Below are 69,280 nucleotides of genomic sequence, written 5' to 3' on the forward strand. Positions count from 1 at the left end.
TGCAGCTGGATTTTCCTCCTCCTCAGCAGCCTCCCCCTGCTCGGCAGCTCCTCCATCACCCCACACTTTTCCTGTCCTGGCAGTGGCTACTGCTGGGAGCTGCAGAAGAGCTGAGCGAGGTTCTCCCGCTGCACCTCCTCTCCTCCAAAGGGCTGGTCCTGGCATGCACCTTTCCCAGTGAGTCACTGGCACCTGCCTGCTGCAGGTTTGTTTCAACACCCCTCCCCAGCCTGGCTTTCGCCCTGGTGCAGAGGCAGCACAGTGCCTGCGATGCTGCCTGCACCTTCACCATGTTTTTGGGTACCCTGCAGTGCCATGAAGCCAAAGCTGTGGGTTTGTGGGGCTGGGGGCATCGTCATCCCCACCTGAGAGGCTGCACGCTGTGGCCACGGCCAGGTCTGGTAGGGAGAGGCAGGTCTATCCCAGGGCTGGGGGGTGAGTGGGGGGGCTGCTTGCCTCTGCTCTGCCTGGGGCTGGTCGGGCTCCCATGGGTCTCCTGGGAACGCTGTCCCCATGGGAAGAGAGCAGGCTTCCCACCTGACCCTTGGAGCACCAGCTGGAGGGGTTGGCCGAGGGGGTACTGCCGAACCACACATTTTGCTGCCTGGTGTTCCCATAAATGCCAAGCTGAGTTTCTCAGACACTTTGAGCTCATGATATTTAGCATGTGTCAGACCTGATTCTCATACTATTCCAGGTAGTTTTCTGTGTTTAAGATGACTCAAGAGTTCAGTAGAGTTCCGTGTTTAATTCACGATGAAGTAATCCATTTCTGTAGCTACTCCATGGCTTTCTGCCTCCTGAGGATTATTCATACAAGCAAAAAAGGTGCTGCGCCTTCCCTGAGAAGGAAATGCAAAAAGCACCTACATAAACCTGTGCTTTTCCAGAGTTTAAAGCGAATGTTCCTGCCAAAAAGCACCTGTTAGGACACGCGCCCTGGGTTACTGACCAGAGGGGCCTTGCGGGCACTTGGGCAGCCTTGCTCTCAACCAGGTGATATTTTCCTTATTAGAACTGCAGTTGCCGGGCATGAAGTTTGACCCATCAGTACAATGGCTTTCTTGCAGGATTGTCACCACTTAGTTTATTTCAAAACTTTTTATTTTGTTTTGCCCTGTGAAGCCTTTAAAAATACAAGGCTTTCTAAAATAACCACTGTTTGAAGCATCATCTGCTTTATAGCCCTCACCAAGGTCTGGCTTTGCTCTAGCAAATGCATTACTGGAAGGCTTTGTCTGTGTGGCAAATCCTCCGGCACCCAAAGAAAGACTCAGGAACCAGCCTGCGGCATCCGCACGACACAGCTTCTGGCTGCTGCTGTGGTGGGAAGCGTGGCTGCTGAGGAGCGCTGGGGACACAGCTGCCCTCTGAAGCCATGTCCCCTCGGCTGGTCCTGGGCTGCACCAGCCCCCAGCCCTTTCTCTGACTGTAGCAGCCGAGTGCAGCATGATGCTCTGGGCAGCAGCTGTGGGCAGTTTTCTCCCTGTCCAGGAGGTGATTGCAGGATTGAACCCAGCTGTTGGTGCTAGAGGGTTGCTGGGAGCTGGGCAGAATCACCTGAGCAGCCTGAGAGGAAGAGGAAGCCCTGTGTGAGCAGGCTCAGCAGCGAGCTGCAACCCTACAGCCCCCCTTGGCACCCCCCGCAAGCAGCAGGGAGCGAACCTTGCAGTCCCCCGGAGAGCTGCACTCTGTCAAGCACCACTGCACACGCAGGTACAGATGAGGAACAGAAGAGTCGTGGTTATGTCCCGCTTGGCAGTGCTTGCTTGCTTGGGAAAAAGCAACGAACATCACCCAGGGGGGTGTCCCTGCTCCTGCAATGTACATCGGGGCTGTGCTTCTGAGGGGGTGGAAGCAGAACGGACCCCAGCAGCTCTGCCTCTGAAGGGCCTTAGGCAGGTGTCACTGAGCCAAACCAGCTCCTGGATAAAGGACCAACAAATGGGCAAGGAAGGAGGTTCTTGTAAGACGTTCTCTGGCTCTGAAGTTTGCTGCTGTTTGTACCACCGCTGTGCTCGCGACAGCTCATGCCTGCAGTGCAAACGGGGAGGTGGCCCTGGCTTGCACTAGCAGCTGTTTTTCTCTGGGTCCGTTTTGCCGCAAATGGGGCAAGTCCAGTGGAACAAGCAATGTTATTTGCTGCTGTGTTCGAGAGGTGATGGGGACAAGGAATGGTTTGCACTGGGCACCTCTCTCCGTGTTAGAGAAAGGGCTCTGAGGCAGAGCAAACCCCGTTCTCTTCTCCTGCAGTCTCCCAGGGACTGTCCAGGAGTGGAACTGCCTGGGGACACCTGAGGTTCCAGCACCTTCAGTCACCTTGCTGGCTAATGCTGCTTTCTGAAATGCTTGCACCCCCACCCTACTCCACAGCCAGGTCTAGCAGCAGCCTGCAACACACCGGACCTCTGCAGAGGAGCTCAGCACCTGGCAGCCCCAGGGCAGGCACAGGCAAGTCTCATAATCTCTTAGGATGCCTGCAAGGAAGTAACTCACCTATCGCTGATTTACAAAAAAAAACCCACCAAAAAAACCCACCAAAAAAACCCAAACCAAAGCAGTTATTCAAAAATATATCTTTATTTTTTTCAGTTTATCAGCTATTTAAATAATTCAGTTAAAATATGTTTTATTGCACATTAAAGAACCTTTCTGGATTCTCACTGTCCTAAATAAAATAAGCTTATAAAGCGAAAGGAAAAGAAAAACTTTCTGACACACACAAACACACACAGGCCCTGAATCACTCTTGCTCTATAGAACCCTAAGCAGCCAACCCAGTGTAGGCTATATTCATCCTCAACATCTATACAGCGTGCTCTAGGCAGCCAAAAATTGGCAATGGTAGGAGTCAGGTGCAGGGCTGGGAGCCAGGGGGAGGGTGCTGCCACCTCAGCTGGGTGCCCAGGTCTCTCCACAAGCCCCTGGCAGGTGCAGGCAGCAGCCTCCAGCTTGCCCACAGCACTGGGAGGATCTGGAGCGATGGAAGTAGCACAGGAGGTAAAATGCAGGTGTTAATGCAGTACCATCGAATGGAGGGAGCATATGAAATGTGGGTGACGCACCAGTGGGGCAGATGTATCCTCTGGCCGCCTCCTTTCAGGGCTGCATGCAGAGCCCTGGGCAGCTCCGAGTGGCTCTGTCCCCTCACCGTCCCCTCACCAGGGCAGGCAGCCGGGGTGGTGAGCCAGGGGGCTGCAGGAGGGAATTCCTTGCCTGGGGTTGAGCAGGAAGAGCAGCCAGCTCCCTTTGAGGGTTCTGGGAAGTCACGTGTGGCCAAGGCCACATGCTGTTTAACGAGCTCCTCTGAGGTGGTGTTTAATGGCCGGGTTAAGTGATGTTAAATGAAATAAGCTTGCAGAGTATGCAGTTCATCATTGTGATCTGAATTAGATTTCATGCCCTTTTCAGGTGATTCTTTTGGGATGACTTAAGTTCTGTGTAATAACTTGCTCTACAAGCACACCTATGGCTATCCTATCTTTCCATCTCAGAACAAGGAGCCCTTCAGGCCACCTCTAGAATCAGGTTCCTAATCAAAATTCAGCTTAAGAGCTTTCCTTTTATCCATTTTGTGCTCTTCCCAGACCTCTGTCATACCCCTTCCTACAAATGTCATGCTACATTCCTGAAAGCCCTGGGTTTTTCCCACAAGTCAAGCCACACAGCAGAGAGCAATTAGCATAAATACTCCATGTGGCATCAATCTTCCGCTGTGGAGTAATTCCTGCCCGCATATAATGGGGTGTGTGCAGTTGGTTGCTAATGCATGCCTCTGTCTGGCAAGACATCCCAGCTCAGTGCCACATCCTGCTCCAGCCACGTCCTGCAGTGATTAACTTGAGAATTGATGCTGCTTGAAATTCCTAATGTCTCTGAGCCCTTGGCTTTTGTGTCTGAGCTTTGCTCAGAGAAGCTTTGACTGCAAGTTCAATCCCTGAATAAGGGTCTGACCCGACAGCCCTTCAGTGCTCATTTGGATGCATGCCTTTCACCCCTGGACACGTGGATCCAGCACCCACCTCTTATTTTGGCACCTGGATGGGTGGATAAATAGGCGTCAGTGTTGCCCAGCCTCCAGCGTATCGGGCAGCTGCTCTGTGAAGGCAGTCTCTAGCCGCAAAGTGCTGTAATTGGGGGGGGGAGTCCTGGGCAAGGGGTTATCCTGTGGCAACGGCAGGCGGAGGGCGGTGTTGAAGGTGGGCAGGTCCTCATCCATGCAGACGGGGTTGTCGTGGCCCTGCCTCTCCAGATCACTGGCCTGTGGAGCCTTCCCTGACCGGTCCCGTTTGCGGTCGTTCCACCATTTCTTTGCCTTTTGCCATTGGCGCCGCATGACGATGGAAAGCGAATCAATGAAGAAAACCTCGACGATCTCAATGACACAAACAACTGAGCAGCTCATCCAAAGGCCCAGCTGGCCTCCGAAGTTGGAAAGAAGAATGACAAGCTGGAAGAGAAGAGAGCACAAGGTTATTGGCTCCTGTGGGCGCCAGGCACACATCCACGGCACGGTTATGGCATGCAGGGAGGCTGTGCCAAGCTAGGGCACCCAGGCTTTCCTGAGCACTACTAAATGCAGCAGGTCCTTCCTCTGCTGCCTGTGTTATCCTCTGCTGCTGCAGTTACTTCGGGCAGCCCTCAGGCTGCCCCGGTGCAGGGTTTGGGGCTGGACAGTTAGAAAAGCAGCCCCAGGTAAAAGGGCAGGACTGGGCGCCCTGGGTTGCACTGTCCAAGAACAGTTTCCTGCCCCTGCCTGGATGGGACCACTTCTCTGGCCAGACGAAAACTTCCAGCCTGTCTGGGAGGAAGAGCCACGTCTTCCTGGGGCTGAGCAGGGACATGCTGCGCTCGCTTACTGTGTTGGCAGGATTCTCTGAAATGAATCTCTCATTCAGGTCTTTGTAAAACACCATGAGGTTTGCAAGGTCCGTCCTGAGAAGAGAAACAGAAGGCAAGCTGAGGGTTTAGTAAAACAATAACATGAAACATACTGAAAAACTATGCAAATAACCAGTTGGACCAGTAGGGCTGGGCCGCTCTAAGGGAGCTTTTTCCTCAATTGCCATCATTAGGGCTGCTGAGATTATATCTGAGCTTGAGGTGCAAGCTAGAAACACATACATGGAAACTTACTTGTTCAGTTTCTTGTTGATTTTTTGCCCTTTGTCCCAAGAGAGAACTCGAAGCATCCAGTCCTGGAAAACATGACAGAAAATACTGCTATAGCTGTGTGTGCTTGTGTAGAAATCCTTCAGAAATGGCGCTCACGCTCCATAGCTCCTTGGACCAGTGTGGGTGCCAGAACTGAATGTATGTGATGGGCCACCTGTCTCCGAGGTGATCTCCCATCCCACACGCCAAATTTTAGTTTAATGGTGAGCTCCTGGAGGGGAAGCCCTAACCTGGATGTTACAAACCCAGCTTTTGGGAGGAGCATCATCGAAGTGCTAATGAATACCCCAGGGCCCCACTGCTTCTGCGCTGAACTGCCGGGTTTATTTAATGCCTTGTTATGCCATGCTGCTGTCACAGCGGAGTGTAATTAGGAACTGACCTCTGACACAGTGGATGGCCACTGGGCGATGCTGGTGGTGAGCGCCCATTCCTTGAAGCTGGAGAGAGAGACAGGCTGTCAATTGTGAGCTTGAACTCCCATGCACACACAGCATTTTATCTCTGGTTGTGGGCAGGACTTACCTGCAGGCATCTTTGCAGATTTGCTGGCAGCCCAGCTGCTCCTTCACAAACTTTTCGTGCAGCCTGTAGTAGCAGTACACTGCAAGAAAGGACATGTGTATGGGAAGCTGGAAAGAAAAGCAATGATCTTTTGCTACCTGTGCTGCGGTGGAGCTTCTGGGGTGTAGGTAGCCTTTGTGGCCATCACCTACGTGGTAGGAATAAAAAGATTTACACTATAAATATTGCAAAATACTCTGAGAAGTGGTTGTCACTTGCTGTAGGCACAAACAATTGCCTCACCCGGTCAAGTCTTCCATTGACGCTTCTGTGGTGTGCACAGATGACAAGCAATAAGGACAACCGTCAGAAACAAGTCAATCTAAATAAGAGAGGCAGTTTAAGGCTCTGCAGTATGGGGTCTTAAGTGGGCTAAGGCAGATTTGCCTCTTCCCAGAGCACTGTGTGGCTGGGGAGGTGCTGGGTGCAGGCAGAGTTGTGCTGGCCAGGGATCATGCTGTGGACGGATGTGGCTCACATCGGGTAGTTGAGGCACGTGCAGTGCGAGAGGTGTTTGAATACTTACTCCAGTTGGGGTTTTTCTTGTAGTTGCAGTACTCTGCCCCAGCAGGTAAGGGCTGCGCATACTGGGCACAGCCACACGAGTCCACCATGGCCTTCTGAAAGCAGGAGTGCAGGCAGATCTGGGGGAGATAAACCAGGAGTTGGTGAGAAGCACAGTCTGCTGTGCTTCTGCAGCACCAAGGTCCAGGCTCATATGCACCTAAAAACATCCTCTGTTTATGATAGTAGCGGTAAGATGGGAACCCTGTTTCTCTCGGCCTTCACGCTCTGTTGTTAGTGAATACAAATACAGGCAGAAAGTGCTGTGGAGGATTTAGGCTCTAGTGCAAGAAATAAGAATATAACCTCCTCCCAGAGGTGGTTTCTGTGAATGCCCCCACTTCTCTTATAGACACCAAAAGCTTCAGTGTTGCTATTGCTCTTTCCACAGCCAAGGAGGAGGTTTTCTGTCTACCACGGCATGCGGTCCATGAATCAACAACTAGGTGTGGGAAGTGACTCACTGGTGAAAATGTTCACAGCTTCGACCAAATTGTGTTAGTGCATATTTGGAGACCTGAAGTTGTAAGGATTTATAGCGTGATAGAGTCAGTGTTTTGCGCTAAAACACTTAATCAGCTGGAACAAGCAGGAACTGAACTTCTCTTTTTGAAATCCCAGTCATCAAGCCTGTTGGTCCCAGTCCCAGCCTTCCTGAGCACTGAGTTTCGGTGAAGTAGTGTTATTAAAAACCTGAGATAATGTCTGTGTGATCCTACCTGGCAATACATCACAGCAGATTTCAGGTATAATACCCCATAAAATAAAAACCCAGCCTAGCCACAGGCTTTGCAGTAGGCAGCAGCTAATATAATTACAATTCTTCAAGTGGAGAGTGCCAGAACAACTGACACTCTCCAAGAGGACCCAATTACAGAAACCATGCAAAATTAGTGGAAACTTACTCTGTAAACAAACATCCTGCTATCTGGATACTGATTAGATGGTATCTGTTATTCTTGGAGTCCTAAAGGTCACAATTTCTGGCTTCAAGGGTTACTAAGCTGCAACATTTACTTGGCCAATATTTTCCAGTCTCACATTGCTTGAAAATTGCCTAATGAGCTGATGTTCTCCCTTTATCTAACAGGGCGCCTAAGGGAACTTCAAACATCAACCACTTAAGAATAAAACTTGGATTTTGAAAAGTGCTGTGATATTTTACATCAGTGGTTAAAAGCAGTGACCCTATGCCTGGACTAGTCACAATCTCAGATCTTGAACTACAGGAATATTATAAAGGTTTATATGAAGGTAGTTTTCAAGCGACTGGTAAAAAAATATATATAACAGATTTACCTGGAGTGAGTAGCTCTTGTTATAGAGGTTTTCTACTGGTATGTCAGCACCAGTCTCTGTGCAGTCACTGTAGGGTTTGCTCAGCTTGCGAGACCGAGTCTGAGAACCAGAAAAGAACAAACCTTGGGTTTTGGAATTCACAAAGAAACCAAAGGATTTAGTGGCAGTTCATCACAATTCTGAAACTGTAAGTGATGGGGTGGGTTTGAAGAGCATGTTTACCTTTTGCCATCTCAAATGATTTGTCAACCACTTGCCAAAACAAGGTGGGTTTTTTTGGTAATACCTATTTCCTAAAACACTGCTTTGGCTGGATTACCTGCTGTCTTTGTTGAAAACCTCTGCAGGAATGCCAAGATGGTATAATCATAATGCTGACAATTTTTCAAAGCAGAGTAATTTATATATGTTTTCTCTCATTGTAAAGTCCCAGAGGTTATGCATCATTTATCCTGGATATATATTTGCATTTTGTTGGAAAGGGGGTTGGTTTTTTTGTTTGTTTGTTGGTTGTTTTTTTTTTGCTTTGCTCTGACGAAGACCCACACCTTCCTGAGCTGCTGTTGCATTGGCTGCTCCTGTTCTATGGGTAAAACAGCACTTGAGGCTCCACTAGCACTCAATGGCACCCCTCTAAAATCACTTTGTATCAGATGCTTGTTATCTCCTTCAGGACTTTTTACAGGTACTGCTTTGACCTTTCTTCTATGATGAATGCTAACACCTTTTCCTGTTCTGCAGTCTCTGCCCAGAGAAAAGAGCTCTGAAATGTCAAGTGCTTGTGCCTGCAAGGTCTGCTGAAACCAGGGCTGGGACCTCAAATGCACAAGACCTGATTCAGGCTACATCATCTGCTTCCTGCAGGCTGCCTTACCCACTCAGCCCTAAACTCTTACTATCTTTCTGCAGTAATTATCCACTTCATAACAAAGAAAGTGGCCTGAAACCACAACAAATGTCATCCATTTAAGAATCCATTCACCTATCTTTCTCTACAGAGTTTAAAATTAGGGGCTGATACCTACAAAGGATCAATTTAGTAGGAACCTGAGAAATGCCTGCTTACCTTTAAGGCACTGACTATAGATCTACAGGTTACTGGGTCAAGCCTGATAGCGAGCATTACCATTTTCATCTGCAGCAATAGAAGGCTATGGGCATGTATGGGGCAAGTCAGGTCTTTTAGGAGGATGCTCAGATCTCTCTTTGGAGGCAACACAGAAATATGGGATTTCAATATCAGAGATGGATGACTTCTGAAAACTGAATGAAACCAGCTTTTAATATGCTTTTAGCTTCCGCCGACAGTCTAATGCCAGGACACCTGCCTCAGTTTGCTGCTGTATCTTTCAGCAGATGATGGATCCTTTGTATAGAATTTTTTTGTCATGGCTTATACTCCTACAAAAGCTTACTTGTTCATTCAGGTACTGAAATAATTTCCAAACTAAATATTTAACTAAAGCACTGAAACTCCTACCAAGCAATGCCTTGTTTGCATTCCAAACATCTTGGAATATTTTTGGAGGCGGGGGGAGAAGTCCTAGTACACAGCAGAAATACGTGAGCGATAACCTACACACTGACGTTCGAATTGGGAAACTGTGACTGCCACCCTCAAGCCTGTAGCGAGCAGCGGTGTGTGTGGCACACGTCTGCTGTGTCCTCCTTCATGTACTTGCATGCGGGTACAAGGACTGATCCAGCACCTGGGTGCTGCAGCCCTGTCCTGACAACCACGACCCCCCTTGGCAGGCTCTCTGGAGTATCCCTTCACTGGCAGTACAGTGATCATCAGCTTTTGTTTTGAGTCCAGAAATCATGTCCAGCTTCTACGTCGGCTGTTACATTATGGTGTAATCAGATCACTTCCTCATGCCAAATCTTTTAAAGATAGCCACCGAGATATGGTCATCTTGTTTTTTTATATTACATGCAACAGTCCAAATCTACTGTGCCAGGAAAACAATACATTAAATATTGAGACTCTGCCTGCAGTGACTTTCTCCTGTGCGGTGTAAGAGTTATAAAGAACAGTCTTGCGAGACTTTGCCTCCTTTACATCCTTCTGGTTTCAATACCTCCTATTCACTTTTTGTTTGTTAGGTAACATTTATCACAGCCGCTTAGTCCAAGCACTTGCTGCCATAGTTTTCCAGACAGCTGGAAGATAGTTAAGTATTTGCACATTTTAAAAACCATCAGCCCTGTTTTTAATGTCTTTTCTAATGCATGAACTATCTAGATCTGGCACACCCAGCCAGGACAGATAAGCAGGGTGGCTGATGCATTTGACTCAACCATCAGTGAAGAAAAGGCAGAACTAAAATGCTCACTTAACAGCCTATCCAGATGAAAGGGGAAAGTCTGGCTTGCCAGATGGCACCGCTTTCATTTCTCCACCACAGAAAGAAGCCCCTTGGGTCAAATGCCTTGTCTGTGCTACACTAATTGGGTAAATTTGGAGCTGAAGCCCTCCCTGCCCTGGCTGACAGCAACAGCAAGATGCTTCGCTAAGCTGGCAAAGGCAGTCACTGCCCACGAGGTTTTTTTACAGCTGGGATAGCAGAAACTCAGCAAAATGAGACTTACGCCCCCAAAACAGTTAAAAGGGCTGCGCTGCAGTTGTCTCTACAGACCTGACCCTAACAGGTGTTACCCACAGCTCGAGCTCATTCTCTTCCCCCGTGCCCTGTATGTAACCTGTGTGGGATGCAAACTCTCTGCTTATTGCTAAAGAAAAAAGAGGCACTTAACAACACATTTCCGTGGTTGTGGATTTTGCTGTGAAACAAACAAACAAAAATCCCCTGGAAGCCAAGGGGCTGGAGGAAGGAGAGAACAAACAAAATCCCAATAGCTGTCTGGTTTATAAAGACCTGCTTTTCCACAGTGCTATCACAGGATTTTCCTTGGGGCACTTCAGCTGCCCAGGTGTGAGGTATTAGATGCCTTCCAGCTGCTGGCTACGTTCAAACATCATATCTTCAAACATCATATTGGTTGATATTTACATCTGTTTCAAGGAAATGGTGCCGAGCACCTGGAAACAAGATTGCTGTCACTCACAAAGTGCATTCCTATGGAGGTGGCCGCTGCGGTCTCAATTTCTGTGCCAATGTCTTCAATGAAGGGATATTCGTTTTGGTCATGGACAATGATCTTGGCTCCTGTGGATGTCACCAGGAAGGGGTTGTAGTCTGCTTCGTCTATATACAGAACAACCTGCAATCCTGAAGAACAGAGACAAGGTAGGAGCAGAGTTGCACCGGAAGCCAGAGCCAATTTTTCTGGTTTGGGAGAACAGCACAGTTTATTTAATGTTACCTGCACTTAAGTAGAACTATAACAATCAAGCAAAGCCTTTGCAGAGCTACACTGAGACACTCACAGCAAGTAACGTCCCTCTGCGGTCCCAAGTACAGCAAACAAATAATTTCAACCACGTTCTACGGGGACACTTACTCTAAAAGTTATATAACTGAGAAGCAGTCATTTCAGATGGAAAACATTAGTGATGCAATGATATTATCTTTGTATTCTCTGGCAATAGTTTGCACTAGTTCAAACAAGCATTTCCCCAATCAGCTTGCAAATCTAGAGCCAACACATCAATCACTCTCCAGTAGGATCCAGTTCGCTGAACCGCTTGTTATCGAATAGTTCCTCTGTAAACTCAGTTCCCTTACCGTACTCGCTGCCTCCCGTGGAGGTGCTGAGGATCGTCCCGTTTTCTCCGCTGTTGAAGGTATAGCAATTGCCATGCAGGGGATGATGGAAACGAGTGAAGTGCCTGAAAGAAGCAAATACTGTTACATTGCCCTCTGCAGCGAGAAAATCGGCAGGCTGGGGGATGTTGTTTTGGCAGAGACATAGCAGGACTAGGCGTTTCCTTTCTTCCCGGCCCCCCCACCCCCAAGCAATTTATTTTGCTGAAAGTGTGGATCTTTTAGTATCTTTAAACTACATGGAAATATGATCTGGTTTAATAGCCTGAGGAAATTAAAAGTTTAGGAGGTTTTCATGTGGGAATGGGGGCTGAGAGGTTGGGGGAAGCAGATTTACAGAACTAGCAGGAAGGTGGTGGGGGAACACGACAAAGTCCTCTCATTTGACAGCCAAGTGCCTAAAGGAACACAAATCTTCATTTTTTTAGAAAAGATGTCAGAGCCACTGTCACGCTGGGGAGGCTGAGGACACACCCTTGTGATTCAAGCAGAGTCCTGTCTTTCCTGTGAATACCCCCTCCCACTCGAGCAAATGTCCTCATTCCAAGAAAAGACGTTCTGCATTTGTGTGATTACAGACACAAAATGCCTTCAGTAATGAGTTACAGCACAGCCTGCTTTGTGCATGGCAGTGGGAAAACCGCTAAACCCGTGTACATGTGCCATCTTATCCCCACAACTGCATGGGAGAACTCTGCTGCTACCCCTAGTATGAAGGGATGACTCCCCTGCTACCCGGACACACAAGAACTGTACTGCCACAGTAAGCAGGTAGATTTGATTCTGCCAAAAAAAAAAAAAAAAAAAGGTTTAACTGAAATGTGGACAGCAGAACACGAAGACAAACGAAATTAAAGAGCATAATCAATCAAAGTTCATAAAGACACGAATGTTTGCCTTCATTTAAATATGGAAATGGTTCCTGCTGGAATTACCAAATATTCTGCTGCAAATACCAAATATTCAGTTCCTATATATTACATATCTTGGAAATAACCTGTTAAGCTGGCAGGCACTGACCTTTTGTCACAAGATAGGCCATCAAAGAAACATGTCAGTAGCAGGTCATCAGCAGAATAGCTCAATTTTTCTTTAGTCTCCAGGGGAATCTGTGCCATGATGTTCATGTAATGCAGCTTGTACCATTCTTGGATAGCATTAACACCAGAACTGAATGTATAAAGTGCACACTCACTGCTGTTGTTTGCATCGCACTGATAATTACAAAGGGGAAAAAGTGTTTCAGATGAAATGAAATTATGTATTCTACAAGGCACGTGTGATACTGTTTCTCTTCCGCAGTAATAACCAGGTATGAAGTTACAGTGGCACAAAGGGGCATCAAAGACCCTTCATGCAGGGCTAAGATGATCAAGTATTTCAGGCCCAAAGCAAAGCTCACGGGAGGCACCGAGTCTCTTTGGGCAGACTTCAGGAAGGTGTTTCTCCTCCACGGTGCCGGGGACGAATCCACAGGCAGCCATGGTTGCACGGGCGAAAGAGCAGATGGAATAAAGCCACCTAAGCAAGCAGTAAAACTGGCTGGAGGGATACCAACCCAGAACACCCCTTTGTTGCCCCACAAGGAACTTGCTGGCCAAGGAAGAGTGACACTCACCAGCTGAAAGCCGATGATATCATTTGAATCCCCAGAGTTCACTATGGACGAATCCTTGTGAAAGACACTGCCCTCTATTTTCCTCTTGTGGCCACTGCGAAGGTCAGTTGCTGTCCTAGAGAAGTCCTCAAACTTCAGCAGAGGGATCTGTTTGAAGAAGTCACTCCCTGTGCTGTTCCACTCACCCACTGACCGGCGCACCTTGGACTTGCCCTCTGAAAATCCGTAGAAAGTCTCCAAAGCTTTTTTTGTCTCTTTGTCCAATTCAGATAAATAGTCTTTCATGGAACTGTACCTGCATTGGAGACAACATGGTAGAAAGTGACGTCCCATCTCACCCCACCACCTCGCTGCAGCGTTTTGGCCGCTGTGCTGCGAATCTCATTGCTCAGGACAGAAATCTTTGTCATGGGCTCGCATCGACCTCTTACTACCACATACTACCATAGCTATGCCCAGGGAGAGTTCTCAGAGTGGACCATAGGAAGCAAAGCAGAGCGAATACAGAGAAAGTCCTCACAGATTCCCAAGCCCCTTGGAGGCTGTGTTAGCAAACCCGAGGAGGCAGAGCACGTGGAAATAAAACTTCTGCACCTATGCCAAGAGGCACTGGAGAGCTGGATCACCTGCTGGGACCAGGGTGGGTAGCTGGCAGCAGAACAGATATCGATGTAAAGTGTAATTTGGCAGGAGAAAAAGTACTGTTGACTGATAACGTCAAAGCATCCTATAAGGAAAGAAGGAGGCAACAGAGAGGCGACGGATGTTCCCTTCCCATTCTTTGGCAGACACCGTTGTCTGCAATCCTGGGACTTTGGTCCCGGGAAGAAGGGAATTTGGAGAGAACCACGGAGCTGCCCGGGCATTGCCTGGAGCGGCAAGCTGAAGCGACTGAGCCTCGCTCAGCAGGCAACAGCCGAGGGGCGCCACGGTAACCCGGTGTGCCGGGCACAGCACAGAGGTGGGCGCTACCCGGGGCGCCGCCGAGGGAGACCCCGCGGCTGGGAAGGGCTGGCGGAGCCGCGGGGGCGGCGCGGGGCTGCCAGCGCGGTGCCGGGCTCGCCGCGGGGGGGTGCCCGGGCCGGCCTCCCGCCAGCGCCCCCCGTGCCTTACTTGTAGGGGTTGATGTTGCAGATGGTAACGGCGGGGAAGGGCAGCTTCTGGAACTGGACGGTGACGGAGACCGAGGCGCTGTAGTAATTCATGAGGAGCTCGGCGCACTGCCAGAGGATCAGCCCGACGGCGCTGAGGGTCAGCAGGATCCAGATGAAGCGGCGCAGGCGGCCCCGGGACACAACGATGCGGCGGCAGCCGTGCGTGTTGGTGTTGAGGCAGTACCACCGCATCAGCTCGCTCAGCGTCGGCGCCTGCGGGCCCCTCACCGGCAGCGTCCGCTTGATCCGCGCCGTGATCTTCTTCCCGGGGGCCATGGCACCGGCGGTAGCTGTGGGGAGACACAGCGCGGGCCCTGAGCACGGCCAGGGCCGGGGGGCCCGGCGCCCTCCCGCCGCCGGAGCCGCCCCCGCACTGGGGGGGGCCCCGCTCTCCCCCGGCACCGAGCCGTGAGCCCGGCCCCCCCCGCACCGGCAGGCTCTCAGCCCCACAGCGGCGCGTCCCGGGGGCAATAGCGTCCTGCGAGGCACGGCGCCTCGCCTCACCTCGGCCGCCCTCCGGTCCCGGCGGGGCCATGCCGCGCTCCCGCTGCCGATGGGGACGGCGGGCGGCCGCCCCGGCCCCTACCCCCGGCCCGCCCCGCCCCGGCCCGCCCCGCCCCCGCTCGGTGGCCGCGCAGCGCCGCCCCACGGCGGCCGCCGGGGCCGGCAGGAGCGGGCAGGGTGTCGCAGCGAGCGCCAGCAAGAGCCCCACGGGCCCGCCGGTGGGCGGCACGGCGCGGCGTGGCGCCAGCCCGCTCCCGTCCCGGCGGGGACGGGGCGGTGCCGGCGGGGACGGGGCGGTGCCGGCGGGGACGGGGCGGTGCCGGCGGGGTGGGGCGGTGCCGCCCCGGCCGGCCGTGCCAGCAGCAAAGATGGCGGGCTGCGTCGGCGCCTGCCCGTCGCTAAGGTGGCGGCGCGGTCACGTGCCGGCGCGCTCCGCCCCGCCCGCTGCATGGCGGCGCCGTGAGGCGGCGAGCCGCGGCGGCTGCGGCCCGGCGGGCGGGCGGGCGGGATGCGGCGGCCGGCGGGCTGAGCGGCCGGGCGGGGATGTGCGCTGCGCCGCGCAGCCATGTCGCGGGTGAGCGGCCCCGGGCCGGCCGGCAGCGCCAAGGAGAAGCGCTCCTTCAGCAAGCGGCTCTTCCGCGGCCGGGCGGCGGGCGGCGGCGCCGGCTCGGCCCCGGCCGCCGCCTCGTCCCCGTCCGGGCGGTCGCTCGGGGGGTTCATGAGCCGCGTGCTGAAGACCCTCTCCACCCTCTCGCACTACAGCAGCGAGCCCGAGCCCCGCGGCCCGCACGCCCCGCGCCTGCCCCCGCCGCAGGCGGCCGGCGGCCTGGGCAGCTGCTTCCCGCCGGGCCCGCCTCGCAGCCCCGAGCCCCCGCCGCGGCCCGCCGGCGGCCCCGAGGCCGTGCCTGGCGTGGCGGGGCTGCGCAACCACGGCAACACCTGCTTCATGAACGCCATCCTGCAGTGCCTCAGCAACACCGAGCTCTTCGCCGAGTTCCTGGCGCTGGAGCAGTTCCGCGGCGGGCCACCCCCTGCTGCCCCCAGCCCCGCTGCCGACGGCCCGCCGCCTGCACCCGGCGAGGTCACCGAGCAGCTGGCGCAGCTGGTGCGGGCGCTCTGGACGCTGGAGTACACCCCGCAGCACAGCCGCGACTTCAAGGTGAGCGGGGCCGTCGGCCGGAGGGGGCAGCTGCCTCGCCCCTTCGAGGTGGGAAGGCCGAGCGTGAGGCAGCCGCACCTGCCAGGCCTCGTCTGCTCGGTGGTGGCCCTTGGGCGCCTGCCTGCCTCGGCCTGGGCCCGCTATGGCCCAACGGTGCCCCTGGCCTGCCTGCAGCACCTGGGGCTGGTGGGAGCGGCTGCCCGGCCCACGCCGGCGGTGACACCAGTGCAGAGGTGTCACGCCACAGGCCGCCCAGTGGCTCCGCTCCTCAGGGCGTGGCAGGGCCTCGTCGCGGTCCTGGCGCTTGTACCATGTCAAAAGCCTTCTGGCCTTGCCAGCTGCGTGCCAGGGGCTCTGGAGAGCTGCTCGGGCTTGCTGCTGTCCTTCTGGAGAGGCAGACCCCAGGCGGTGGCGGCGTGTGGCCAAGGGACAGTGTGCTCCCGTTGTCAGCCGTGGCGGGCAAGCGCCTGCAGTTGAGTGCCTGCAGTTGAGGTGCCGCCACTGCCTGCCTTACTGAAGGTGTTGAAAGCTGGCTGATGGCTCTGCTGCTTTTTACTGGTGAAAGCGTCCATTTTGCTGTTTCATAGCTTTGTCTTGCTGCCGTTAGAAAAGTTGCAACTAATTGTTGTTGCGGCGCTGGAGCCATAAGCGTGCATGGGAGGAGGAGGAGGAGGAGGCGGCTGTTGGGAGCTGTGCCCCACCGTCTCCCGAAGCACTTGGGAGTTTGGGCTGATTTGGGGAACGCACTTCAGGAGTACAAGGTCATAACCTCCTGCTTGTACTAACTTGTGTTTAATACCGTGGCATTCTCCCCGCTGGGGCCCTCGCACCACAGTTTGATCCAACAGTGCTGGCTCCTGCCCTGCCCCGCTGTGTAGTGCTCTGCACCACTGTGGGCATTGCGCTTGCCCCAGGAATTGCTGTAGCAGAGGGCATGGCCTTTGCACCTACGGTTTAAAGATGCCCTGCAATGCTTTTGGATGAAGTAAGACACAACTGTTTTAAAAGCTTTCCAGGCCTGCCTTGCTTCTTGAAACAGTAAGAATATTGTGAGGTTTTGTTGTGACAGCAGTTCCCTGGCATATAAAACTGTTTGGCTGTGTGAAAGAACGAGAGGGTAGGAGGTGGCTTCCAAACCATTAACTTAAAGACCTTTGCTTTAGGGGAGTTTTCTTGCAGAGTGAGTTGGAGAGGGAATGCACAGATGCATGAAAGTACGGCAGAAATGTAGTTTGCACGTTCCTGGGCTCTCTGCCCTCTGTTCAGATGAGGTGCAGGAGCAGGTAGGGCAGTGGGTACTGTCTCTCTGGTCTGCACTCCCTTGGTGTCTGTTGGATGGTGGGATGTCTGAAAAGCTCCTCTGAGGTGTCAGTGGTCTTTGTTATGCTGAGGTGTTTGGACTGACACAGGGCCGGCACCCCCTCACTTTGCTTCTCCTGTGTTTCCAGGTGGTTGCGTCCACCCTTACCCACAGCCGTGTAGGGGTGTTCCCTGGGGAGCCTAGCTGTTTGTCTTTGGAGTGAGGGTGCCTGTCCTCTCTTGAGGATGCCTGGCACAGGTGGCCACACAGGTGTTGGGTAGGGACCATGTGCAGCAGGTGTTTTCAGGAGTGTTTATTGATGGAGGAGTGCTTCGGATGCTGTTTTGGTGCACCCAGTCCTGGTGGCACTGCAGGGCCCTCACCTTTATCATAGTCCATTGCTGCACTAGAGTTGTTCTGGCAGGAGAAAAAATTGTGGATTTCTCCTGAGTAATAGCAGGAATAAAAGGTTGGAAAGCAGAATTATCTTTTGCCAGTGTAACTGATAAAATCAAAGGGGAAAGCAGACCACTTTCTGGCCAAGATATGTTGTTGATGCAGGCCTGTGGTAGAGGTGTTCAGATAAGAGTGACAGGAGGAAGAGAAATGGGTCTGTAGATTAAATTAAGGCCATATTGCAAGGGTTGTTGGTTTTTTTTTTTATAGCGGAACTTTCTTTGCTTATTTGCAGGCATCATTAATGGTAAGTGAACGCTCCTCTACTTGTTGCTGATGTAGCTGGAGCCCATCAATCTTCTGCCCGCTAGGTCCCCTGGAGGGTTTTATAAAGCATCTTGCTGTGGGGGATCTTGTCCCAGTAGCTCCTGTTCAGTGCTAAACAATGCCAACAGCCTACATCTTACTTGGAAGGACTTTGCCATTACATCAAGTCCTCGGCTGCTTCCTTACAGGGGTCAATTACTTAGAATGGTAAATTAACGCCTCTAAAGACAGTTAAGTAGCCTGAACCTGTTATTAAATTCAGTGTTCTTAATTAAATTTTTTTCAGCAGCAGATTTGCAGCACAGTTAATTTAAAGATGTAGACAACAGGCGTAGATTTGAGAAAAGTGAAAGTTGGCGTTTTCACTCTGGAAACTACTGCTTCTCCCCCAAACAAGAAAAGCAACCCCTCAGGCTTGTTTTGGATAGAGGGTGTAACGTTCTAGATCTGAATGGCTGTAATTGTTTTTAATGGTGAAAAGTGTTTTCAGGAGAGTCATTTTGCGCTTTTACTCCAACAGTAACAGCTATTGACAGTAATATTTATTTGGTAGTCAAAAAGCTGTTTAACCAGCATGCTTAGAAATCCATGTGTGCTGTTTTTTTTGCTTTTTTCCCCTCTTCTGGCACTGAATATAGCTGGGCAAAGGCAATTCCCAATTCCTAAATACTTATCTGCAGGCACTAAGCATGTTTTGGGATAAAGTATAATACTTATCTTCTTGTTCGTTCTTATATTTGTAGGCTTTTTTTCTTGGGGCAGAGGAAATTCTTTTCTAGGAGATTGTCTCTCTGAGTCCTTGTGGACAGAGGCCTTTGAGGGAGCGAGTTTCAAGATGCATTTACCCTTAGTTGTTTTTTCTTGATAGAATTTTCTCTCTTTTTAGGTTAGTCTTCAAGAAATAACCCATCTCACAGTTCATGAATCATATAGTCTTGCTGTTAAAAACAAGGCAAATGCAATTAAAACAAGCAGTTTGTATAAAATGGTTTGTCTTTTGCAGGGCTGAGAGAGAGCCTTGCAAGACAGCCAGTGCATGGTGAGGGGAGGTGAGGTGTTCACCCAGGCAGTGGCTAGCACATCATCTCTGGTCAGATCTGCTTGAAGCACAAGGAACTCTGCCAGTTTCTGCATTTTAAACCTGGCACTTCTTTCTGCCACGAGAAAAAAAAAAATTAAGGATTTTTTTTCTTCCCAGTCTGCAGCGTGGATCTGTATGGAGTGTTCTCCAAACTGTTTGTGATGGCTTATCCTTGGGACAAGGATCTGCTGGGGATAGGGCACCAAGGAAGACTTCGGGAGTGCTTGCTGTCTGTGACTGGAATGCGGTGGGAGTTGTAGGTAAAGCTGTGTGTATCTTCTGCTGTTCCTGTCATGGAGGTGCTTGCTGCCCAGGGACGCATGCTTTGCTTGCTGCGGCTGAGCTGGCAGGAGGTGATGGCAGTGGGGAGGCACATCTTCGCAGGGGCTGGAGGAGCAGCAGGAGGCGGCTGGGGAGCAGGAGGTGCAGAAGGCTGTAGCAATAGGAAAAGGTCAGGAAAGGAATGGCTGGGACATGGAAGCAGAGGGATTTGGTTCCTTGCGTAGCAGCTCTGAGGCTGGGAGCAGGAGAGAGCCCGGGCAGCCCTTCCCAGGGAGAAGGTACGGGAGCACCGTGGCAGAGGTGTTGGATGTTTGTTTTTTATCTCTGCTTTGGATGGCTTTCCTGTTGGTCCTGTGCTCATCTGCAGTTTGTTTTACCGATCTTTTTCTTCCGATTGCTCAGTGGTTTTTATGTTCCTGCCTAAACAAAGCTGCTGCTTTCATAATGAGGGCCAATATTGCAGCTTGTGCTTCCTCTTTCCCCTTTGTGATGGTGTGACAATGGTGACAAACATCTATTGTATAGGCAGTAGCTGTGCTTCGGGCTTGTTTTTTTCCAGGGAGCTGTCCCATTCTGCCTGCAAAGTTCCTGGAAGTGTCAGATAGTGAGGACAGAGCGCCTTTTGTAATGGGGGATCTGTCTGCAACGCTCAGAGGTGGTGATGAGGGTCTTAAGTGAGAAGAATTTTTGTTTAAACTAACTGGGCTTGAAAAATTGTATGTACTTACCCAAATCCTCTACCTTTGCCTTCCTTGGAGTTCTGGCCTCCTGTGGATGATGAGGCTGTTTTCTGTTTTGAGGCTTTCTTGGTAGCTAAGCCAGTTGCACACTGAAACATGTTGATGTTTAACAAGACCTTTTGTATGCTAGAACTGTGCTGATTGCATTTTTTTGTCCTACAAGATGAAGACTGCCTTATTTGTATGACCTGCAGTGTGTACGGCAAAATCAAGATAACTTGTTTGAGTTGGCTTATCAAGAATTAGATCTGAACCCAGAAAGAATCCCTGTTAGTAGAGCAGGGATTATTGTGCAAGCTTAATAGTGCTGCTTCCATTTTTGTTTATTTATTTTTAAACCTGTGCTTAGTATAAGATTTCATCCTAGCTGTGTGTAACTCTTACAGTTTCAAGATACTTGTGTTTTGGAAATGCACTTGGTGTAAATACCACACCTGGGGCAAGCAGTCTGTCAACTGTGTTGGTCACTTCTTTGTGAATTAATAAATAACTTCTCTGAATTATGAAGGAACTGCAAAGTGTTGACACGCTCAGTACCTTTACCTTCTGTTGCAGATGAAATGACAGTCGTTGTCAGCAAGGGACTGCTTGGTGCAGTTCAGACATTGGAAGCCTTCAGTCCTGTACCTGGAGCTGTTAGCCATGAGCTCTTGCACTTGCTAGAGCCCTTGTCCTTTGCTAATGGGACCAGTTATATATGAAGTGGGATCCCCTGGATCATATTTAATTATATTGCTCTCTGCCTAGCACAGCTATCACTTTTTTTTTTTATTCTGGACAGTGTCAACTGCTTATTCCTGGACTATTTCTGTGGGTAGCAGGCCATCCTCTCTTTATGCAAAGATACGGCAGAATGGGACATGAAGGACCCTTCACTCTTCCCTCCTGGTCCCTGGTCTCTTGGTTCATGGTGTTTCGGTTCCTGTGTTCATCTAAAAGGGCTTTGAGTGGGGCTGGGTAGCATGGGATCTTGAAGTGCGTGTTCCAGTTCAGTCCAGGTGTTCCCAGGTTTGGCATTGCAATGGGGAGACTTGTCCTAGAGCTGCTCTGGGATTTGGAACTGACACACTTTACTTGAAACAAAAAACAAGGTACAGATTTCTACATCATTATTATGACACTGGAGCATGCTTCTATCTTCACTGAGATCACAAAGGTCTTTGGCAGTCTTTCCACATTAGTTTTTTTTAGTGTTAATGATCAATAAGATGCAAGTACATTATTGTGTGTGTGTGTTTTGTTTTTTTTTACTTTTGCTTTTTTCTTTGCGTATGTTTCCTTACAATTTCTTTACTGTGTCACCACGGCCACCCTGCCCCCCCCAACCCCACAGTAAAGGGTTTGCTGCAGCAAGATCCTGGTTGCCTTAACATAGTAGTCTGATCTACATGACAAATCCAAAGGCTTTTCTGGGGATTTCTGGGTTATACTTAAAACTTGCATCTGAGTCAGTACACCAGAAGGCCGGGGGAGCAGAGTGCCGAGCTGCAGTCTGGAGGTCAGATGCTGGTTTGCTGAGGGGATTCTGCTGGTGGGGGGAAGCAGAAGTGGTGTGGCTGCTTACCTCCAGAAGTCCAGGAGGTGAGCAGAGGGAAGGGCGAGGGGGAGGCAGGGGAAGAGACCCCAAGGCAGAGCAGCTCTGCCCCGCTGCGAGGCAGCTCTGGGGACTGATGGCTGGATGGACCCTCTGTGGGGCTGGAAGCGCAATTGTGCATTGTTGCTAAAACATGTTCTCTGTCTTCTGAGCTCCAAGGTCCTTATTTCTGCACTGCTCCCACAGAATTACAAATGGTGAAAGTATGAAAACCGTGTCATGTCTGGCAATGCATGGAAGGGGTGAGGGAATGCTTGTTCTTAGGCAGCTTAATTGGATCTGAGCGTTGCTCTGTGCCCCACTTTACACACCAGCATTTATAAATGGCCACACTTGATTGAGAGTAAACACATTTTGTGCTTCCATTTGAACGCATGACTGCTGCAGAGCACTGTTTTAATGAACTCTTTTGCATGTCATTGAGTCAGTGGAATTAATGTTCGTTTTGCAGCATCCTTGAAGTGCACAGGGAGGCTCGTCTGAGCAGTAGTGATCAGATCCCTGTCTCAGGGACCCATGCTCTGACTTGGGTCCTGAGGCAAAACCGGGAGAGAGCAGGAGAGGTATGGGTGTGCAGCTGGAGCGCGAGCTCCTGAGGCTCCCGAGCCCAGCCCTCGAGTCTGTCCCTTACAACAGCTTTTCTTGACTCTCCTTTACTGAACTGCTTCATACTTATGATATTCCCCTGCTCTTTAATCCCTTGCTCTTTTGAATCCCACTGATCAGTCTGCTAGCATAGCAAGAAAATAAGGTCTTTTTGTAGAACAAAATCGGATTTCTGCTATTTATAAGGATGAATTCTCCCAGCAGTCAGCACCAACTCCCAGTGGTGCCTTCCAGCCAGTGTGACTGTGTTCCTGTGAAGAGCCTGGGAAGGCGTGTGCCTATTTGGGAATGCAGCACTCAACAACCCATCTCTGTGTCCTGGTCCCTTTCCCACATGGGAGAGGTGGCTGAGGGGCGCTGGCTGTGAGCCCTCTGCCTGCTCCCTCTGTGCTCTGCTGTCTTGGGGAGCTGCCGGCAGCTCTGCCAGAGCAGAGGAGGGAGTACTGCATGTGCGCACAGCACCCCTGCAAGGTGTTGTCTTGACAAATTTCGCTTTCTCTTTATGTGTTGAAGAAAGGTGGTTAATCAGTATTAATTAAGGCTTCAGCCTGGAAGGGTGGGAGTAGCTGCTAGCATGAGACAGGTGTGAGGCAGGGGTTGGTGGGGTTATGCTTCTTGTTTGGGCTTGTTAAATGTGGTGGAGAATCCCCTCTGGTCCTGGCATGCTGCACTCTGCTGTGCTCCTTTTGTTTTTACTTTTTGGAAGTGTAACAATAAGTGGCTATGCTTATTTCCCCCTCTGCGGCTGGCAAGGGCCTGGCCGTGCAGGGGGCTGTTCTGCACCAGCCTTGAGGATGGCTGGCTGCCCACAGAGCTGCCGTGCTCTCCTGTGGGGTGCTGCCTTCAGAGCCCCCAGCATCTTGGGGATACCCCACAGGCTGTTTTATCCTGCCCTGGCTGCTTTGGCAGACCTGCTGTCTTCAAAACTCCATTTTTCCTCTGTTTAGTGAGCTGTGGTAAAGCTCAGCCAGTGGACATCTCTTCTGTCCTGGGCTGGACCAGCACCTTGTCCTTGGTGCTGGGCAGGAGGCAGAAAAGTGAGCCCCAGGGCTGGTACTGAGCTCGGGGGCCTGTGAGCCCAGCTGTGTCTCTGTAGCGATGCAGGGCCCCACGCACCCAGGGAAATGCTGCGGATGCTTTCTGCCACCAGATCCCTGCTCCTGGCAGTGGGTGGGTTGCCGGGCCCCCTGCTGTGCCAGCGCTTTGTTGCTGCAAGGCAGCTGCCATCACTGTAAGCCTCTGTGGCAGGGGGAGAGGCTTGTTGCACTGAGTCTCCCTGGTTTTCGTGCCTTTTTTTGTTTTGTTTTGTTTTGTTGTTGTTCACAGGCTGCAGCAGCTGAGCAGACATGTCCTGAGTGCTGGAAGCTGTGGGGGTCTGTTGGCAACAGCTGGTGGCAGGGCCCTGGCCAGGAAAGAGCGTAATGGTCCCTACTGGCACTTTCAGCTGGGCGAAGGGTCGCTGCTGGCCTTGGCTTGGTCCCTGGCCTAGGGAAGAACAGAAGGTCTGAACTGTGCTGTTTCCCCAAGTACTGCTTTTCCCAGGAAAGAACATGTCGCTTCAGAGAGCAGAAATTGCTGGTTTTGTGTGTGAGCAGAGGGAGTAATGTAGATGAATGCTCTTCATGAGATGTCTGCTGTAGAAGTTGCCCAAACACAGAATTACATCTGTGGGTTTATAAAAGAAAATAAAAAATAATCTGAGCGTAACCTGATGATGTTCAATGAAAGATAAAGAATAGCCTTTCTTTCCTGCTCACGTGTGGCATTGTGTCAGGTCTCTAATGAGCTGGCTTCCTCCGCTCATGTACAAAAACCTTTCCACAGCTGCTTCCTACAAAAGGCACACTGGAAAATAGACTGACATTTTTCCTCTAGTTGTCTTTGTCATCTGGAACAATAACAGCACCAAAGGAGATGCCAGTAGTTCAGCTATGTTTGGATTTATTTATTGCATCTATTTAGAGCAGTAGATGAATGATTATTAAACTTTCAGTGGGCTGATAAAAATGATAATGCGTCTTTGCTGTAAATCTGCTTTATAGATGGACAGGGACCTGTTTGGTTATAGGGTGCCTGCATTAGGGGGTTAGATAAGTGTATGCAATCAATATGAAATTATGATTTCTCCCCTCTTATCTCTTCTGATGGTGCCACTTCCATTCAGGGTGCCCGAGTGCTGGTGCTTGCACATCTGGGGAAAGGGAAGATTCATTCCTTTTTGTGCCAGACTCTTAGGGGCTGAGATGAGGAAAGGGGCTTGAGGTGCCTGGCTGTACAATCATGGAATGTTGTTGGGAGGGAGCTTCAGGGTCTGTACTTGGGTGTCTCACATCTGAAACAGCTGCACCAGAATTGTTCCTGACTCATTCTTAATACCTTCTGGTGATGGATGAAGTCTGTTCAGATGTGCCACCTATTCTTACAACAGAGCCAGATTAGGGGCAGGGGATTAAAGGCTATGGGGGGTTGGTAAATGTGGTGGGTTTAATGTGTTTTTATGTGTTTTTTAAACCCATTGCTGTTTTAACTCTGTATCTGCAGCCAGTTGTGATGGCTGTTGCATTACTGCAGTGGGTTCAGCGTAAGCAGGATCAGCAAAATGAGGTGTTGTTTTCTTTTGATAAGCGAAAGAGGAGAGAAAGTTTGAGGTTGTTTTGACTTGTACCTGTCTTTGTGTAAAGTAATCTTTCTGCAGCATGAGCAGGTATCTTGGGGAAGGGGTGTTGCAGTTGTGGCCTGGTCTAAACTGAGGTTGCTGCCTGTGCTGCGTAGATGTCACCTGGGCTGCCGTGTTACAGACCAAGTTGAGCTACCTTAGCCCTGTGGGCTGTGGGGAGCCTGGCACGCGCTCCACAGCCAGGGCAGCAGCCCCACGTCCCCTGGGTGGTAGCTCTGCCCCTGACAAGCTGGAACGCCAGTCTCAGGAAATAAATAAAGAGGTTCAGGGTGGACTGTACTTCATGATGAGATACCTGCTCTCTTTGTCCTTTTGCTCATCAATTGTTATTGGAGCTCTTCAGGAACTGCTGGTCTGCCTTGCTGAGAGGTTGCAGTCCCCCGTCTGTGGCACAGGGCTTGCAGGGACCCTGCCACCTGTTCGTACACCACACTGCCCTCAGCCAGAGCCAGAGGGCTGCCTTTGGAGACAGGGAAGCATGTGGGGCTGTATTTGATTGCCGAGCCATCTAGTTGAGTGGGGGCTGCCCTTTAGGAGGAGTTCCTGGTATTTTTCTCAAATTGTTGAATTGTTTGACTCTGTACCTTTATCTCTCATTTGGATGTAATTGTGCTTCTTTACTAATTGTTCTGCACCATGTGTTGCTCCTCCTTTACACCTTGCCTGTCTCGTATTGCTTTGCTGCCCCAGCATCTCAGAGTGTGTCGGGAGGAAGGCACATAACATTTCACAGAGCAGCAGATGCAGAGGTTTAAGGAATAACAAACCCACTTGTAGCAGCGATGGCAGGAAGCATGAGTAACGTTGGGAACACGCTGCTATTGCTGGAGTGTTTTTGTAGCGGAGCCTCTTGTGAGGGAATTGCATCTGATATTTTGTAGTGCTTCCTGAATCACTTCCAACATCTTGTGATCTGTTTCCACAGGCAGCTCTTTATCCTTGGTCCACTCAGGCTGCAAGAGTGTTGAGGAAACCAGAACAGTTATCATGGAGATGATTCTGAGATGAGGAATGACACATATACAGCCCAAGGCATGTGGTTGCTCTGAATCCCTGGGGATCGCTCTGCAGTGGGGCATTGTGGGCTTGTGCAGCTTGCTGTAGGATGACATATCACCAGGAATGCATGTCAATAGAAGTCAGTGAGGGTCTAGGCGGGAGTGATGTGCTGGTGACACTCGGAGAGAGGCGATAAGAAATACTAACGTGGATTCCTGGAAGTCCTGAAGTACTTATGTCTGTTTCCATACAGACACGCACACCCCCACCCGCCCCTTTTTTTAGTTGAAATACCAGATCCGCTTCCTCCTAGTAATACTAAAGACCCTTTTATCTTCAACTCTGTCTACATTAGGACTTAGTAGTAACCCTGTTGGCTAACTTGACGAAAACACTAGACCAGATAAGGCAGCTGCCTCTTAACATGCTAGCTGAAAAGCATTAATGCTGGCCTGATGATATCATACCTTTTCATCCTAGTGCAGATAGGACCGTAGACTGCTGGGGGTGTGGGGTGTGTGTTTCAGCACTTCTCTTTCTCTTGGCCCTCTTTGGTCAACTTGCTGCTGAGAATGAGCTTGGTCTTGCTGCAACCTGCACTGCCTTTGGAGCCCTCCTCCCTCCATGGTGGTACTAGACATTGTCACCTTGGTGTGCTGAGCTGAGTGCAGGAGGGGGATGGGAAGGATGAACGTGGCTGTTAGAAGGCAAGTGTGTTACTGTGAAGGCATGGACAGCAATTGTAGAGGAAAAGGTGTAGCGAGATAACCACTTAAGACTGGACTAAAATCTCTGCTTCACACTTCAGCGACTGATTTTCAGTTTGGAACCTGACAGTAATTTAAGGGCTAAATTTAATTTTCAGTGTAATTTTTTGAATAAAGGTAACATTTGCAAAGGAAGTCTCCACATTCACATCTTAAATTCTTCCCTCCACTATTGTCTGGGTGCGTTCAGCTGAACGCAAGTTCTGTGAATACCAGCCTTCTCTCCTTGCTACAGATTTTTTGGATATTTTGGAACATTAATTTTTCCTAATTCTAGGTGAGCCACTAAATCCTGTAAGCAATGGCTGACTGTTAGCTGGGACCACAAACTCCAGTCATGGTGTCATGGGGCTGGAAGGGTGACCAGCCCCAACACCCCAGCTTGAGGCAGGGCCTGGGTCTGCAGAGCAGCTCGAGACCTGCTGCTGGGCCCTGCCGCTATCTAACAGCGAGGAGCTGCCTTGTGAGCGCCTTAAGATGGGTCAGCATGAAGCTTTCTTAAAAATAATGCGTTGTGGTCTGATCAAGAAACTAGTGTCTCGTAAATCTAATGGGAGAAGTATAATGCCAGGAATTGTAATAAAGTTGGTGGGAGTGGGACCCTGTGCCACGGTATTCAGCTGAAGGATGTTTAGCGATGCGAAGGAGAGCTCTGGTTATGAGACCATCTGTGGTTGAGGCCACGCAATGTCAGCTGGTAAATGACAAGGGTGTGTCTTGGGTGGTGGGTTTCTAGCACAGCTAAACTAGGTTTCTCTAGATCATTGCCATCTTGTCCTGATACCTGCTGGGTGCGTGTTGGGTGTTTAGGTATCACACCAGATCTGCAAGTAAGTTCACTGTATTTTCATGGGTTAGTATTAAATTTCATATGGTGCAACACTAATAATTCACTAGGCTTTCTGCTGAGGGAGGGTTCTCAGTATCAGGCTGATACCTGAAGAGGCTTAAGATCATTTTTCGGACCATGTTTTGTTACTTTTTCCTGCCAATGGATCTTGTTTTGCTTAATGGGAACTAGGAGTGGGGAAGGCTGTTTGGTCCCCTTTAATCTTTGAGTCCCTACAGACTACTTCAGATTTTTATCCCCAATAAATTGGCTCACAGCAGCATCCCAAGCTGCTCATGTTACATTGAGCACTGAGCAGGGGTGTGCTGGGCTCCCAGCTGTGTGGTGCAGAGGTGGGTGTTCAGTGTGGACCACTCATTTGTTTAGAACTGTGCTTACATATTTTACACAGGAGAGTGCTGGTGCCTGTGCAGGTGAGGACAGTAAATCTGTTGTCAGAAGGGCTTGCACATATGTAATGAGAGCAGATTATTTCTGTTTTCCCTTATTTTGCTGCCTTGAGGCAGGTGGACAGATTGTAGTGGATAGAGAGTATATGTTTATCAGTCCTTTCCTGTCTTTTTCATCACCACCCCCACCTCTTCTGGTGACCCCATTTTCTAGAGGGATAAAGCGAGCAGCCCAACCTCATTTCTCAAATCTGTTGTAAAGTCTGATTAGAGGAATGGAGGAGCTCTGGCACTGTGCGCGTGTGCAGCCTGCCTGGGCCCTCTTGGTGCTCCTTGGGGCAGCTGGTCTGCTGCAGCTTTCCCGCATGGCTCTTGCCCTTCAGGTGCAGCCTGGTCTCTGCCCATGCCACTGCCCCTTTTTAGGAAGAGCTTGTTCATTTTGCTTTTGCTATACACCATCTCTGTCTCTCCACAGAACATTGTGTCCAAGAACGCTATGCAGTACCGTGGGAATGCCCAGCACGATGCACAGGAATTCCTGCTTTGGCTTCTAGACAGAGTCCACGAAGATCTGAACAATGCAGTGAATTACAGTGGCATGCCTCAACTCAAGGTAAAGGATTTTGCTGCGAGCCAACATGGGAGAGTAGCTGTAGCTTTGCATACAGTCTTTCATTTTAAATAGGTTCTCCCTGTTGGCTTCTCAACTCCCAGTAATTCAGATTGAAAGAAAGCTTGGATTAAAATGCTGCTTATTTCTGGCCCTGTGAATGTAACTAGCCATTTCACTAATCTGTGGCAAGTGTTCCTGTTGTGGTGTAACCCCAGCTGGCAACTAAGCACCACGCAGCTGCTCGCTCACCCCCTGCCCTGGTAGGATGGGGAGGAGAATCAGAAAGAAGGTAAAACCTGTGGGTTGATATAAAAACAGTTTAATAACTGAAATAATAATAATAATAATAATGAAAAGGGAGACAGCAAAGAGAGAGGAATAAAACCCAAGAAGAACAAGTGATGCACAATACAGTTGCTTACTGCCTGCTGACTGATGCCCAGCCACTCTCTGAGCAATGATCGGTGGCCCCTGGCCAACTCCCCCCAGTTTCTATACTCAGTATGATGTTCTATGGTATGGAGTATCCCTTTGGCTAGTTCAGGTCGGCTGTCCTGGCTATGCTCCCTCCCGGCTTCTTGTGCACCTCGTCACTGGCAGAGCATGGGAAACAGAAAAGTCCTTGGCTTAGGGTAAGCACTACCCAGCAACAACTAAAACATCAGTGTGTTGTCAACATTATTCTCATACTAAATGCAACCCACAACACTGTACCAGCTACTAGGAAGAAAATTAACTTGATCCCAGCTGAAACCAGGACTGCTCCCCAGTACAATCACTTGTGAATGGTCACAAACCACTCTGCAAGAGCTGGGAGGCATTATAGGGGAAGGGCTGCCAGGCATATTGTCTGGTGTGAGATCCATGCCTTTCCTTGGACTGCCCCAGCTACTTCACATTCCTGCATAACCACCGGTGTGAGCAGAGCACACTTGTTATTTAAAGATCTTGTGACGTTTTTCTGGTGGTTTTGGGCAAGGAGGGCCCAGATTTGACTAGGGGTACTGGAGCTATTTGGTATGGTGCATCTGCACGCCTGGGTGTGCTTCTAGGGTTTATTCTTCTCTTTTAGCCACCGTTGGAAGATGATGTGCTGCTCGAGGGACCAGCCTTTCCAATCAGTAGTACTTTTGTGCAGGAACTCTTTCAAGCCCAGTACAGGTATGATATTTCATAAATTCTGAGGCATTATTGCATGCATTGGTGACTCCCTTATAATTTTGCCCTAACACTAGCTCCCAGTACAGTTGAGACTGGTGTCATTGTGTTAACAGCTGTTTCTGAATTCCTGCTAAATGAAATCTGAACTAAGATCTTGCTCCAGAGGAGTAAAAGAATTGCACTACTTCAGCTTTGGTATAGTCTGTGAAAATCTACAGTATGTACCACTTCTTCATCTGCCCTGATGCATCCTGAAAGCAAGCCAGTGCTCAGTGGAGTAAATGCTAAGGACAGCGCAGTTCTGCAAGGCTTTACCCTGGCTGCTGAGAGGCAAGAGCCTGTGGCAAGATCTGGAGGTGCCTGGAGGCTGCTGGGGAGTTACAGATCCCAGGCATCATGCAGGGTTCCTGTTATCTGGTGCTTGGGAATTCTGAGCTGAATCTTTCACTGCCCCTTCAGGGTTTTCCCATGAGTTTTCCCATGCTTCTCAGGAAGTGAGCTTTCTAATTTCAGAACTAACACAAGAAGACAACCTAGTTTCCAGTGTTCCTCGATGGCTTGTATCTGTGCTGCTATAAGAATTTTAATTGCTGGGCTTTCTCCACAGTATTTGCCAAAGCTTCCTTTGCAAAGGAGAAACCTTAAGCCTGGTATAAAATGTGAAGCCAGTGTAAGGTCGCAGGTTAATTCTAAATGTGAGAGAAGTATTGTCTGGAGTTTTTCCTCTTCCGAGTAAGAGATCTGTGCACCTGCAGTGCTGACTGTTGCCATCTCGTTCCTGTCACTTTTCTTCAAAGACAATACCCTTCCAGGCCTTTCATGTTGGAGCTACTTTTGGTGAATTATTAATTTTGTAGTGATGTTTATTAAAAGTCATATTCAGTGACTGGAGTGAAATCTTTTCCTGGTATGCCCTGTAATGAACTTTGAGACTAATTACTTTAAAAGGATCTAGAAATTAGGAGCCCACCATTTGCAGCAGCTATGTCTATACAGCCTCTGTGCAGAGCTGCTTTGTATGGAGAAAGAAGAGTGGAAAGGGGCAGTCAGATTGACATGCAGAGGCTGTTGTTTGTGATTTGATGTATCCGTTCCTGATGAAATGAGGTATAACGCTGCCCTATTATTGATATTTGTACTAGGTCCTCTCTGACGTGCCCTCATTGCCAGAAGCAGAGTAACACCTTTGACCCTTTTCTCTGCATCTCTCTGCCGATTCCTTTGCCCCATACACGGTATGTAACTGTCTTGAACTAAATGTTCGCTGTTTCCCATGCATATAGTGTTATTTAATTTGCTACAGAAGGAAGAGAGATGTCAGCAAAATTTCTCTGGTAAGTCTTTAAAAAAGATAGATAGGACCATATGGGGATTTAATTTTTTCCTTTGCAGGTAGATTGAGCCTTTTACTTGATTCAGAATGGCCCTCCACCCCCACCTTTAACTTCCTATAGAATTAATTTTTTTTGGAAAAAATATCTTTGATTCAGGTAACCAAAATATTTTGCTTTTGACTTAATTTATAGCATTAAATTGAAAAGGGGAAAAGGATGAAACACTTTCTTTTTTTTTTTACTTTCTTTAGAACAGTCTCACTGATTACTCCAATTTCAAAAAGTGAAGTTAAAAGCTTTCCTGCAAAATGTTTTGCTTTATTGAAAGACAGCTGTTGCCAATAAAGAAAAAAGCTCCAGGGAGAAAAAAAAAAATCCAGATAAAAAGTTGAGAGCGAAGATAAAGATGCACAGCAAAACTACCCATTGTATGCGTAAGCAACTCCTTCACCTGATATTTTGGAGGCAGAAAACTTGTATGGGTTCAAGAGGGAATGGAACGAAGTAATGAAAGGCCATAGTAGTTGTAACTGTCACATTTGGTGCAGAAGTCCCTGCTCCATGACAGAATGGAGACTGAGTGGGCTTTCCTGGGAAGATGTCCCTGGTTGGCTAGCTGCCCCACTCGTCCCAAGATAGTGCTGCTGGCTGCTGTTGGAGGCAGGGCTGAGTGGTGAGAGGCAATGTGGAGCAGCTGTTCCCAGCAGCAGCTCTCTGAGTGTGTTAAGGTGTTGCCTTGCACTGTCCTAAGCTGCATTACTAGATCCTTGTTGGAAAATTATGATTGCTTTGTCATAAACAGTTTCATTTTTAACTTTGTGGGGCTTTTTTGAGACAACATTCTGCTTGCAGAAGTAAGTATCACCAGTCAATGTAGTAGGAAAGGAGTCTTTGGAAATCAAACATACCTGTCTGGCTGCGGCCGAGCATAACTCCAGTGTGAGGTGGATCCAGACTGCCTGGAGGGCCCTGTAGTTTATGGGCAGGCTGGATGCACCCAGGCTGGGCTGGCCCTGGGTGAGGTGCTGCCCAGAAGTGCTGAGGCCAGCCCCAGCAGTGCCTCCTGTGCTGTCTGCAGGCCGCTCTACGTCACCGTGGTGTACCAGGGCAAGTGCTCTCACTGCATGCGCATCGGAGTGGCAGTGCCCATCTCTGGAACGGTGGCCAGGCTGCGGGAAGCTGTCTCCTCAGAAACGAAGATACCCACAGAGCAGGTAATGGGGCTTGTCTCATCACCCGTGTGCTCTCCCTTCAGCCGGAGGGAGCACGGAGGCTTTTGTTCTATGCTGAATATGTAGGAATTGAAATTTGCTGCCCATGACTGAATGGGGGAACCAAAAAGATCATGTTTTCCCTGTGCATTGGCTTTTTGAAACCTAGGGATGTTGGGATAGCTATCAGTGGTGTGTGCAGACCTTCTGCCTGATCACACAGTGATTTGTGCATGCTGGCAGCAAGGAAACTTGGCGCCTATGGGGAGTTCCTCTGTAGGAAGAGCTTCAGGAAAGCTGTCAGATCCCACCAAAACCTCTCCATGTGCTGCCTTTACCCCAGCTTCTCTTTTATGGCAGTCCTTTTCCCTCTTCCTTGCTCCTGGCCAATTCCAGGATGTTTTGAGGAATGCTAAACCCTTAGCAGGAAAACCCCTGTTGAGAGGCAGGGCAGCTCAGCTGGACGAAGCACAGGTGGTTTAATGGATTCTGGGTTGCTTCTGCTGACTCTAGATCGTGCTGACGGAGATGTACTATGATGGTTTTCATCGTTCCTTCTGTGATACTGATGACCTGGACACCATTCATGAAAGCGATTGCATTTTTGCCTTTGAGACCCCAGAGATATTTAGGCCTGAGGGTATCCTCAGTCAGAGAGGTAAGTCGATAACTCTGCTTAATGCCCACCTCAGGAGACTAGGTGAGGGAGGCTTGTTTTGGGAAAGGGTATACTTGAGAGTAAAAGTCCCACAAGTAGTTGATGTTCTGGTGTATTGATTTCAACTCTGACTTTGTCCAGACACGTTTTAGCAGACTTAATGGTGTTGTCAGCCAGCAGGTTATCAAGAAGTGATGTACATTCCTTTCTTCCTCTTCTCAGGGCTGATTCTGCAGGCCAGGCTAGCTTAATGTGAAATCTGTTGTCGGGCTTAATTTAAAGACCTGCTGGGGACTGGTGAAGCAACAAAATTGTGTTATTTAAAATCAGATTGCCAGTGATGAATAAACAGTCTCAGGAATGAACAAACACTTTCTCTTTCAAAGCTCAGAACCCTCAGCTTCTCTGCGTCTCCTTCTCAGTGAAAGGGAATAATTGCATCCTGGGTAGATGGAGCATCATCAAACGCAAATTTTATTATTGGAAGTAACAAGTTGGGTTTCTGTCACTTTAGCTTTTCTGGCAGGCATACAAAGCTGTGAGTGCTTGTACAAATTGCTGTGAAAAATCAGTTAGGTGAGCACTTGCATATAATTTCTTTCTGTAAAGAAATAGTCACTATGAAAAGTAATTGCTCTTTGAAGCCTTCATATGAGTCATAAAAATGGTCCTGATTCCATAGTGACCTGCTCCTCTGCAGCCGAAGGAGGGTTTCTTGAGGGGGCATCAGGGCACTCAAAGCAAATGACATAACAAAATGTTTCCTTTCTCCTAATTTTTCAGGAATACATGTGAACAATAACCTGAATAACTTGAAATGTGGCACTGAGCACTCCCGAACAATATCTTACTCTCAAGGAACAGTGAAGTCTGAAAAACTGGAACAGTCCTCTACTAAACCAGCAACGAATGACAAGATTGTCTTGCTGGTGTGTAACAGAGCGTGCACTGGACAGCAGAGCAAAAGGTGACTGGCTACTTCACAGTCAGAGTTACTTTTCTGGCTGCTTCCTTAATTGACCTGGGTTTTACTCAGTGTAGTGAAAACACGAAGTGAAGGAGCAACAGCTTGCATTCCTAGCTTGTATTAGGTGCTAAAGAACACATTGATCAAGAAACATTAATGAATGCAGCAAAATATTCCTAATTTCAGTGAACTTCAACTAGTTAAGTGTTACTAGAAAGTGGTGGATGCAGACCAGTTGGAAGGACATACCAGCTCTATGGAGCTCTCTGGTTTCAGAGAGCAGCAAGCATGCCTGACCAGATCCTGTGACATGTGGAAATTTTTACTTGGAGTGCAAACAGGGAGGGTGGGAAGTGGCAAAGGCATTTGTACCAGCCACACTGAGACCTGTCGCAGCTGCTGAAGTTTGTTTCACAAAAAGTTATACCAGAGGTCACAAAGCTTTGGAGCCTGAAGCAAGCTGCTTAAGGACAGACCAGGGATGCAGCCCCTTAACAAGAACCCTCCGCATGGGCAGCAGTAACAACATTTCCTTGAAGCATCTCTCCTCTGGAGACTAAATGCCTTGTTTCTGGGGAGTTTCATCCAAAGCATGCCAAGCTCCATAGGTGCCATGTGAGGAGGGTGACACTGTCAGAGTCAGGATCATATTTATGAACAGAGTAATCTTTTAATTGCTCTTTCCAATGCTTCTCCTTCCTGTAGGTTTGGCTTGCCCTTTGTGTTGCATTTGGAAAAAACAATTGCTTGGGATATTCTGCAGAAGGAAATTCTGGAGAAGATGCAGTATTTCCTGCGGCCTGCAGCTTGCATGCAGGTGAGGCAAATGGTTTGTCTGTTCTGAGACTTCCAGCTTTGTGGGATGTGAGCTAAAGGGGAAGCCAGTTACTTGGAGTGATAAACATGCTGCACATACTGAACTGATGGCTTCCCAATATTTCTTTGTGCAATAATGTCCAAGTCTGGTATTCTACATCCTTGGTGCTTTTGTCTACTTGCTGAAAGGTACAATTAAGATTAGACTGGTCAGGTGTAGAAATCGCATGCTTCATTTCCTTGCTTCCAGTAAATACTTGAGAGGTTAGTGCTGCACTGGAAATCCACGGTTTGGTGGTGTTTACCTAAAAGCAAAGATGAAACATTTGCTTAGTGACTGTGTGTTTCTGATGAGATCTCCCTCTGAGAGCAGAGGGGTGAAGAGGGGTGTCACCATAGAAGACTTGTTGGGTACAAAGCCTCAGTTGCTGTACCTCACACCACTCTTAGCTGCTGCTTGTAGGCATCTTTGAGACCTTGTGCATTTGCTTTCTCATGTAAAACACACATTCTATGATAAAGTATGTTTTGACTGGTACTGAGAGCAGGTTTGCACACAGGTAAGTTGGTTTGAATTGTTGACATGGCTTCTACTCTCTGTCACAGGTTTGCCCCTTCAGTTTGCGAGTGGTCAGTGTTGTGGGCATAACGTACTTGCTACCTCAGGAGGAGCGACCCCTCTGCCATCCAACAGTGGAAAGGTGAGCTGGTCATCCTTCCCAGGAGTAGAGAGAAGTTTGTCAGCTGGGACCTCTGTGTGTAGCCATGCAGAAAGGGACAGTCTTGGTGTGGGTGTGTGGAATGGACTTTACGGGCCTAAGGAGCAGGGAAACGACTGTCCTCAAGAAGCTGTGTGAGGATTGCTCAGTTGTGTGTCATGCCATCTGGAGTATGTCCTTCTTGGAAATGGAGAACAGAATGAAAGTATTACTTCATTACTCCTCCCCCTCTTTTTTGCGTGACTGTTATTCTTTAGAAATCTTTGTAGATGTCTGTTCTGTAAATAAGTGTAGGTTTAATTACAGAACTAATGTACTTAATAAATGCAGTTTGCCAATATTGCCATGCTCTTTGCTGTATGAATTCCTTTTACTCCTTTGCACGCTTGAGCTGTGTGGGAACAGAGGAAGGATGAAGGGCTAGTGGAGAGAAGCTGTATCCATGTAAAAGACAACGTAGGCTTCAGATAGAAAGATGGTCTAACTTCTGTCTGCTCCTCTCTCTAGGGCATTGAAGTCATGTGGACAGGGGGGAACTGCTCATGTGAAGTTAGTGGTAGAATGGGACAAAGAAACTAAAGATTAGTAAGTATAAAGTGGAAAGCCTTCGAGTGTGTTCACCATCAGGAGTGATGCTTGTGGCTTGCGTGTGTGAATTGTGCACCCTTTGGCAAATGTGAGACCCATCAGAAACCCCACCCTGTGCCCTGCCCTGGCCTCTGTGCGCAGGGGCAGGCTGGGGCTGGGTACCCTAGACTTGCTCAGTGTCGGGAATCCTTTTCTCTCTATCCTGGGTTTTGCATTATGGAGCAGGTATCTTGCCTGTGGCTCCTTCCCCCACAAATCATATTTGTGTGAGAAAGTTTGTGGGCAGTGAGTAGCTTTTTCTGCCTGAGGTAAACTGGAGTGGGTGCCCACTGGAGCTGTTTACACCTCTGCTAGCTGTGCTGCCCTGTCAAGGATCTCTTGCCAGTCAGCTCTTGCTCACATGTAATGGGACAAATCCAGGAAAGACCTGTTGATTGTATGTTCAGAAAAGCCCCTCGGCAGCATGGGGAGCGGGTGGATGTGCTGGTAAATGTGTTGTCTCCCTGATGCAGCTTGTTTGTGAATACAGAAGAGGAGTATATTCCAGACTCTGAAAGCGTTCGCCAGCAGAGAGAGCTTCATCATCAACCTCAGACTTGCACTTTATCTCAGTGTTTCCAACTGTACACCAAAGAGGAACAGGTGGGGATAAGACTATACAGCAGCCAGGAACTGGAAGGTCTGGCTGGTCCATGTGCTGCATGAACTCCCATACCCAGCAGTGTAGCTGTTTTCTGCAAACACTGATGTGTTGATACAGGACAATAAATTTGTAACACAATGCTAGTTACCAGTCCTGCTAACAGAGTTTCTCTGCAGTGAGGAGAAAGTTTTGAGAGGTACTGCTTTTGGTTTTTTTGCCCCCCAGCTGTCGATATGAGAGCGCACTCCTCTATTCTGCAGTTTCCTCCCTGTGAAATAGTGATGTCTTTTTTTCTGGCATCCATTATAAAGGGTTAGAACAATGTGGCTTCTTCATGGGAATTTACTGATGTATCTTGGAGCAGGTCTATGTTTCCAAGGCTGAGCAGGGGTGGGGTGGGCTCAAGACCCACTGAGTGGGCCCCCCCAAGCAGCAGTGCAGAGACTGCTGAGCTCAGTTCTCCAGAAGCGTGGCTGCTCTCTTCCTCTAGATCTGCTCATGGTGTGAGGAGGTCGAAGTGACAGGAACAATAGTGTGCCACAAGGCAGACTAGAGATGGGTCTGATCTGGCCCTTGCCTGGAACTTGCAAGCAATCTGCATTTCTTTGCCAGAGGTCTCTAATCTGCTGTAAAATGGGATAGTCCTAGAGTTGGACTGTGGACCTTTGAGCTTTAATAATTTTGGAATCTCTCTTGTAGCTTCTTTCAGAGGTGAGGGAAAAATTGTTCGAAATTGCTTGACAGCTTAAAGCTCTCTAACTTCTGAGATTTCTGAGCACTGGGCTTTGGAGGGAAGCATGTTGCGTTTGTGTCTTTGAAAAGACATGTTGTCCTTGGTGGGCAATGAAAACCTTTGCAGTTTATAAGTCTGTGCCATTGGGACATAGGGAGGGAGAGGGTTTTCAGAGGACAGTAAGGTGTCAGAGATGAAATTCAAAGTACGTCTGTCGTCTTCCTGTTCTGATTCTTTCTTTGTTGCTGGTTTTCTTGTGAGAGTACTTTTATTCAGGCTGCCAAGCCTGCCTACTTCTTGCCTGTTTTTTCTTCTCTCCCACTTCAAAGGGATTGGAATTTATAAGGTCAGAATAGCTTCTCTGCACAAACAGCACTAGCTGAATTCTGTCTTGCAGTGAGAAGTGCCTCCTGCATGAGGTGCACGTGTCTACATGCTTGTCACTATTTTGAAAAGTGTCAGTGCGAACCTTGCATTTTCAATGAGCTTGATAAATGCTGGAGACAGATGGAATGCAGGGCCTGGGCCAGCAGAGGAACAGTGGTGTAGTCAAAGCTGCCTTGGAACAGGAAAACTAATACCCACTCATGCCTTTTCCTTGTAGCTTGCCCCAGATGATGCATGGCGATGCCCGCACTGCAAGCAGCTGCAGCAGGGTAGCATCACACTAAGCCTCTGGACCTTACCTGATGTTCTCATCATACATCTCAAAAGGTTTAGACAGGTAAGGATGTCTGCAGTGTTTCAGGAGGACTGCTTCTCAGCCAGGGAGTGACCTGACTAGACCACTTCTTCCAAAGCAGCTGTTCTGTCCTGTGCATTCTTCTGTGGGTTTTCGTTTTCCCCAGGCATGGTGGTCTTGCTGCCACTGCAGCTTATGCTGTTCTTCGTTTACACAGGAAGGAGACCGAAGGATGAAACTTCAAAACATGGTTAAATTCCCCCTGAGTGGCTTGGACATGACTCCTCATGTTGTTAAACGCAGTCAGAGCAGCTGGAGTCTGCCATCTCACTGGTCACCCTGGAGGAGGCCTTACGGTCTTGGAAGGGATCCTGAGGACTATATCTATGACCTGTATGCGGTTTGCAATCATCATGGCACCATGCAAGGGGGACACTATACAGGCAAGTAGCCTGCAATATTTACATATTTTGGATCCTTTCAGAAAGAAAACAGGGATATTTTTCTATTGAGTGTCTGTAACCTCATCTTTCTTGACAAAAGGACCTAACCCAACTAACAGGAGCTAGCTGTGTAATACTGGAGGGGTAGCTTTTGTGACTTTGAGGAATGGAACAATGCCTGTTGACCCCAGATGTCTTACTGTACATTTCTTTCTCTGCTATTTTTTTCCCCTTCAGAGTAATGTAACTGGCCTTTCATGTTTCAGAAATGCTCCTGGCCACTCAACACAGAACTTCTGTAGTTGCAAGAGGCTGGTACATGTAGGAAGCATTTGCACATTGCCTCTGTGCAGAGTCAATTTATGAACTCCTCTTTGATTGTTCCAGCAGCTTCCAGAGCAGCCAGATACGGAGTTGCTTTGTGGTTCTTGGAATCTGCTTGTATGACTTCACACAGCAGCCAGAAAAACGTGTGTGTCTGGTTTTGCCCTCTGATGTACATTTCTGGACTGTGTTGTCTTGGGTGGGCTCAGTCAGGAGGAGATTCACCAATGGAGGCAGACTGCCACAAGGAACAGAATGTGAGGTGAATGGAGCCACCCATTCTGTGTTCTGTTCTTAGCAGTAATGTTGGACAAAGAAAATCCTGAGATGCGAGCCGTTCATTGTATTTTGGTGGCCTCAGGCCCCCATCTTGCCAGTCAGACTGGAAAACAATGTGTTGTGTGAATATATCTGTTCCTTTCATCATCCTCCAAGTCCATCATAGCAGATAAGGTCATGTTTAAGTTATCATACAGCAAATCCGAGAGCAGCAGGAGTTAGGAAAGTCTAACAGCAATATATTTTCTCTCAGCATATTGTAAAAACTCGGTTGATGGCCAGTGGTACTGCTTTGATGACAGTGATGTTCAGCAACTTTCTGAAAACGAAGTCTGCAAGCAGACAGCTTATATTCTTTTCTACCAGAGACGCACAGCAATCCCGTCATGGTCTGCTAACAGCTCTGTTGCAGGTAAGCCCTGCTGGAATTGTCAAGGGGTGGTTGTGGGTTTCTCTCTCATGGATAGTTTGTCCTGAGGAATTTTCTGCCCAGCTCTGCTTAAGCCCCCACTTTTTGTCCCAGAGCTTGGTGAGGCCTGTCTGAGTCTGCTGCTGTGTATCAGAGGCCATGGGAAGCTCCCACTTCTTCTGTTTAAGGCTAGTTGTGGCAAAGAGGCTGTGGCAATGGGGGAACCCCCCTCCACCCCCATGAGTAATTCTGCTCAGAGCAGCCCTCGTCAAAGCTGTGACATAAAAGTGTGACTAGCTCATTCCCTCGAGCAGTGCTGATGGATAGGCAGCCAGCAGCTGAATGTGTCGGTTGAACCCAGAGTAAGCTGGAGGCAGATGCAGGCTTGATGCCTTGCCTTGGGAAAGGGAAGAATTAAAGGAAAGGACTTGCACTGTGCTTTTGCAGCAGCTCAAGGGCTGCCCTCTGCCTGCGTGCTCTTGTGCTGATACTGTTGATTCCCAGCATACTGGGACAAGTGTAGTTCTGTCTTCCACTTATGACCAAAACTATTTTGTAAGAGTAAAGGCTTACTGTCTCGGCAGTATCTGGACGCTGGCTCCGGGCTCTTAAGTGTCTATTGAAGCCAGTGCAGTGCAGTACGTGCCTGACTCTCAGTGGCCTTCCAAGGTTTCACATGTTCCACAGCTGCATGCCACTGGCCTGATGTCTGTGTTTGATTCTTGCAGGCTCCACAAGCTCCTCGCTCTGTGAGCACTGGGTTAGCCGTCTTCCTGGTAGCAAGCAGCCCAGCATTGCCTCGGCAGCATCATCACGGCGCACGTCTCTAGCTTCGCTCTCGGAATCGGTAGAGCTGACTGGGGAAAGAAGTGAAGATGATGGTGTGTATCAACACTGTAGTGTGTGTGGGATACTGGTCCATTAGTCTTTCAGTTACAAGATCCCTACTAAACCAGCTGTAAAATATGTAGTGACAAGGGGCAGTTACTCTAGCAGTTGGAGGAGGCAGGCGCTGTGTCGGTAGGAGCAGATGGGTTCTGGCACAGGTGACCTTTTCTCTGGTGTGGAAGGATGGAGAAGAGCAGGGCAAGAGCCTTTTAAAGCAAGGAAATACAGTCAATGAAACCTCTCAAGAACTCTTGTACTTATGTTTTTTCTGGGTTTCACTGCAGCACCTTTGCAGGGAGGCTGACATACTGCTGCAGCTTAGCATAGGTGCTAATTGTCTGCTGCTGTGCTGTAGACTGCTTCCAGGGAGGAGAGAAGTGAGTGCCCATAACCGGTCAGTTCCTAGCTTTGCCTGGCTCCTTCACCTAGTGCCTTATAACTTCTGAAAATGTGGAGCTTTGCAGGTCACTGAGCATTTTGAAGCGGGTATAGATGTCCCTGCAGCAGCATTGTGATAACCGTCAGACCTAGCATGTCTAAAATGCTTATTGTACTTTGTGTTTTTTAACACAAATACATTTATCTAAACAGGTAGGAAATCCTACTTTGCCTTTTACAGGATGGTATGTTAATACAGAAAAATGTATTTCTGGGAGCACAATCATAGGTGGTGAACTCACTGCTAGTTTCAAGGACTTCCAAGGTGCGGAACCTGTTTGGTCTCCTGCTGCTCAGGGATGAGAAGAAAATCTAGATTTTTCAGTTACAGGCTTCAGCAAGTTACTTCTGGGGGAACACTAGCAAATAGCATTTGTTGAATCTCTTACTCAGCTTTCACGCAAGAAGCTGTGTCTGCAGCAGGCATGAAGAGGTGTAGGCCTACAGTGTGGTGTAGGTGGGCTGTCTGACTGAGGGAAATGGCTTCTGTGGATGGATGGGATAAACCAGCTGCAGGCTTGGCTTGGCTTTCACCCTGAGGATGTTGCTTTCTTTCTCTGTAGGAGGATTTTCAACTCGGCCATTTGTAAGAAGTGTGCAGCGTCAGAGCTTGTCATCTAGATCTTCTGTTACCAGCCCACTGGCAGTGAGTGAAAATGGTGTCAGGCCCTCATGGTCACTCTCTGCAAAACTGCAGTTGCGCTCCAACTCTCCATCACGCTTCTCTGGAGATTCCCCTGTACATACATCTGCTTCCACCCTGGAGAAGATCGGGGAGGCTGCTGATGATAAAGTTTCCACTTCTTGCTTTGGCAGCCTGAGGAATCTCTCTAGTAGCTACTTGGAGCCCTGTGATGGCAGTCGGCGAGAGCACAGGACGGCTCGCAGAGCTCCTTTGGCTGTCATGGAAGGGGCATTCAGGGAAGAGTCTGTAAGGACATCTAGCTCAGATCTTTCAGATGGGTATGGTAAAAGCTCTGTGCAGCTAGACAGGAATCACCCTGCTTTGGACCCTTTTGATAACAACAATCAAATCGCCTTTGTTGATCAGAGTGATTCTGTGGACAGCTCTCCAGTCAAAGAGGTGAAAGCCCCTGCTGGGACAGGGCTGGCTGCAGAGAAGGCAGATGGCACCCCTAAGAAGGTTCACAGCTCCAAGGGAGTTTCTGAGCCAGAAAAAAGTTTGAGGAAGGGAAGGACAGTCTTATCTACCCAAGAGGCCAAAGTCTCTCACTCTTCTCCTCCACAAAAGAGTTCCCAGAAAGTTTCCCGATCTAGAAGTAAGACAGACTCCTCTAGGGCCAGTGGGCGACATGGATCTCCTGCTCCCACTCAGGCTAGGAGGGATCACAGCACGAAGCCTCTTGAGGTGGCTGTCCCATCAGCTCAACAGAAGCAAAAGTCGGGTGGTTCTCCGTCCTCCACAGCTGCCAAGAAAACCCCGTCAGGCTCATTGACTAAGGGCTCTTCTGCTGGGAAGAGCCGGACTTCAGACCGAAGCCTCAGCAGGGAGGGCTCAAAGATAAGTCTGGGTTCAGATAAAACAAGTGTTACCAGCAGTTCGAGAACGAGCTCCCCGCGGATAAGCCACTCTAGGAGTGACAGCAGGGCAGTAGACAGCAAGCATGTGCGGAGTTCCTCCATGGCCAACCTGCGGTCTCCAAATGTTGGTGTGCGTTCTGGTTTGAAGAGGGACAGCAAGTCTGAAGAGAAAGGATTGTCTTTCTTTAAGTCAGCCTTAAGGCAGAAGGAGACCCGAAGGTCAGCAGACTTGGGAAAGACAACAATGCTCTCAAAGAAGACAGGGAGTGGCAGTTCCAAGTCAGGCAGTAAAAATGTGCTGGAAGACAAATTGGAGAAAAGTGTTGTCCCACCAGCCTCTCAAACCAATGCCAACGTTACTGCAAAAGAAAAACTTGTCCCAAAAGATGCCACACCCAACAAACATTCTCTGCTATCCAGTCGCAAGTCCAAGTCTTCCCAGCTAGATCCCGGAGTCCAGTCTCCTCCTTCCAGTGGCAAGCAATCTGCTGACAAGCCGCTGAAAAAATTACCTTCCAGCATGCAGGTGTCTGTACGGCCTTCTCTGGAACCTCAGTGAAATGCTGCAATCCAGGTGTCTTTTCTTCTGCTGAGAAGCTAATTTATTCTGAGCTCTTGTTTTTTTTGTTCATGTGCCTAATGTATGTTTTGAGGAGAAGTTAACTGCAAGTTGTTAAAGCGCCTTTTGATTCTGCCATCAAACCAAATAGCCACAGGCAGCCAGCACTGATGCAAGTAGTCTAGCTGGAGTCGTTGTTGAACGTGAATGCAGCAGTCCCATAGCACTTGTACAGGAGTCTCTTTATAGAAAATGCAACAACTTTCTTCAGATTCAGGGTTTGAAGTCTGAAACCCAGTTGTACTGACACTAGTGTGCTTTGTAGAGCTGTGAACTGATATTCCTTTGGTCTTGTTCCGAGCAGGCTGTGTCCATGTTGGTGTATGGCCTTGTTCTGAGCTGTGGAGGATGCGAAGGAAACTGGAAAGGAGAGACTGCCGCTTCTTTATGCTTTCTCTCAACTCCCTCTCCCTGCGCCCCTCCATTTTTCAAGCTTTCTAAAGGGCAATATTTCAACACTAATGTTGTTTCTCAGGTATATACTCAGCCAGTATAGGAGGGACTAGCATTAGTGGATGGACAGAAAAGTACCTGTGTGTCCATGTGTATGTGTGTCTGTGTAAAAGATTTCATTTTTGCATTCCAGCAGCAGAAAGTTTGCTTTATTTTTTCCCCATGAAATGTAACCTATGTATTTTGTTGCTATGTCTACAAAGAGTTTTACTCTGTCCATACCTAAGGCGACCTCTACCCTATCCTCTTTAATTACTTTCTCCCTTCTGAAACACTACACTAAACAACAGAAGAAATCCCTAAGCATCAGCTGGTTGCCAGCTTGTACCTGTGAAAGTGCTAGGCAGGAGATGGTTGCAGTGCCGTAGGAGAGCTGTCTTCATGCACCTGAATGGCAGTGATGCTGTTCGGACCGCTGCTCACACTCCTGAGAAGAAGCATTTCCTAATGTGCTCAGATGCTTAATCGTAGTGGTGTGAATATAGCATCTGTTATTTATAGGAGTAATGCTTAGATAAGCCAAGTGTTGTCATGTCTTCTCTGCCTTCTCTGAGCATGCTTTGAACAAGCCTCTTCGTGTGGGTTGGAGGGGCTGTACCAAAATACTGCAGAGTTTTCACATTCTCCAGAGCACTGCTGCGTTCCTCCCTTTGGCATGCTTGTCACCTTCCCTGGCGGCTCTGGCTACCACATGTCTCTTGGCGAAATGATCCCCATTCTTGTTTGGATGACAGTCTCTATCAGGGTTAAAACACTACATCTAGTGATGTCTTTGTTTACATGCTCTTCTTACAGGGGAGATTCCTCAAGTTCTTTAAGATTCCTCTTAAAAGTTGGATTCCTGAAGTCCTTTTATACACATGTGGTGTAATTTTTTTTTAAATTTCATGAGGTTTTATTAATGTGCTGCATATCCTTTATGTACAGCAGCGATCTGTTGTAGGTCACAACGGGCAGCAGCTGGGCAGTGTGCTGGGTACGCTTGTCTTCTGAATTGAGGTCTTTGCCTGTCATACAGTCTTGTGTGGCAAAGCTTCTCCAGGCTTAGCTTGTGGACAGACATGTTTGTACATCTTTTCTGTCAACGTAACAAACAGCCCCCAGAGAAGTAGTGACTCTGAGCTAGTCTGTTCCACCTCCTGTCTTGAGCTGATGTGCTGGTGACCCTGCCAGAAACCTTGCCTCCAGGTCTGCCAGGCACATTAGGCTCCGTGATCACTTTTTATACTCTGCTCGCCACACATCTGCAGGAAGCTTTGGAGAGAAGTGTTCTGGTGGTAGCTGATACCGTGGAGAAAAGGCAGCGTGTGTGGAGCTGAGCTGGGGGTACCACAGAGCTCTGGTCAGTGTGACAGTGAGCCCACCTGCAGTATAACCCTCGCTCTGTCCCAGTGATGTTCTGCAGTACTTGCCTTCACGCAACCCAGCAGCAATGCCAGTAGCCTGCATGTTTTAACAATATGCTGGACTCTGTGCCCTGGACTATGTTTTTAAACCTGAACATGACCACCACCTTGATGTATTTCTTCTCCCGGGTATTGTTTCAGTCTCATTTATTGCAGCAACAAGAAGCAAAGATTGCATTACTTGCTTCTTAAGTGTATGACTTGGATTATTCTTGGATTATTTTTGTGTTATATCCAGCAGAGCAGATAAGACTTGCTTCACATTGTAGTACTTAAATTACTCCCTGAAATGCTGATGTTGAAGTATTTGTTTAAGGTTTTATCTGTATTAAGGTCTTGCACTGTGTTGGCTCTTCTCTTGTAACAACTCTTCTAGCAAGAATGTAATTCTGGTAGCTAGTGCTAACTTGGTTTGGTATCTTTTAATAGACAGAACCTAGTTTTCTGTGCATTTTACCATGGGACATTTGTGAAAGGTTATTTTTATCAAATGACATTTTCTTTTCATGCCATCGTTCACTGAAGAAGTTTAAACTGGAAGCTGGTGTATGGTTTTTGAAGTAGTTTTGCTCCTCTATTGCATGCCTGGACTGAAGGAAATCTGAAGCGCTGTCCAAACTGGTGTTTTAGCTGATCGCCAGTTCAATATGTTTGCGTTTGGGGCATGAGAATGGTCATTAGAGCTCCCATTTGGACAAAATGGGAATGGGAGGTCCTGGTGTTCCAGCAGCTGATGTTAAAAGCAGTTGAACCTCTGCAATCCCATGATATGCAATGTAGCTCTTTTTCTGTGTATTCCCCATAATTCCTGGTGGAATTTTGTACCTGTCCCTCTGAAAACAGCAGCTCTGGTGGACAGGCTTCTTACTCTGCAAGTGAGCACGGGGTGGACAGAAGAGGCCATACTGATAGTATGTTTGCGTTGGAGCAGATGAGATGTTGGTCCTCTTTGGTGGGCTGCCAGCATGTGGTGTGTTTTCTGGCTCAGGAGGGCTTGACTTAGGGTGTCCTCAAGCAAATTGTTTTGACTTACAAGAGTGCGCTGTAGTTTGTGTTGTATATAGGGCACGCACCATGCAAAATGTGGAAAGTATGTCTGTGTAGGACCTGGAAAGTGCAGTCCCTCTTCTGTGGCAGTGTTGATTCTGTAACTGTGTAGTTTGGAAGGCAGCCGTTTGCTGCCCCTCTGCATCTCTGCTTTTTCTTGTCACAAATTTCCAGTAGTACGTGAACTTTGTTTTGCAGGAGAGGGTTGAAGGGTGTGGGTCCAGGAAACAACAATGTTCGTTGTGAGTATAAAACCAAGCCTCATTGCTGTTAAAGTCCTGGCTCCATCATTGATGTAAAGTAAATCTTTCTAAAACTGAACATAGGTTATTGCAGGCCCTACTTAAAGTGACCTGGGGAAAAGCAGCATCAGTCTTCTCTCCTTGCTTTAAAGCAGACTTATTTCTTAGCCCTTTCATGCATAAGAATTCCTGTCTGTGTGTATCGTGTTGTCCAGATGTAAGGATGTGGCACAGTACTAGGGAACACTCCAGAGAGGGGTCTTCCAAGTCCTAGATGCCAGTGCCACCTTGGGTTTGTGCATTGATCCTTAGGGCAGTGAAGGCTTTGAGGCTGTTCTGAAGCAGCCGGTTATATGTGGTCACCTCTTTCCTTAAAATTCATACTTGGCTTCAGAAGCACTTGTGCCTGTGGAGGAGGTGGGTTCTGCCATCTTCCAAAGGTCACCACTGGCCAGGGATCTCCGCCTGCCCCTGGGTGGTGGCATGTGGGGCCTGGAGGTCTTGTGGATGGGCATGGGACTGGGACAAGAGTGGCTTCTGTCCAGGTCTGCTTTGCTCAGTCGCACACAGCCATGGCGCGTGTGCCCGTGGTGTGGCTGCCTATGGGGTGAGCTGTCCTGGCTTGGGGGCGCTGGGGTCTGGGACCCCACTGCTGATCCCCTGGAAGCAGAGGTGTACAGGGCAGCCTCACGCTGGTGAGAAATGCCTGGAAAGGGGAAGGTCCAGCACGGTCCCTGTTCCCAAACAGCCAAGCGAGCCCCAGGGGAAAGCAGGCGAAGGGTTTTACGATGTTTCAAATCAACTTTGAGTTGAACTCACCTGCATCGGCCACGTGTAACTCATATTTCACACCCCATCCCCAGTCTGACACTTGCTTCTGTTCCTGGAATCAGCCCTCTGGGTGCAGGAAAGCAGCGCCTTCATTCCAGTGCTAGATTCCTGCTGGAGTCACCTAAAGAATTTTTTTTTCTACACTTTTTGGGCTGTGTCTTTTGGATAGTGTTTAGTAGTATACAAATTATAAGCACATTTTCAACGACGTGTATTAAAGAGGCACCTTTTATTTGTATTAATCACATTTGATAGACAATTTGGTGCCTGCAGTTCTCTGTAACTTGTAAGTGTCTCACTTTGGGTGTATAAATTGTTAACCCTTTCAAACTTATCAAATATGGCTAAATAATAAAAAAAAAAAGATGCTTAGGATAGAAAACTAGCAGCTTAATTACAGTACACTTATTCTACTGTAAGTGCCCTCATCAGTCTTAGCTGCAGGGTTGTTTGCTTTCCAAAGCTGAAACTTGAGTATGATCAACTCTTTTTTTCCTCAGTAATAAAGGCAGTTTTGCATGGCAGTTCTCTTGCTGTACCCAAATGCATGCACTTACTAACTATGCAAGCATCTAATACAAACCATAGACCGTGCTTTCCGTATCAGAAGCTGCTAGGTAGACTCCGGAGCACTGCTTTGAGTCTGTACTTCTGTTTCTTGGTGCAGCTGCGTGTCAGCACATAGGAGCATGTCCCTGGGTTCCTGCTTTGTTTGCACATCTTTGATTCTTTTCTTTGCAGAATTCTGCATTACTGACAAGGCTGGAGTGTAGCATAATGTCAAAGGGATCTGAAATGTTGAAATGAGAACAAACTGGTTTTCTGTATTGTTTTTTCTTTTTTTTTGACAGGGAAAACCTGATCAGTGTTTTGTACTTAGCCTGCCATTTTCCATGTAACTTTAATGACATGTTCTACATTGTGAGAAGAGGCAGTCACCTGTAGCTGTACAAGCACTCAAAAAAAAAAAAAAAAAAAAAGGAGTTTTTGTTGAATTTCCGTGCTAAGGGAGCGGTTTCCAGTTGTCAGTGTGCTGCCCATACTGATAATGGGGCTTCTGCCTGCCTTCCCAGGAAGAGCTGTGCTGGGCCTCAGCTGCCCATGGTGGTGGCTGTACTTCTGATTTGCACCCCAAAACAGTGGTGGTGTTTGAGCTATGCTCCTGTTCGACTGCAGATCCCGCCGGGGTGGCTGTGTGCCCAGCGCGGGGCCAGCTGGGGTCGTAGCCCGTGGGGCAGAGCGGGCAGCTGATGGGGGCAAGGTCTCGTGAGCCGCACTTTTGGGTGGCAAGAAGTGTAGGTCCTGGGCTTCCTCCTGGGCTGCCTGGCTGTGCCCCTGCGGGACACTGCCTCACAGCACCCTCCTCTTCGCAGGGCACCGCTCTGAGCAGCGGCTGGGTGTCAGGCAGGTTCCTGGCCCTGCTCCTGCTGTGGGCTTTATGCCTGTCCCCCTCAGTCAGCTGGCACGGAGAGGGTTTGGAAATGACATTCCAAATAATTTTATTGCCATTATCTTTTTTTTCTTTTGGTATCTCTGTCATTTGCCTACTAATCCAAAATAATTTGGCGGTATCTAATGTTGTCTGCGGAGGGAACTGAAATTTAGTTTTAATCTGTGGTGAGATGAAAGTACTATATGGTTTTCTTAACAAAAGCACCGTAAAGCATTTCCTATTAGGAGCTTTATTTTGTAAAATAAAAGTACCTGAAGACTTGTATGTTATCTATATTAGGTCTAAAGGTTTAGGGAGTCTTCTATTTTTTTAAAGGCGATAGCACTCAATTTTATCTGCAAATAGTGTTTTTTAAAAGACACAGATTAAAACTAAGTATAAACACAAATTCTGTTTCACTCTAGGCCCTGCAGCACAAATGCGCTGCAAGAAAGGTAGTGTTAGGTTTGTATGGCATTTGTGCAGTGCAATAAGAAACAATTTTTAGGTGCTACATTGCCTTGGGTAGGGTGACACAAGGGAATACAGGCTACAAGTGGCTAGATTATTTTCTTGTGGCCTTCCAAGTATTAATTTGTACAGATTTGCTCACCAACTGTGCCTCACCATTGGTTAAAATTGAATTTTAAGTCCTGTTGCAAATGCAGTTTCTCTTCTGGACACAATGTCAGATTTTACACTGGAATATCTACAGTTCTAAAAACTGCATGTCACATCACTGTACACTGATACTGGGACGTGGGGCTTGCCCACACCTTTGATATTCTCTTCTGTATTTTAATGTTTTTGAACTGTACAGTAATCTGGAAAGCAGGCTGTCTTTACTTGGGATTGAACATTGTACCATAAATTTTAAATTATTTGAGAACAAGTGCATGAGACTGTGTCAATGCCTTTTATTATTTATTTGTATGTTTTATTATTCAAGGTGTATGCACTTTTAATATGCAGAATTTATATTTTTATGTTAAAAATCATTTTCTTTCAGAAAGAAGAGTTTGAATATGAGGAATTGGATTTAAGTGCAAAAAGGGGAATATGTAATAAAATACAATAAATTTATTACTAGGCATCCTGCCTGAGTGAGCGTTTTTCCAGGTCCACAGCAGCGGCAGCACACCCCGCTGCTCCAGCCTCGCCGTGTTCCCTCCCCTGCTCGCAGGACGTGCTGCCCTGCCTGCTCCCACTGCTGGGCACCGGGCTGTGTGCTCCCGGGTGCCACATACCCCGTGGGGCTTGCTCAGGGACCCCCTTTTTTTTTTCTTCATTTGGGTTTGTATCAGCCTCTTGGAGTTGAGCAGCATCAAAGCTGCAGGTCCTGGCGTGCATGCTGGCTGCTGCTGCTGTGTGCCGCCTGGCATGGGACACACGCCCCTGCAGAAGGGAAGTGTACCCTGGGGACAGGGTCCTGCCACTCTGACCCCTCCACACAGGCATGGGAGGGGGGCAAGGGCTTGGTAACTCTGCATCCTGAACAGGGCTCCTCTCTGCTCTCCTTGAGCAAACACCCCCACCCCACCCCACCCCGTGTGCTGGGGGAGGGGGAGACAGGCTCCTGCCTTGCCCTCCGTGTTGTCCCTGATGCTTCTCTCTCCACAGACCGAGAGCCTGGGTCCTGCTGGTGCTCAGCCGGGCTCCCTGCTGCCAGTACAACCCAAGAGGGGTGCAGGACATGGGCAGAGCCTTTGTGTTGGTGAGTTTAGTCCATGAGCCTCATGGTCAGGGGGGTGTGATCTGGTTCCTCTGGGGTTTGGGGCCAGGCAGAGGTGGGGTCTCCCCTGTCCACCCGGCTATGCCTCGTGTCTGGGCTTGGCTTCCCTATTCCTGCCCCTGCGGAAAGCTCAAGCCTCTGCTTGAAGGCTGTGGCTGCCTGGGTCTTTTCTGTCTGTGGGTGTCTGACCATGGCTTCCCATCTGTGTTGGCCACGTGTTCTGGGGCCACCGAGGCTGCGCTCCCCTCACTGGGGGGAGCATCCCCACGTCCCCTCTCGTGCAGTGCCGGTGCTGGCTGTGCTCCAGCCCACTCCTTGTCCCCTGGCTGCTGTAGTGATGCAGCGTGTGGCTCTGCTGCTTGAGGTATGGTTCAATATTAGCCTCTTTTAATGGCTCTTTATTGAACTGAGGCTTAAACTGTGCAAGAGTGATAGTAGCAGAGTGTTTAACTGTGTGCTCCTCTAGCTCTGTCCTAATTAAATACTGTGTTTCATTTAGCAGAGTGTGCAGCGGTGGCTCTCCAGCCATGGAGGAGAGCATGGGCCACTGGGCAGGAATGCAGATGGACTGCTCCTGCTGCCGCCTCCTCTCAGCCTGGCAGGAGGATGGAGCGACGGATGGAGCGAGGTGGGAGGAGGACAGGCCATTACTCCAGCTGCGGAAGGGAGGACCTTTTGGTCTGCATGGGTGGCTGAGTCATCTGTGGGTGACACCCTCAGCTGGGTGGGCTGCTGCAGCTGTGCCAGGCATGGCTGGGCAACCATCCCCATGGCTGCTGGGCTGCCTGGGCTCCAGTCTGGAGGGCGGATAGGGTGTGAAACGCTTTAGCAGTCCAGTGTGTCATCTTGGTTGAAGAACAGGGGGGAGAAATGGAATTGTGGTTGGAGCTGCCTGGGGGCATTTCCACCTTGGACTCTTGATCTTCCTGCTTGAGTGAGCCGTCAGATCGGTGTAGTTAGGGGCTGATGCTCATGTTTCACAAACTTACTTTTCAATGCAACTTTTTTATTCCTAAGGTTTTATTCCCCTCTCTTCTCTCCTTCTCCGTCGTCCTCTGTGCATAATTCTGTCTTCCAACTCTTTGAGATGCAGCATCACATACCTGCCCAAATACATAACAGCAGTGCTCCGGCTGGAGAAGTGGGCTTGGAGGCTTGGTGTTGCTGCTGGGGCTGCTTTGGTCTGGCCAGGCAGGTCCTGTGGGCTGGGAGCATGGCTAGGGCAAGGCAGTTTGACGCGCACTGTGCCATCTGGGCTCCCAGCCTTGGCTGCGGGGCTCTCACGTGCGGTTGCAGAGACGTGACTCTCGTGGACTCGTACTGTGGAGTTGTGGCTGGCTGCTGCTGTTTGGTTGTCACCTCTGCTATACTGCTAGAGCAACGCTCGGCTCTGCGGGGCGGGATGGCTGGGTATTCACCTTTCATTGCATTTGCTGCAAGCTGCTGCGCTCCCCTGGTAGCAGAGCTCCAGCTAAAGTGAAAAATATGCCTGTAAGGGACTGTTCTGCCTTTCTTCTGATTGCACTGGGCTTTCTTAAATTACAGCGCTGGCACCTGTGATTGCTGTGGTCTTCCAGCAGCCAGTGCTAGAACCACGGCCCAGCTCCAGGAGCTGCAGACCCGGGAGGTCCCTGGCTGCACATCCCTGGGGTGTTGGGGTCCCACCGACCGCTTCTAGAGAGGGCTGGGGGGCCAAGCAGTGCCTCTGCCCTGTGCCTGCAGGGAGGGCGCTGGGGGTCACTGCTCCCACCCCCCTCTGGGGGCACAGGGGTTCCTGGGGGGCTCTTAGACCTGGCTGCAGCCTGGGAGTCGCCTCTTCTCCTTGGCTGGTGTGTTTCCCAGCCCAGGACATGGGATGTACACTGCTCCCCGCCTGCCTGCTGTCCCCTGGGTGTGCCCACCAAGCCCGAGTCTGGTTTTGGCGCAGGCTCTGGGCTTCATCTCACCCACCCAGCAGCCGGAGGGCACAGCGAGGCGGGCAGGGGGCCGTCAGCGCGGGGCAGTGGCTCAGGCAGCAGTGAGCTTTGCAGTGATGTGCTGGTGGTCAGTGCGTGCCATGGGCCCCCTGCTCCAGTGCTTACTGCCTGGGGCAGGTGAGGGTCACCCATGAATCCCCCCTCAGTCCCCAAGTCACAGATGCATCACCAGCTGTTGCTGATCTCCCATCGTCTAGCTGCAATTATGGAAATATTGAAGTTGGCTTGTTTACCAAAAGCCACGCTTTACCCCTTGCCCAGCATGTCGCTGGGTCATGTGGGGACACAGGCACTGCCAGCCCATGCCAGGCAGCTGCATGCACAGCTTTGGCCACTTTTCCATCCATCCCGCTGGGAATGGTGAGCTGGAACTGCGGCCCCAGGGCCACCCACAGGCACTGGGTGGAGGAGCTGGTGGCTGCACCGGGTGGTCATGGCATACGAGACCCATCCTTTTATTGCATACCAGAGAGTAATTACCTCATGTCTTGTATGGAAATGGGAATGACAGATGTCATATTGAATCATAGGGTCATCACTTATTTATAGGCGATTACATTAAAGAGATATTAATATAGCCAAAGGCTTCACGGAATTAGAGTTAATATATTTTTGTTTATTATATTTGCCAATATTTCTCCAATCCAGCCAGGCTTTTATGGCCACTTTATTTAATAGAGAGCCCGCTGCAGTTCCCTTAACCTAGCTGGGAGGGTGGCAAGAGGACAATTGAAAAACACTTGAGAACTTTGATCTTTGAGTGATTAAATTTTATTGCCTCCTTGTTTATGAGGGTCCGATGGCAGGTGCGTTGTGTGCTGTGAAATGAAGCGAGGGCAGGTTAGGACTCAAGTGGTTATTAAATCTGGGTCAGCAGGGGAGGCTGCGTCTGGGCACAGAGCTGGGGCTCGCAGATGTTCGGGTCCTCAGCTGGGATTACCACTGTGCTAAGCCAGGATTAGATTACTGTGAAACGAGGTGCAGATTTCTGACACCCTGGGGAGCACTGGCCGCGGGGGGGACCCCAGCTTTCCACCTTGTCCCCGTGCCCCGGGAGCCTGGCCTTGGAGCCAGCAAGGCACCCATCCTGCAGGGCTGCAGCTTGCCCGCTACCGGTGGGGGGGGTGCACCAGCAGACCCCCGCAGCCAATGTGCAAACCAGGGGAGCCAAGAAAACCACTGGGTTTGGCTGGAGAGCCTGACCCGGCAGCAGCTCCGTCATGCGAGGACGGCTGCTGCCTGTGCTGATCACTGAGGGTGCGGAGGATCGATGAGCGAGGAGCTGCCTGCTCACTGCCTGCAGGCAGCTGCTGTCTGTTGGGATATTTATTAACACCTGGCTGCCTCTGAGAACCAGAACAAAACCCAATCTTTGGAGGCTGTCAATAAATTATAACATATTAGGCACTGTCATCCATACCCCTGGACTCTTAAATTTTGTTCTAATTAGAGTATCGCTTTTCCTTTCTCAGCACTTTTTTCCCTCTGCTGGGTATCGATCCTTTCTCTGTGGGGATCTGACCAACTGTTGACAATTTATGGTAACATAAAACTAGTACCTCTTATAGCAAAACCCAGCTTTTAATAAAAACCGCTGACACCAGCCTCTCGCTGGCAGCCTAACCTGATTACCAAATGGATTTAGCAGTTAAGGCCATGCTGATGCCCCAGTCGTTTTGTACGTAGGGATTTTTACTGTAACACTTAACAGGCTTTCAATTGTCATAATATTTCATAAATACATATGTACCTAATTGAAAGCTCTGAGGCCAATAGGAAGCCCTGAGAGTGCTCCTGAAACCTCACCTGTCTGGTGGACACTCACCGCTCTTATTTGATGGTTAACTGGGGCAGCTGGAGGGCTGCAGGGTTGGGTCACTGGTGACATCGCTCTTTCCATCTGCCGGGGGAAACTTCTGTGCAGGTTTTTGTCATATGCAGAGAAGGGCACAAGGATAACTGGGTTGTCTGATGGTGTCTCTCATTAACACCTGAGTGCAGCATTGTGCTGATGAGATATGCTCCTTGTCATGCTGGCCTTTGGTCTTTGGAAGCTTGCTGTGTGGCCGTGGCTGCGGGGTTGGCAGCTCAGTTTTTGCACCTGCAAAACCTCTACGTTGGTTTGCAAAGGCTGTAACGCCCTGGTGCAAGGCCCTTCCCAAAGGAGGGCTGGCTGGCACCTTGGAGCTGGCGGAGCTTCATTGCCCTGGCTGTGCAGGAGCTCGAGCACCCTGTGGGGCTTGTCCCCCCTGTGCCACCTCCCCTGGGGACACTGGCTGCCCAGGTGGGGGGCTCAGTTCCTGCAAGCCCCCAGGGCTGCTGGCACTGCCACCAACCCACGCCCAGCTGCAGCAGGGGGACAAGCAGCTCCCCAGAGTCTGCCCTGTGGTACGGGAACACAAACTTGGGGAGCAGAGACCGGCCACAGAACAAATGATTTTGCAGCTCCAGGGGTTTGCTCGCTCGCTCTGTGCCTTTCCAAGGCTCCCACCCATCTGGGAGTGCTTGCTGTATCCCTCCTCGTCCTGCCGCCTCTTTTCTGGAGACATTTAAATGGGGGAAACAAGCACATCATTGGCTGCTGGAGCAATTTATCAAGGTACCGGCATGGCCCTTTTTCCACATTAGTTTCATCCAGTGAAAAAATAATAAGAAACTGCATGTCTGACATAATGACCTGAATTTCTTAATAAACGAATGCGGTGTGCATGGCTGTATGTTTCCACTCGGTCTGAGCCAAACTGTGATAAATTGATCCTTCCTGAAGGTATTGAATATTTCTCAAACTATTAATCAGCACCACAACAAATTCCTCTGTCGGCCCTAGCTGACATCTGATTTTAAACACCTCTTCCAGGCCCCGGCGCAGGGGAGTGGCTGCTCGGGAAGCAAGGACCTTATCATTTTTTAATGCACTGCAGTTCCTGGGCTTATGGAATATTTAGAATGAAGTCGTTATTTACCAAGCCAGCTGGAGTTGGTGAGGGTATAACCTGCGCATCTCCTGTGCCTCTTCCCTTGGTGGCTGACAGCCTGGCTGGGGTGTCCTGGCCCCAAATGTTGCAGGACCTGGGTCCCTAGTGTGCTGCTGGCTGTGTGCCCCTGCCTGGAGCTTGGTCCTGTTGCTGTGGATGACAAGGAGCTGGTGGCCAGTGGGCAGGCAGGGATGGCAGGGGACAGAGGGTGCTGTGGTGAGCAGAGGGCTTTGATGCTGGGAAGCCTCCAAGCCCTTTCACCTGTCCTTGCTCCAGCTCTCCCGGCCCCTTGGCCGCTCTCTGTTGATGAACACCGGTAGATTTGCAGGTTGAGGCTGGTTGTGGATTCATAGACCTGTGGGTTGTTGCCATGCTGGGGTCCCTGGGTGCGCAGGGTCCCTGGGAGCTGTTGTGGCTGTGCTTTCCTGGGAGCAGGCGGCACGGTGGCACCTGGCACTGGCAGCGCTTGCTCCGGGGCCGTGTCACTCCCTGGACATCCCATTACTCCCAGCCCGCGTCTGGGGCTGAAAGTGCCGTCTCTGTGGCACACAGTGCTGTCGGTTTGTTCTTTGGGGTGTTACCAATACTGTAACATTTGCTCTCCCTGCCATTTTCTTCTAATTCTTTTTTTATTGAAATGAGTTTAAATTGTCTGAGAATATATTAGATTACTCCTTCCCTGCGGTTAGCACACTCGTATAGATGTGAATAAACCACGCAGTTAGCACTCACGTGTGCTCTCGCTCCCTTTTTTAATCTAAAAGAAGCCAGCTCCCTGGAGAACTGGTGCATTTCCTAACGACCTTAACGAGTTTCCGTAGCTGGGGTCAGATTATCTAGAAAGGCGGTAATGGCGGGGCCAGGAGGTGGTTCTCCCTCCACCGCTGCGCCTCTCTGATAGCTTTGTACTCCAGACTGTAAATAAAGCGGAGTTTGATAGCTCTGCCTGGGTCCACAATGAATACGTTTTCTCCTTTAATAGGCAGAAGTGTGTGTGTTGCAAAGCAATTCATGAAGCCCATATGACAGTCTCTAAGCATTTTAATATTTTGCAAATGATTTATCATCGGTAACGAGCAGATGATATACTCCGCTTCAAGGGTATGGATTATCTATTAAAGTCCACGCGTAAAAGGCATCTGCAAATGACATACTGCTGCAGAAAGCGGAAAGGACAACTTATCTTTTGTTTTACAGGAGGGGTCAACAGCTTCTGCCACAGCTCAGGAGATAACCGGCCTCCCTGCTCGCTGCTCTAATGACATCGGTAAATATCTGCCACTGTGGGGTCCTGTGCTGTGCTGGCATCTATCCTGCCCCTGCGCTGCCTTTGGAGACTTCAGCCCATCGAACCGGAGCTCATTTTGTGCCTGGTTAAGAGCGGAGGGTGGTGCCGATTCACTCCCGCTGCTGGATGAGTTTATGGGCTGTGATATCATCTCTCCGGGGCTCTCCGCTCCAAGGAGCGCGGGAGACATCTGCTTTATTTATGTGTGAAGCAATTCGTACAGCAGGGCTCGTCACAGTGCGCGCTGCCGCGGCAGGCAGAAGGGTCTGCCATGCACATGCATGTGCAGCGAGGCCGAGCCGTGGGTGCTGCCCGGTGGGTCGGTGCCGTGGTGGGTGGTAGCCCTGCAGGGGTCTGTCCCTGCCTGTGGGGGGCTGCAGAGGGGCTGCCCGCTTTGTGCTCTCTGCACACTGTGCTGGGGGGGGGGGGTGATTGTGTGTGTGTGTCTGTGTGCGTGTGTGCACATGTGTGTCTCATTGCTGCCAGGAGCTGCCCATGGCAGCTCTGGTCCCTCAGCGGTGCTGGCTCCATCGCTCAGGGATGCGCAGCGCGGCTGGTTACCCACCGGCCTGGGTACCTGTGGTGGGTCTGCCCTGGACTGGCAAAGCTGCAGCTGGGGCTGGTGCCAGCCTTGGGACACAGTGGTGGCAGCAGCTGGCGGATCTGCTGCTGGAAAAGGCCTTGCTCTGCTCTTTTCTGGGGGGCGGGGGAGTAGTTTCACTGGTATGAGGTGTGTGAGGATGGAGAGCTGCTGCCCCCTATTTGAAAGAGAGCGGGCAGGGGCTTCAGGGCTTAAGGCCAGGTGGGTGCCCCTTGGAGCCAAGGGCAGAACTACCAGTATGCAGCGTGACGTCGTTGCGGTGTGATGCTGCTTGGTGTGACACGAGATGTGACACTCTGCCTTTTGCCCTGGCTGTTCCCTTCTGTAGGGGACACACAGTGCGGGGCATCCGCTATGGGTGCATGCGGTGCCCCCCACTCCCCCTGCAAAGCCAAAGCAGCAGAAGTTGCCGCGCCACCTGGTTTTGCCAAGCCCTGCTGTGGTCCCCTCCTGGCACATCCTGGTGGGCTCTGCAGTCCGAAAGATGCTGGCTGTGGGACACACAGCTCTTTGCACACCTCGGCGCTGAATTTGACCTTCCATGCATTGTGGAGTTGGTGCTGCCTGTCCTGACATGGCACAGCTGAGCTCTGGGGCCAAGCAGGACCTCACGGGCTTGGGATGACGGTGACCAGGGCATGTGTTCGCCAGGTGCTGGGCACCTCCTATGTGCGTCGCTCCCTTCATGGCTTGGGCGACCACGGTGGCTCAGTGGTCGCAGCAGCAGCAGTGAGGTGGGACCCTTGCTGCCACGTGGCAGCTGCTGTTTGTGCAGGGAGGGTGTGCATGCTGGCCCATTGCTCTGCTGGCTTTGTTATGGTGAGATTAATGCTGGTTATTGGGTTGGGAGTTTTATCACCTGAACATTTCCTCTTGGCCTCCTGAAACCAACTTCAGCCCAGATTTACTACCTGGCGAATAAATAAAAGTGCAGGTTTATTTTGCCTCCTTGTTCATCAGAAAGGAATGAAAATGTAAGCAAAATATTAAAAATAAAATACTCAGTTTTACTTTAATTGACCTTTGATTTTTAGCTTAATACCTTCCCCATGTTGCTGCTTCAACCTTTAATTTCTCTTGGTGAAGTGGCTGTGTTCAATGATTCATTCCGTCCCGAGGCAAAGCACATTGTAATTGGTTTTTAACTTCCTGGAATGTCAAAGCCAGGATTGAAATTTTACGTATCACACCACCAATTCAATACTGGCTTTAATAATAATGTTGCAGAAAGGAAGGCAGATTTACAGCTGTAGAAAAATGTAATCAAATTTTGAGCCAGAATGCAGTAAGTCCAAATGCTGGTTTTCATTTGGAAGCTTGTTAGATAAATGTGGTATCACCTGAGTGGTTCCCAGATCATTTTTGCTGCTCCTTGCCACATTGAGTGTCGCTGGTGGAGGTGGGGGAGCTGCTGGAGCTGCTGCCTGCAGCACTGCCCTGGGCTGGGGCAAGACGCAGCACTGGGTGCAGGCGCCATTGTGGGCATGGAGCACCCAGGCACGTGGGGTGGCTGTATGGGTACAGGGTGCCCCTCATTGATCCCCAGTCCTGCAGCTTGGGACAAGCTGGTGGGGAGTGTGTGGATGGGAACCACTCATGGTGGCATCTGCCCAAGTGTCCATCCCAGGATGGAGCCGTGCTGCAGCTCAGGTTGCCGGCCTGTGCCCAGGCGATGCTGTGGTACCTGCCATGGAGCTGCAGCCACCCCTTCTGCCCTGCCTGCCAGGGTGCTTCTGCAGGGGGAAACACCCCTAATACACTGCAAATGCCAAATAAGTAATCGATTTTGGCCGATTAATGTCTGATAAAAACTAATAACCCTTCTCTCCCTTTCTTACTACCGAATGACCTCCAGCAATCCATTAGTTTAACAAATGATATGCGAGTGTTCAGCATGGCTAATGACTCTGGATTAAACCCAGTGACACCTAATTCATCAGAGTGTCCCTGCACCGCAGTGCCCATTGTGCCCTGCTCTCGTCCCTCACCGCTGGTTTCTCACACCGCTTGGCACCCTTGCAAGGAGCCGGGTGCCTTGTCCCCTGATTGCTCTGGCCAGAGCCACCAGTGCCCATGCTGGGCCAGACCTGGCAGCCTGGGGGCTGCCCCACACTGCCTTCAGTGGGGCTGGGACTTCAGCAAAAGCATCTCAGGGTTCAGGAACCTGGCAGTCCCGCAGTGCCTTGTGCCAGCCTGCCTGTCAGCCACAGGCTCCGTGCATCTCCCTGCCCCACCGCCTGCACTGCCGCTGGCAGCTCTGCTGTCCCTGCTCTCTACTTAGGCTGTCCTAAAAAGCTAACTAAGCTGAAATTATTTTCTTTCCTTGGAAGAGCCTTTAAATAATATATTGCTCTCACTTGCTGTTACTGAATGTTTTAAAGGGAATCCAAGGGACTTTTCCTTCTCACTTGTGCATTTGCATCTGTTTGTTGTGGGTCTGCGAATTGCCCTTGGCAGGGGTCGTTAGAAATTCCCTTCCAAGGCTGCTGCCCTGGCAGCCTCACCACAGCCAGCATGTCAGGACGCCGGGCACTGCTGGTGCCACGGCAGGAGATGGGTGCAGGGTGGCGCTGAGCAAAGGAGCAGCCGCTGCAGGCAGGTGGGTGAGCAGCAGCCTGGCCACTGGCAGGGGCACTGAGCCTGCATCAGTGCTGGCGCAAGGGGCTGGGCACCGGCATCAGGTGCCCGCTGTCCCTGGTGCATCCAGCTTTGGGGCATGCGGTGCGTCACCACAGAGCAGCGACAGCTTTGGGGATGCCCACGTCCTGCATGGTCACGTGCGGTTGTACCTGAAGCTGCTCGCTGCTGTGCTGCTGGAGGTCTGCTTGGTGGGCTTGTAACCCCCATGAACAGCCACGCTGGAGCTGCAGGAGCTGCTGACTGTCAGCTCAATCGTAATGTTGCGCATCACGCTACATTTCCCATGTCAGAGATGCAAAGCAGAGCACCAACCCCGGGCTGGAGCAGGGACCTCCATCAGCCCGGGGGGAGAGCGGCCGCAGGGGTTGGCATCCCGGCTCTGAGCGTGAGCGACAGGGATCACAGGTACAGCTGAGACAGGCCTGGCAGGGGCCCATCCCTTCCCCTCACCTCTGAGGGCAGACAGATGCTGGATGACCGCTGGCAGGGGCAGTGCCTGGAGCCCCCAGCCTGTGTCCCGGGAGATATTTTCACTGTGAGGCTTGGGGGGTGTCTGGGGGTGTCGCTGTGGCTGCTGCCCCCCAGGTACATCCCCAGCAGGGAGCAGGAGCCTGGGCTGAAATCCAGCCCTGGCCGCTCCAGAGGAGCAGTTTCCCACCTGCCTGGGTACCTGTGGTCCTGGCTGCCCGTGCAGCTCCCCATCCTGCATTCAGATGACAGAAAATTGCAATTAAATTAGAACCACTGAAACAGCCCAAACAACACCTGGGAATAAAAACATCCTCCAGAGAACCTTACCTCCTGGGAAATGGCGATAAATAGTTGGTGAAGGAAGGATAATTAAATTTGGGGAACTGTCAGCAAAGCAAAGATGGCCTGTCCGGAGCAGCGAGGAAAATTTTTTCCTTTCTGTGCTGGTGTTGGATGGATCCTTGTGTACTCTGCAAGGTTTTAAATATTATAATTGAAATTAATGTGACATTTATCAGGCTGTCAGGGCTCCAGTGCTCACGTGTTCCTGCGGGCTGGTGCTCCTGGTCAGTTGGAGGGAGATCACTTATTTGAGCCACTCTCCTGGCTGGCTGAGCAGCCAAACTCACCTGCAACCTGAATTTCATAGGAAATTAAGCTCTCCCCAAAGGGCTAAAGAAGATACAAAACTGGGTAAATGTTAAACTTGTTAGAAATTCCTCCTATAAAGTTTCTTCCAGATACATTCCCCATTTCCCTGAAGTGACAGTATTTTTGGATCATGTTTCCATAAAGTGCCGGCACTCCCAGGGGAGCCGTGGAGTGTGAGCTGCCACTCGGTCTGGTTTTCAGACCCTGTGTGGGCAGGGGCAGGGGTGCAGGCAGGACCCGACAGTGCTCTGGGGACTGCAGCGCCCGGGCTGGGCTGGGCACCAGCTCCCCAGGGATTTGGGGATGGGGACAGGGGATGGGTTGTCCCCTACCTGCACAGCAGGAGCCAGTCTGCTGCGCCGCCACATCAAACGCTGAGATGAGGCACTGTATAAATATTACATCAAACTCCCCAGGCTGCTTTTTATGTCAGATCACAGCTTTCGACCGGGCCCTTTGACTGCCCCGTTAGGGACGCGAGCGGCAATTACTCGGGGTGGCAAAGGGCTGCTGAGCAGAGGTGCGGCAGGGAGGAGGAGTTGCGTGAGGTCCTGCCTGCTGCCCGCACACGGGGAGACCTCTCCCTGCTGCAGCTGCAAGGTTGCTCTGTGGGGCAGTGGCATTTCCCGAGCAACAGGAGCTTTTGGGGTGCACGATGCTCGGGCAGCTCCTAGCCCTGCTGCTCTGCACCGGCACGCGCAGTGCAGGCACTGTGGGGTGGAGGTTGGCAAGGTGCTGCTGCCTAGGCCTGGCACCACGGTGATGGGTGCCTGGAGCAAACCAACAGGATGGTCTGCACAACTCAGTGTCGTGCTGCGCTGGCACAGGCTGGCCCGTGCTGCTGTGCCTGTGGGCTAGTGAGAACCAGCTTTTCCTGGCCACCCTGGTCCCTGCCAGGCTGCCCGGTGCCAAGGGCTTCCAGCACAGTACTGGCTGAAGAGCCTTTCCATTAGCCTTCACCCCAAAATACTGGCCCTGGGGGCAATGGCTGTTGCCCCAAGGGATGCTGCAAGAAGAGAGCACCAGGCAAGGCCGTGAGCTGTGGGGAGCAAGAGGGAGTGAATGCCAAGAGGGTGTTGTGAAGCCGGTGTGATGTTATGTCCCTGCTGGAAGGCGGCACTGGCACGCAGGGCGGCTGTGCCAGTGGTGAGTCACAGGAGGGTTTCTCAGCCTTCAGTTGGCCTCAGCTTGAAATCCATCTCCCGAGCTGGCAGGAGGGGTTCGGGGGCTGCTGTTGGAGCCTTCGCTCATGCTGGCAGGGACCCCAGGGATGGCTCTGCCCGGCAGGACACCGTGAGCACTGGCACCGGGTGGTGGGAGATGCTGGCTCAGCTGGGGAGCGAGGGCTGGGGGAGCGGCAGCCAGCTGGGGCCAGGCACTGCCTGCCCCTTACCTCAGCCCCTTCCCCCCGGCCCCGCTCCCCCAGCCCCGCTCCCCCAGCCTGCCCCACGCGGAACCTTCTGGGGAATTGCGGCCCCCCAGGCCGGAGGGCAGGAGTGTCTCACTGCTTGCTGGGGCCGGGGCTGGCTCAGGCACTGGCTCTTTCTCCAGCCTGGTGCTTTCTTCAACTGCCACTGACGTTCAGACTGGGGCTGGGAATACAATAAAGAACAGTGTAATATATGGAAATGAATCCCCAAACTCATACTGTGTCTGTTTTGCATGATTGGTTTCTATTAAATTACTGCTGTGCAAACACGCCGGCAGAGCCCGGTGGGTTTGTGCATTCTCAAGAGCCGGAGTCGCTGCGCCGGCTGCTCCGAGACGTGTCCCCCATGAAGAGCCGCTTGCGTGATTGTCCTCTTGTTCCCTCCTTTGCAGCATATTATTTTCTGAGATGATTCAGCTTCGAGCCTCTCATTCACTTTAAAGGATCGTTTAATATTTAAATACTTGTCACCAGAGCTGGAGGCTCTGAGCGCAATCAGCAAGGGATCTCCTCCTCCTGCCAGCCCCTGTCACACAGAGGGAGCCGTGCATGGGCACTGGTGGAGATGAGCCCGAGCAGTGGCTGGTCCCATGACATCAGTGAAAGCAGTGCTCTTAATTACCAAAAGCCCATTTTCAATTCTGTTTCTTCTCTTACTTTGTCTTTTAATCCTAATGACAAATAATCTTAGATGTCAGTCGGAGGAGGAGAGGAACTAATCCGATGTGATGGTCCAGTCGTCTCCACCGCTGTTCATGCATTTGGCTGTGGTTCGTGGCAGGAGCACTGGGACTGGCACTGGCAGTCGGGTCCTCCCTCCACCAGCTGCCTGGGGGTGGCTGGGGTGTCCGCAGCTGAGGGGCACACGTCCCCAAGCGCGCCCCTGCTCTCCTGCTAGATGCTGCTGCTGTGCCTATCAGCGCTGGTGGGGCCATGTTTGCCAGGAGACGTGAGAGTCCTTGGGCAGCCCTGGAGGATGCACAGCTCGACTGGGGGCCAGTGCATCCCCCTGATGCTTGTGGCTGGGGACAGCTCTGAGCTGAGGTGACACTCCTGGTCCCACTCCCCTCCCTGCTGTGAGACCCTGCCAGCCCCAATCCCAGCCGGGATCCTCCCTCCACCCTGGTGCTACAGGGTCCAGCTGGGGCAAAGTCCCCTCTTGGGGCACCCTCTCACCCCCTGGATCCCAGCACCCGCCCCGGGCCACAGCCACTTGCAGTGTGGCTCTGCCCGGCCGCACTGCTGTGACCACGGCTGAAGGATGGTCACAGCCAGCCCCTGGGTGCCTTCCCCAGGCGCATGGGCTCACGATTAGGAGGTGAGGGATTTGCAGAGCTGTGGGGATGAGAGGGAAGACGGGACCTGCTCACCAGAATAATGTCTGTCTCCACCACACCAGTTTCCATGCTTGCTGACTTTGGACATGCTGGCAAATGAGCCTACTTTGCAGAAACTGAGGAAAATCCCATTTTGCAAATATTTTTTCATGAGGTCTGCAACATTCTGTGTTGCTTTGATGCATTTCACCCAAACCTGCCCAAGACTGAGCCACTGAAAAATAAACCCAGAGTCTTTGGAAGGTAATAGAAAACAGCAGGGACGTAACGTGGCTCCTGTGCTTATATCAGCGCTCAGCAGGGCCAGCGGTAGCCTGGTGGCATGGGTGCAGCTGCAACTTGCCACTGGCTAATGCCGGCAGGTCCTTCTGCAGTGGCCCTGGGGCTCCTGGGGAAAGCAGCGTGGCTCCTGGAACAGAGGGCTGGGGGGTGGGGGTGGCAGTTTGCAGGTGGGAGTCTGAGGCGCTGAGGGTAAAAGCTTCCAGCCTGATTTGCAGCAGAAAAAGTGGAACTGCCCTGCAGACTGTCAGGAGAAGGACGCTCGCTCCCACCGCTCGTCCCGCCACCCGGCCACGTGTCCGGCACCTCCGGCTGCCTGCCTGCCCTGCTCCTGTGGAGAGGCCGTGCGGCTGGCTGCCGTGCCCCCGCCGGGGAGAGCCCCCCAGGCTTGGTCCTGCCGGCCGGCCGCCAGCAGCGGGACTGCAAGAACTCCGACTGCAGCAAGGCTCTTTCCCTTGGGAGTCTGTGAAAGTGGCCCCAGCCTAATTGGTGCTGTTGCCAGCACTGTGGCTAATTCTGGTGTTTTACAGCACCAGGGCTGTGCTTCCTATTGATTTCATAGGTTGCTAATGGTCTTTTTCGTACAATAAGAGGCTTTTGTGGGAAGAACTTAATCCAGTCCTATCGCAGGGTGAAATTGCACAGCTTACTGCTTAGATTTCCAGGACGTGATCTGCTTTAATAGCAGAAGGAGTTTTACCTAATACATTTAATGCTCCAATATTTTTATGGCCCGACAGGTCCTAATTGAGCTGTGTTTCTGTACCGGGAGCGCGGGAGGCCGGGGCTCTGCTGGGGAGGGGGGTGGAAGCTGTAGTGGCACATGGTGGATCATGTGGACCTTTGCAGTGTGACCGTCACCTTCACCGGCTGCTGTGCCAAGCCCCAGCACTGCCACAAATGCACGTTATGAAGGTGATGGGGAGGCTGGTGCTGAAGATTGCAGAGCTGTGCAGAGAAGTAGAACTTTGTTTTCCCAGGGTTATTTTTTTTCTTTCTTCTCTCTGGCATTGCTGCTGCTGCCGTGGTGCGGTGAGTGCCGCTTGCTGTCGGGTCGGGGGCAGAGCCCCGTGCCAGGTGGGGCCGGTAGGGGCTGCGGTGCTGGCACCCAGTGTCAGCGAGCAGTGCCAGCATGAGCATGGGGTGACCGGCATTTCTTGGGGCAAGGGGGGGCCAGGCCAGGGCCGGTTCCTGGGCAGTGTGGAACTTGCTCTCCTCCAGCGCAGGGCAGGAAGGATTCGCTTGGGGCAGGCAGGACGTGCTGACATCGCGATGCAGATGTGCTCTCCCCAGGACGCAGGATGTGCTCGTGCTCACCTGTGATGCAGGACGTGCTCGCCCTGCCATGCGTGTCGGCATGTGCTGGCTCAGACCTATTTCAGGTGCATTTGAAGCAGATGGGCCAATCTCCACCCAGGCTGGCGGTGGCCAAGAGCAGAGGTCCGGGCACAGCGTGCGCAGAGGGGATGGATTTGTGCTTCTGCCTTTGAATTAAGCGTGCAGGAGATATCTAAATGGATTGTGACGGCCAGGATTAAAGGTTAGGAAATTTCTCTGTGTATCTTATGTAAATGAGGACTAATGAGGTTTTCATGATTACCTTTAATTAGCTTTTCCACAAGTAGTTGTAATTTATAAGGTGTGAGCCTGGGCGGATGACACACGAAGATACACGCGCAGTGGAGCACCTTCATTAAAACTGTCTTTAAAAATGAATCTGCACTATGGAAATTGCCTATTAAATGTTCAAGGGAAAGATTTTAAGGGGGAAGAAAGGCACAAGCAAAGCGCCAGACCTCTGGGGCTGCGCTGTGCCAGGGCAGCAGGCTGGGCTGTGCCATGCCTGCCAGTCACACCGTGTGGGATGCTGTCACCCTCATGGCCTTCCTGTGCAGGTGGCTCCATCTAGAGCAGCTGTGCCTGGCGCCTGGCCCAGGGCATCCCTGCCGTGGATTTCTGCAGAGGATGCTTGATCAGCCGTGGCTGTGGGTGCTAGCCAGCAGCTTCAGGCTCTGGTAGCATCACCTCCTGCTCTGCTGCATGCTGGGGAGATGTCGCATGGATGTTGAGCTCCCCAGCCTGCCTGTGGGCAGCTTCTTGGAGCCATCCTGAACCCTGAAGAGTTACCGGCACCACTGGCACTGCCTGAGCAGATCCTGCAGCTCCACGACCTCCACCAGGCTCTGGCCTCAGCTGCCCTTCTGCTTCTTGTCAGAGACAGGGCCACAGGCTGGCGTTAGTCAGGCAGCAGAGTGACCTCCCTCTTCAATCTCAAACAAACCCAGGAGATTTCCATCACTGATAAAAGACAAGAATCATCTTACGGTTGCAGAGAGAAAAGGAAAAATCAAGCCTGCAGAAGCTGAAACCTGTGCAGTAAATGGTGAAAATGAAGGGAAATGTGCAGCCTGCGCCTGGAGCTGTGCGGGGCTGGGATGGATGAGCAGCAGGGGTGGGTGCTGGGTGTGCAGCCAGTGCAGGGCCGGTGCCAGTGCCAGGTGCTACCGCAGGGTCCTGCAGCAGCCTGGCCCAGAGACCTGCACAAGGATGTATTGGAGAGAAATGGATTTAAACGGTAGTCAGAAGCAGCTCACCTTGGAGCTTCTCTCTTGACCCTGAGGAGCTGGAAAATGGTGTCGGGTGGGAGGAGAGTGCATTGTATCAGGAGACAGCAAAATGAGTGAGTGAGTGAGATGGCTTGGACAGCTACGTCCAATTAGCCTGACATTAATCCTGGGCAAATGGGTGGAAAAACTAATGCAAGATTCAATTAATGGGAGAATTAGAGCTTGGGAATATAAATTCACGTCTGTCAGTGTGGTTGAAAAGAAGTAGGTCTTGTCAAATCAACCTGATTTCATTCTCTGATGAGATTATGGGTTTGGTGGTTGCACAGAAATACCTGGCTCCAGACAGTGTTTCACTCGGTGCCGGGTTAAAAAGGTGGTGGGAAGTGGATTAGAAAACGAGGCTGAAGAACCAGGAGGCAATATTGCTGTTGCCACCGTTTTGCGGCTGGGCGGTGCTGACGGTGTCTTCCTGGGGACCTGGTCCTGGTCGGGGTGGCAGGAGTGCAGGTGCACGGTGCTGCTCGGTGCTGTAGCAGTGTGAACAGAGGAGAGATGTGAGTAATCTCTGGCCCAGCCAGCGCGGGTTCATGAAAGGCAGGTCCTGCCTGATGAACCTGATCTCCTTCTATGACAAGGTGACCAGCATAGTGGATGAGGGAAAGGCTGTGGATGTTGCCTACCTAGATTTTAGTAGTCTTTGACACCATCTCCCACAACACTCTCCTGGAGAAGCCGGCTGCTCGTGGCTGGGACGGGCGTCCTCTACACTGGGGTAAAGGCTGGCTGGGCAGCCGAGCCCAGAGCGCGGTGGGGAACGGAGTCACGTCCCGCTGGCGCCGGGCACAGGGGGTGTCCCCAGGGCTCCGTGCTGGGGCCGGCCCTGGGTAATGTCTTTACCGACGATCTGGACAAGGGGACTGAGCGCACCCTCAGTATGTTTGCAGGTGACACCAAGTCGGAGGGGGAGCGTTGATCTGCCAGAGGGCAGGAAGGCTCTGCAGAGGGCTCTGGGCAGGCTGGGCTGAGGGCAGCTGGGTGAGGGTCACCAGGGCTCGCTGCCGGGTCCTGCACACGGGTCACACCAGCCCCACGCAGCGCGACAGGCTGGGGGCAGCGCGGCTGGGGAGCTGCCTGGGGGGAAGGGCCGGGGGGGGCTGGCTGACGGCCGGCTGGGCATGGGCCGGCAGTGTGCCCAGGTGGCCAACAGCACCCTGGCTCGTGTCCCAAACCGTGTGGCCAGCAGGCCCAGGGCAGTGCCCGTCCCCCTGTGCTGGGCACTGGTGCGGCCGCAGCGGGGACCCTGGGTTCGGTGCTGGGCCCCCCGCTCCCAGACAGACACCGCGGGGCTGGAGCGCCCCAGGGACGGGCACGGGGCTGGGGAAGGGGCTGGGGCACCAGCCCTGTGAGGAGCGGCGGGGGGAGCTGGGGTGTTCAGCCTGGAGAAAGGGGGCTCAGGGGGCCTGATCACTCCCTACAGCTGCCTGAGCGGGGGTTGCAGCGAGGGGGGGTCGGTCTCTTCTCCCAGATCACAGGTGACAGGACAAGAGGAAACAGCCTCAAGTTGTGCCAGGGGAGGTTGAGATGGGATATTCCCAAACCTTCCTTCCCCGCAAGGGTTGTGCAGCCCTGGAACAGGCTGCTCAGGGGGTGCTGGAGTCACTGTCCCTGAGGTGTTCAAACAACACACAGGTGTGGCGCTTAGGGACATGGTTAGTGGTGGCCTTGGCAGTGCTGGGTTAAGGGTTTGACTTGATCTTGAAGGTCTTTTCCAACTGAAATGATTCTGTGATTCTAACATTCATGCAGCTCTGGGGCAGTAAATTGGCTGGCTTGCATGGGAGTGTGTGTGCTGCCCTCCATGAATGACGCACCAGCTCTCCGGGGAAAATGCACGTTTGCAGAAAAATGTCGTTTGCTTTATTTTCCCAAACCATTATGTGAAGATGATCCTGAGGGTAGCAAACACAGCAGAAACTGTGCCCAGACTAAGACGCAAATCCATCTGATTATGGATGGATTTAATTAACCACCATATTACCTTTTATCAGAACTCTAGCAGCAGACAGATTTATGCAGCTCATCTCATCCCTCCTCACCACTCCAGTGCTGTTTCAGGGTGCAGGGAGGGGTCCCCAGCTGACTTAGCACCTGGCTGGAAGCTGCGCTCTGCCAGGATGCTCTTGTCTCCAGCACCCAGAGCCCTGGGCAGAACCTTGTGCCCGCAGCTGCCGTGCTGTCACATCAGCTCCTCTCCCCATGGAAGCCGCTGGTGCTGCTGAGCTCTGAGCAGCTGCTGGTGCTGCTGGTCTTGGCCCGGGAGGCACCATGGCTGGGGGGCAGCCGGCTCCTGCCCCAGTCCCGGCGTCTGCTCTCTGGACTTGGTTCCTCCCCTGGCAGTTCTCAGGCAGTCTGGGGACATGCAGCCTGCCGCCCGCTGTGCTGGGTGCTGGAGGACTGCTCAGCTCCATGCCCATGGCTGCTCGCCCTGCTGGCTGCCGCAGCTGCACAGGGGCAGAGGCATGGTTACCCCCATGGTAAGCGCTGAAGGTGTTCTAGGGACCTGCTGGCTCCCCGCTTGTGAGAACATGGAGCCTGCTAAAGTCCTTTGTTGCTGCTCTTTGAATACCGCTTTTGTTTTCTTTAAATCCAGCGATGGCACAGCCACGCTAGTCATGCCCATGGACAGGTACAAATCACAGCCTGGGCTAGAGCGCTGGGGGGGAGGAAGCAGCCGAGGGCAGGAGAGCAGCAGGGACACACACACATGCACTGCTGACAGCTGTCCCTCCTGTGTCCCTCCTGTCTCCCTCCCTGTGTCCCAAGGGGCCAGGGCTGGCCGGCACAGACGTGCTTGCTGGGAGGGCTGAGACGGCAGGGCCGTGCCATGCCGTGGCTGTGGCTGTGCCGTGCTGTGCCGTGGCTGTGCTGCCCCATGCATGCTCCACTGGAGTTGCTGAGCCCTCAGTAAATGTTATGGAGCCCACGAGTCCTTTGCGTGCAAAGAACCCCATTAGGGTGCATTAGTAAGCCATGACTGATTGCCTTTCTTCTCTAAAATCGTACAACAGCTTTCAAACACA

General features: G+C 50.9%; 2 protein-coding genes across 2 annotated transcripts; one reads left to right on the forward strand and one right to left on the reverse strand.

Moving 5' to 3' along the window:
• Positions 1 to 2,567: 2,567 nt before the first annotated feature.
• Positions 2,568 to 14,703, reverse strand: SCNN1G (sodium channel epithelial 1 subunit gamma). The gene is made up of 13 exons (XM_056338091.1): positions 14,607 to 14,703; positions 14,062 to 14,392; positions 12,949 to 13,243; positions 12,351 to 12,544; positions 11,292 to 11,395; positions 10,672 to 10,835; positions 7,603 to 7,701; positions 6,266 to 6,383; positions 5,701 to 5,779; positions 5,558 to 5,615; positions 5,137 to 5,198; positions 4,860 to 4,935; positions 2,568 to 4,450 (listed from the first exon to the last, which is right to left on the reverse strand). Exons 1-13 carry the CDS (start codon positions 14,635 to 14,637, stop codon positions 4,061 to 4,063), a joined length of 2,001 nt encoding a protein of 666 aa, XP_056194066.1. The 5' UTR covers positions 14,638 to 14,703; the 3' UTR covers positions 2,568 to 4,060.
• Positions 14,704 to 15,027: 324 nt separating this feature from the next.
• Positions 15,028 to 49,344, forward strand: USP31 (ubiquitin specific peptidase 31). The gene is made up of 16 exons (XM_056336123.1): positions 15,028 to 15,765; positions 28,249 to 28,386; positions 29,459 to 29,547; positions 30,690 to 30,782; positions 31,960 to 32,095; positions 32,606 to 32,750; positions 33,534 to 33,717; positions 34,423 to 34,534; positions 35,140 to 35,234; positions 35,760 to 35,837; positions 36,353 to 36,482; positions 37,821 to 37,940; positions 38,116 to 38,341; positions 39,198 to 39,356; positions 40,082 to 40,234; positions 41,243 to 49,344. Exons 1-16 carry the CDS (start codon positions 15,172 to 15,174, stop codon positions 42,778 to 42,780), a joined length of 3,990 nt encoding a protein of 1,329 aa, XP_056192098.1. The 5' UTR covers positions 15,028 to 15,171; the 3' UTR covers positions 42,781 to 49,344.
• Positions 49,345 to 69,280: the final 19,936 nt, after the last annotated feature.

Source organism: Falco biarmicus, chromosome 4, assembly GCF_023638135.1.
Source record: "Falco biarmicus isolate bFalBia1 chromosome 4, bFalBia1.pri, whole genome shotgun sequence".
Lineage (NCBI taxonomy): Eukaryota > Metazoa > Chordata > Aves > Falconiformes > Falconidae > Falco > Falco biarmicus.

What these genes read in the sequence shown, in the direction of transcription:
- SCNN1G (XM_056338091.1), bottom strand. Translation starts at nt 14,637, where the DNA reads ATGGCCCCGCCGGGACCGGAGGGCGGCCGAG. An exon ending in ACAAGAGCTACTCACTCCAG is followed by an intron (nt 6,384 to 7,602) that starts GTAAATCTGTTA and finishes TATCTCCCCCAG; the next exon opens with ATCTGCCTGCACTCCTGCTT. An exon ending in ATCTGCAAAGATGCCTGCAG is followed by an intron (nt 5,616 to 5,700) that starts GTAAGTCCTGCC and finishes CTCTCTCTCCAG; the next exon opens with CTTCAAGGAATGGGCGCTCA.
- USP31 (XM_056336123.1), top strand. Translation starts at nt 15,172, where the DNA reads ATGTCGCGGGTGAGCGGCCCCGGGCCGGCCGGCAGCGCCAAGGAGAAG. An exon ending in ATTCCTTTGCCCCATACACG is followed by an intron (nt 30,783 to 31,959) that starts GTATGTAACTGT and finishes TGCTGTCTGCAG; the next exon opens with GCCGCTCTACGTCACCGTGG. An exon ending in GGCCTGCAGCTTGCATGCAG is followed by an intron (nt 34,535 to 35,139) that starts GTGAGGCAAATG and finishes TCTCTGTCACAG; the next exon opens with GTTTGCCCCTTCAGTTTGCG.